We start from the raw sequence: 72089 nt of genomic DNA on the forward strand, positions 1-72089 counted from the left end.
AGTGCAGGCACTCGCCAACCTAGGCTTTAAGTGGGCCGGGGCTCGGCCTGGAACGGTCTGACTGTCGCTCTTACACCAGAGTCTGGCCGGATCTCATTGACCCATTTCGCTTCACCTCACACTGTGCCGCATTGCATTTTCTCAGTTCTTCACTTGTGTCACTTTCTATGGGTGTCTCGCTCATTGTGTCTCATGCTCTCATTGTCTCTCGCCTCAAACTCCCACTCAGTCATGTTGTCACACTCTCTTGAACTCTGTAAGTCTACTTTTTTCTGAACCTGGCCTTTACAGCATACAATGCTTAAACACAGCTGTGATTCAAAAATAGCTCTGTATCGTGGTTTACTATGAAGTCATCGACTTTAAGTTTCACTCTGTCCGCTTAATGCAGCCATCTCTCAATGACGCTCACTAATCAAAGACTGATTTTGTCCTGTTTTGTGATGTGCAAATGATGGCAGTATTTGAGAACCCCTAATTTGTGCAGGGAATGCACAGTGGAATGCAATTGCTTGCCCAGGAACACACACTTTGGTTAAGCAGTGAGTCTGGGATTCTTTCATGCAAACTTCCAATGTATTGTTCTGCATTGTGTGAAGACAATGTTCATAGCCGTGTAAAATGGGACTTTTGTGTGGAAAGCGAGCAGGCTTCATGGATGTAAATGAGGTTGTATTTTCACTCGCTTTCATTGTCTAATTATCTATAAGGAATTTGGTAGGACATAGTGATGTGTGCGAGTGTTTTTAGTCCGAAACGTTTATCACAATAAACAAATGTACACAATAGAAAAGTCACTGCTAATAACGAAAAGTGTTTAGGAAGCAATTGCGCAGGTGTCCAAATCAATCGGTGCTGCATTTGGAACTCAAGGGACCCCATGGTTAACAGGTATAGCCAAATTAGCAAAATGTTGAACCCGACTGATTTGCAGGAAGCTCTATTTTCGTTTTACAGCGGGGGGGGGCGTGAAGGACGCATTTTGGACACTGTGAGTGGGTGGAGAACACCCATATTGTCTTGTTGGCTTTGAGAAGTGCAGGTACTGAGTGCCGGGTAGGACCGGCCCATTTAAATCTCTGCCTCAAACTGCACATGGAAATCTGAAGTCCCCTTTCTAGCTTCAGTGGCTCTGCTTAGTGGAGTGCTAGCAGAGCATGTGTGATAACAGCACGCTCGAAAGGTCTCAATGGCCGTTAATAAAATGTTTCACACAATAGTGTTAAAATGCAGACTTACCGTTTGTCCCCGAAAAATAAACAAACACATGAATGCTACATTATAAATATAATTGTTCTTTTATAAAGCACGTAATACCAACGAGGGGTTTCAAAGCGTGGGGTCGTGATTCGAACCTGTGTTGTGTTGTGTTGTGTTGTGCTGTCTTCTTTCCAAGAAAAACATGCGGCCCCCGAGCTATCCTTCCTCCCCCTGCATCCATTTTTCACAAAAGAATATAAAACCGTAGTGGGTAGTGAATGATTTATAATTAAGCAAACATAAACATATCGACACAAAATGAAATGACATTTGCACACGAGATGAGAGAACACCACAGAGTGTCATGTGATTTTTTTAGAGCGAGAACCTCTGATGCATCGCCGCCCCCTGGCAAAGGTTAAAGCCCCCGCGTTTTTGGCTCTTATCACTTAATACAATGATGTAAGTAACTCCATCTCTGAAAGGGGATCTGCTGATCAGACTCTGCTTATATAAGCTCTGTGCCAACGCATAGCGCCGCGTACCTGTCTCCTGGTCTGCTGGGCCTGCTATACCAGTGGCACAGAGCAGGCGGCCACAGGCTCCGAGGCCACAGGCTCCGAGGCCACAGACAGCCGTCCATATGCCCACTTCAGTGACAGCCGAGTCTCTGTAGCACAGATGCTGCATTTAAGAAAAGTCTCGGGATCATAAGGAGCCCGTGCTGGTGGCAGAGCAAATGGGGAATGGCTCTTCTCATGATCATTTATAATCAAGCTATCGCCATGCGTCTATCAACATCGTTTAAAGGGTCTCGGAAGCAGCTGTTAGGGATCTTGTAGAGCTGTGTGGCTTGACGCTAGATATTAGAGAGTGCTTTCCTCTAGCTTGCGGTGGCAGGAGAACCGGCGACTATTCAGAAGACCAACATAGAGCAAAGGAGAGGGCTGCCAGAGTACTGCCTGAGGTCACAAGAGGGCTGCCAGAGTACTGCCTGAGGTCACAAGAGGGCTGCCAGAGTACTGCCTGAGGTTCACAAGAGGGCTGCCAGAGTACTGCCTGAGGTCACAAGAGGGCTGCCAGAGTACCGCCTGAAGTTCACAAGCGGGCTGCCAGAGTACTGCCTGAGGTCATAAGAGGGCTGCCAGAGTACTGCCTGAGGTTCACAAGAGGGCTGCCAGAGTACTGCCTGAGGTTCACAAGCGGGCTGCCAGAGTACTGCCTGAGGTTCACAAGCAGGCTGCCAGAGTACTGCCTGAGGTCACAAGAGGGCTGCCAGAGTACTGCCTGAGGTTCACAAGCAGGCTGCCAGAGTACTGCCTGAGGTTCACAAGCAGGCTGCCAGAGTACTGCCTGAGGTCACAAGAGGGCTGCCAGAGTACTGTCTGAGGTTCACAAGAGGGCTGCCAGAGTACTGCCTGAGGTCACAAGAGGGCTGCCAGAGTACTGCCTGCGGTCACAAGAGGGCTGCCAGAGTACTGCCTGAGGTTCACAAGCGGGCTGCCAGAGTACTGCCTGAGGTCACAAGAGGGTTGCCAGAGTACTGCCTGAGGTCACAAGAGGGCTGCCAGAGTACTGCCTGAGGTTCACAAGCGGGCTGCCAGAATACTGCCTGAGGTCACAAGAGGGCTGCCAGAGTACTGCCTGAGGTCACAAGAGGGCTGCCAGAGTACTGCCTGAGGTTCACAAGCGGGCTGCCAGAGTACTGCCTGAGGTCACAAGAGGGCTGCCAGAGTACTGCCTGAGGTTAACAAGCAGGCTGCCAGAGTACTGCCTGAGGTCACAAGAGGGCTGCCAGAGTACTGCCTGAGGTTCACAAGAGGGCTGCCAGAGTACTGACTGAGGTCACAAGAGGGCTGCCAGAGTACTACCTGAGGTCACAAGAGGGCTGCCAGAGTACTGCCTGAGGTTCACAAGCAGGATGCCAGAGTACTGCCTGAGGTTCACAAGCAGGCTGCCAGAGTACTGCCTGAGGTCACAAGAGGGCTGCCAGAGTACTGTCTGAGGTTCACAAGAGGGCTGCCAGAGTACTGCCTGAGGTCACAAGAGGGCTGCCAGAGTACTGCTTGAGGTCACAAGAGGGCTGCCAGAGTACTGCCTGAGGTTCACAAGCAGGCTGCCAGAATATTGCCTGAGGTCACAAGAGGGTTGCCAGGGTACTGCCTGAAGTCACAAGAGGGCTGCCAGAGCACTGTCTGCGGTTCACAAGAGGGCTGCCAGAGTACTGCCTGAGGTCACAAGAGGGCTGCCAAAGTACTGCCTGAGGTTCACAAGAGGGCTGCCAGAGTACTGCCTGAGGTCACAAGAGGGCTGCCAGAGTACTGTCTGAGGTTCACAAGAGGGCTGCCAGAGTACTGCCTGAGGTCACAAGAGGGCTGCCAGAGTACTGCCTGAGGTTCACAAGCAGGCTGCCAGAATACTGCCTGAGGTCACAAGAGGGTTGCCAGAGTACTGCCTGAGGTCACAAGAGGGCTGCCAGAGTACTGTCTGAGGTTCACAAGAGGGCTGCCAGAGTACTGCCTGAGGTCACAAGAGGGATGCCAGAGTACTGCCTGAGGTTCACAAGCAGGCTGCCAGAGTACTGCCTGAGGTCACAAGAGGGCTGCCAGAGTACTGTCTGAGGTTCACAAGAGGGCTGCCAGAGTACTGCCTGAGGTCACAAGAGGGCTGCCAGAGTACTGCCTGAGGTTCACAAGCAGGCTGCCAGAGTACTGCCTGAGGTCACAAGAGGGCTGCCAGAGTACTGTCTGAGGTTCACAAGAGGGCTGCCAGAGTACTGACTGAGGTTCACAAGAGGGCTGCCAGAGTACTGCCTGAGGTCACAAGAGGGCTGCCAGAGTACTGTCTGAGGTTCACAAGAGGGCTGCCAGAGTACTGCCTGAGGTCACAAGAGGGCTGCCAGAGTACTGTCTGAGGTCACAAGAGGGCTGCCAGAGTACTGCCTGAGGTCACAAGAGGGCTGCCAGAGTACTGCCTGAGGTTCACAAGAGGGCTGCCAGAGTACTGCCTGCGGTCACAAGAGGGCTGCCAGAGTATTTCCTGAGGTCACAAGAGGGCTGCCAGAGTACTGTCTGAGGTTCACAAGAGGGCTGCCAGAGTACTGCCTGAGGTCACAAGAGGGCTGCCAGAGTACTGCCTGAGGTTCACAAGCGGGCTGCCAGAGTACTGCCTGAGGTCACAAGAGGGTTGCCAGAGTACTGCCTGAGGTCACAAGAGGGCTGCCAGAGCAGAGTACTGCCTGAGGTTCACAAGCAGGCTGCCAGAATACTGCCTGAGGTCACAAGAGGGCTGCCAGAGTACTGCCTGAGGTTCACAAGCAGGCTGCCAGAGTACTGCCTGAGGTCACAAGAGGGCTGCCAGAGCAGAGTACTATCTGAGGTTCACAAGCAGGCTGCCAGAATACTGCCTGAGGTCACAAGAGGGCTGCCAGAGTACTGCCTGAGGTTCACAAGCAGGCTGCCAGAGTACTGCCTGAGGTTCACAAGCAGGCTGCCAGAGTACTGTCTGAGGTTCACAAGAGGGCTGCCAGAGTACTGCTTGAGGTCACAAGAGGGCTGCTAGAGTACTGCCTGAGGTCACAAGAGGGCTGCCAGAGAACTGCCTGAGGTCACAAGAGGGCTGCCAGAGTACTGCCTGAGGTTCACAAGAGGGCTGCCAAAGTACTGCCTGAGGTCACAAGAGGGCTGCCAGAGTACTGTCTGAGGTTCACAAGAGGGCTGCCAGAGTACTGCCTGAGGTCAGAAGAGGGCTGCCAGAGTACTGCCTGAGGTTCACAAGCAGGCTGCCAGAATACTGCCTGAGGTCACAAGAGGGTTGCCAGAGTACTGCCTGAAGTCACAAGAGGGCTGCCAGAGTACTGTCTGAGGTTCACAAGAGGGCTTCCAGAGTACTGCCTTAGGTCACAAGAGGGATGCCAGAGTACTGCCTGAGGTCACAAGAGGGCTGCCAGAGTACTGCCTGAGGTCACAAGAGGGCTGCCAGAGGACTGTCTGAGGTTCACAAGAGGGCTGCCAGAGTACTGCCTGAGGTCACAAAAGGGCTGCCAGAGTACTGCCTGAGGTCACAATAGGGCTGCCAGAGTACTGCCTTAGGTTCACAAGAGGGCTGCCAGAGTACTGCCTGAGGTCACAAGAGGGCTGCCAGAGTACTGCCTGAGGTCACAAGAGGGCTGCCAGAGTACTGCCTGAGGTCACAAGAGGGCTGCCAGAGTACTGTCTGAGGTTCACAAGAGGGCTGCCAGAGTACTGCCTGAGGTCACAAGAGGGTTGCCAGAGTACTGCCTGAGGTCACAAGAGGGCTGCCAGAGTACTGCCTGAGGTTCACAAGCAGGCTGCCAGAATACTGCCTGAGGTCACAAGAGGGCTGCCAGAGTACTGCCTGAGGTTCACAAGCAGGATGCCAGAGTACTGCCTGAGGTTCACAAGCAGGCTGCCAGAGTACTGCCTGAGGTCACAAGAGGGCTGCCAGAGTACTGTCTGAGGTTCACAAGAGGGCTGCCAGAGTGCTGCCTGAGGTCACAAGAGGGCTGCTAGAGTACTGCCTGAGGTCACAAGGGGGCTGCCAGAGTACTGCCTGAGGTTCACAAGCAGGCTGCCAGAATACTGCCTGAGGTCACAAGAGGGTTGCCAGAGTACAGCCTGAGGTCACAAGAGGGCTGCCAGAGCACTGTCTGAGGTTCACAAGAGGGCTGCCAGAGTACTGCCTGAGGTCACAAGAGGGCTGCCAGAGTACTGCCTGAGGTCACAAGAGGGCTGCCAGAGTACTGCCTGAGGTTCACAAGAGGGCTGCCAGAGTAGTGCCTGAGGTCACAAGAGGGCTGCCAGAGTACTGTCTGAGGTTCACAAGAGGGCTGCCAGAGTACTGCCAGAGGTCACAAGAGGGCTGCCAGAGTACTGCCTGAGGTTCACAAGCGGGCTGCCAGAATACTGCCTGAGGTCACAAGAGGGTTGCCAGAGTACTGCCTGAGGTCACAAGAGGGCTGCCAGAGTACTGTCTGAGGTTCACAAGAGGGCTGCCAGAGTACTGCCTAAGGTCACAAGAGGGATGCCAGAGTACTGCCTGAGGTCACAAGAGGGCTGCCAGAGTACTGCCTGAGGTTCACAAGCGGGCTGCCAGAGTACTGCCTGAGGTCACAAGAGGGCTGCCAGAGTACTGTCTGAGGTTCACAAGAGGGCTGCCAGAGTACTGCCGAGGTCACAAGAGGGCTGCCAGAGTACTGTCTGAGGTCACAAGAGGGCTGCCAGAGTACTGCCTGAGGTCACAAGAGGGCTGCCAGAGTACTGCCTGAGGTCACAAGAGGGCTGCCAGAGTACTTTCTGAGGTTCACAAGAGGGCTTCCAGAGTACTGCCTGAGGTCACAAGAGGGCTGCCAGAGTACTGCCTGAGGTCACAAGAGGGCTGCCAGAGTACTGCCTGAGGTTCACAAGCGGGCTGCCAGAGTACTGCCTGAGGTCACAAGAGGGCTGCCAGAGTACTGTCTGAGGTTCACAAGAGGGCTGCCAGAGTACCGACTGAGGTCACAAGAGGGCTGCCAGAGTACTGTCTGAGGTTCACAAGAGGGCTGCCAGAGTACTGCCTGAGGTCACAAGAGGGCTGCCAGAGTACTGTCTGAGGTCACAAGAGGGCTGCCAGAGTTCTGCCTGAGGTCACAAGAGGGCTGCTAGAGTACTGCCTGAGGTCACAAGAGGGCTGCCAGAGTACTGCCTGAGGTCACAAGAGGGCTGCCAGAGTACTGCCTGAGGTTCACAATCGGGCTGCCAGAGTACTGCCTGAGGTCACAAGAGGGTTGCCAGAGTACTGCCTGAGGTCACAAGAGGGCTGCCAGAGTACTGCCTGAGGTTCACAAGCGGGCTGCCAGAATACTGCCTGAGGTCACAGGAGGGCTGCCAGAGTACTGCCTGAGGTCAAAAGAGGGCTGCCAGAGTACTGCCTGAGGTTCGCAAGCGGGCTGCCAGAGTACTGCCTGAGGTCACAAGAGGGCTGCCAGAGTACTGCCTGAGGTTCACAAGCAGGCTGCCAGAGTACTGCCTGAGGTCACAAGAGGGCTGCCAGAGGACTGTCTGAGGTTCACAAGAGGGCTGCCAGAGTACTGCCTGAGGTCACAAGAGGGCTGCCAGAGTACTGCCTGAGGTCACAAGAGGGCTGCCAGAGTACTGCCTGAGGTCACAAGAGGGCTGCCAGAGTACTGCCTGAGGTCACAAGAGGGCTGCCAGAGTACTGCCTGAGGTCACAAGAGGGCTGCCAGAGTACTGTCTGAGGTTCACAAGAGGGCTGCCAGAGTACTGCCTGAGGTCACAAGAGGGTTGCCAGAGTACTGCCTGAGGTCACAAGAGGGCTGCCAGAGTACTGCCTGAGGTTCACAAGCAGGCTGCCAGAATACTGCCTGAGGTCACAAGAGGGCTGCCAGAGTACTGCCTGAAGTTCACAAGCAGGATGCCAGAGTACTGCCTGAGGTTCACAAGCAGGCTGCCAGAGTACTGCCTGAGGTCACAAAAGGGCTGCCAGAGTACTGTCTGAGGTTCACAAGAGGGCTGCCAGAGTACTGCCTGAGGTCACAAGAGGGCTGCTAGAGTACTGCCTGAGGTCACAAGGGGGCTGCCAGAGTACTGCCTGAGGTTCACAAGCAGGCTGCCAGAATACTGCCTGAGGTCACAAGAGGGTTGCCAGAGTACAGCCTGAGGTCACAAGAGGGCTGCCAGAGCACTGTCTGAGGTCACAAGAGGGCTGCCAGAGTACTGCCTGAGGTTCACAAGAGGGCTGCCAGAGTACTGCCTGAGGTCACAAGAGGGCTGCCAGAGTACTGCCTGAGGTTCACAAGAGGGCTGCCAGAGTACTGCCAGAGGTCACAAGAGGGCTGCCAGAGTACTGCCTGAGGTTCACAAGCAGGCTGCCAGAATACTGCCTGAGGTCACAAGAGGGCTGCCAGAGTACTGCCTGAGGTTCACAAGCAGGATGCCAGAGTACTGCCTGAGGTTCACAAGCAGGCTGCCAGAGTACTGCCAGAGGTCACAAGAGGGCTGCCAGAGTACTGCCTGAGGTCAAAAGAGGGCTGCCAGAGTACTGCCTGAGGTTCGCAAGCGGGCTGCCAGAGTACTGCCTGAGGTCACAAGAGGGCTGCCAGAGTACTGCCTGAGGTTCACAAGCAGGCTGCCAGAGTACTGCCTGAGGTCACAAGAGGGCTGCCAGAGGACTGTCTGAGGTTCACAAGAGGGCTGCCAGAGTACTGCCTGAGGTCACAAGAGGGCTGCCAGAGTACTGCCTGAGGTCACAAGAGGGCTGCCAGAGTACTGCCTGAGGTCACAAGAGGGCTGCCAGAGTACTGTCTGAGGTTCACAAGAGGGCTGCCAGAGTACTGCCTGAGGTCACAAGAGGGTTGCCAGAGTACTGCCTGAGGTCACAAGAGGGCTGCCAGAGTACTGCCTGAGGTTCACAAGCAGGCTGCCAGAATACTGCCTGAGGTCACAAGAGGGCTGCCAGAGTACTGCCTGAAGTTCACAAGCAGGATGCCAGAGTACTGCCTGAGGTTCACAAGCAGGCTGCCAGAGTACTGCCTGAGGTCACAAAAGGGCTGCCAGAGTACTGTCTGAGGTTCACAAGAGGGCTGCCAGAGTACTGCCTGAGGTCACAAGAGGGCTGCTAGAGTACTGCCTGAGGTCACAAGGGGGCTGCCAGAGTACTGCCTGAGGTTCACAAGCAGGCTGCCAGAATACTGCCTGAGGTCACAAGAGGGTTGCCAGAGTACAGCCTGAGGTCACAAGAGGGCTGCCAGAGCACTGTCTGAGGTCACAAGAGGGCTGCCAGAGTACTGCCTGAGGTTCACAAGAGGGCTGCCAGAGTACTGCCTGAGGTCACAAGAGGGCTGCCAGAGTACTGTCTGAGGTTCACAAGAGGGCTGCCAGAGTACTGCCAGAGGTCACAAGAGGGCTGCCAGAGTACTGCCTGAGGTTCACAAGCAGGCTGCCAGAATACTGCCTGAGGTCACAAGAGGGCTGCCAGAGTACTGCCTGAGGTTCACAAGCAGGATGCCAGAGTACTGCCTGAGGTTCACAAGCAGGCTGCCAGAGTACTGCCAGAGGTCACAAGAGGGCTGCCAGAGTACTGCCTGAGGTCAAAAGAGGGCTGCCAGAGTACTGCCTGAGGTTCGCAAGCGGGCTGCCAGAGTACTGCCTGAGGTCACAAGAGGGCTGCCAGAGTACTGCCTGAGGTTCACAAGCAGGCTGCCAGAGTACTGCCTGAGGTCACAAGAGGGCTGCCAGAGGACTGTCTGAGGTTCACAAGAGGGCTGCCAGAGTACTGCCTGAGGTCACAAGAGGGCTGCCAGAGTACTGCCTGAGGTCACAAGAGGGCTGCCAGAGTACTGCCTGAGGTCACAAGAGGGCTGCCAGAGTACTGTCTGAGGTTCACAAGAGGGCTGCCAGAGTACTGCCTGAGGTCACAAGAGGGTTGCCAGAGTACTGCCTGAGGTCACAAGAGGGCTGCCAGAGTACTGCCTGAGGTTCACAAGCAGGCTGCCAGAATACTGCCTGAGGTCACAAGAGGGCTGCCAGAGTACTGCCTGAAGTTCACAAGCAGGATGCCAGAGTACTGCCTGAGGTTCACAAGCAGGCTGCCAGAGTACTGCCTGAGGTCACAAGAGGGCTGCCAGAGTACTGTCTGAGGTTCACAAGAGGGCTGCCAGAGTACTGCCTGAGGTCACAAGAGGGCTGCTAGAGTACTGCCTGAGGTCACAAGGGGGCTGCCAGAGTACTGCCTGAGGTTCACAAGCAGGCTGCCAGAATACTGCCTGAGGTCACAAGAGGGTTGCCAGAGTACAGCCTGAGGTCACAAGAGGGCTGCCAGAGCACTGTCTGAGGTTCACAAGAGGGCTGCCAGAGTACTGCCTGAGGTCACAAGAGGGCTGCCAGAGTACTGCCTGAGGTCACAAGAGGGCTGCCAGAGTACTGCCTGAGGTTCACAAGAGGGCTGCCAGAGTACTGCCTGAGGTCACAAGAGGGCTGCCAGAGTACTGTCTGAGGTTCACAAGAGGGCTGCCAGAGTACTGCCAGAGGTCACAAGAGGGCTGCCAGAGTACTGCCTGAGGTTCACAAGCGGGCTGCCAGAATACTGCCTGAGGTCACAAGAGGGTTGCCAGAGTACTGCCTGAGGTCACAAGAGGGCTGCCAGAGTACTGTCTGAGGTTCACAAGAGGGCTGCCAGAGTACTGCCTAAGGTCACAAGAGGGATGCCAGAGTACTGCCTGAGGTCACAAGAGGGCTGCCAGAGTACTGCCTGAGGTTCACAAGCGGGCTGCCAGAGTACTGCCTGAGGTCACAAGAGGGCTGCCAGAGTACTGACTGAGGTTCACAAGAGGGCTGCCAGAGTACTGCCTGAGGTCACAAGAGGGCTGCCAGAGTACTGTCTGAGGTCACAAGAGGGCTGCCAGAGTACTGCCTGAGGTCACAAGAGGGCTGCCAGAGTACTGCCTGAGGTCACAAGAGGGCTGCCAGAGTACTGTCTGAGGTTCACAAGAGGGCTTCCAGAGTACTGCCTGAGGTCACAAGAGGGCTGCCAGAGTACTGCCTGAGGTCACAAGAGGGCTGCCAGAGTACTGCCTGAGGTTCACAAGCGGGCTGCCAGAGTACTGCCTGAGGTCACAAGAGGGCTGCCAGAGTACTGTCTGAGGTTCACAAGAGGGCTGCCAGAGTACTGCCTGAGGTCACAAGAGGGCTGCCAGAGTACTGTCTGAGGTCACAAGAGGGCTGCCAGAGTACTGCCTGAGGTCACAAGAGGGCTGCTAGAGTACTGCCTGAGGTCACAAGAGGGCTGCCAGAGTACTGCCTGAGGTCACAAGAGGGCTGCCAGAGTACTGCCTGAGGTTCACAAGCGGGCTGCCAGAGTACTGCCTGAGGTCACAAGAGGGTTGCCAGAGTACTGGCTGAGGTCACAAGAGGGCTGCCAGAGTACTGCCTGAGGTTCGCAAGCGGGCTGCCAGAATACTGCCTGAGGTCACAAGAGGGCTGCCAGAGTACTGCCTGAGGTCAAAAGAGGGCTGCCAGAGTACTGCCTGAGGTTCGCAAGCGGGCTGCTAGAGTACTGCCTGAGGTCACAAGAGGGCTGCCAGAGTACTGCCTGAGGTCACAAGAGGGCTGCCAGAGTACTGCCTGAGGTTCACAAGCGGGCTGCCAGAGTACTGCCTGAGGTCACAAGAGGGTTGCCAGAGTACTGCCTGAGGTCACAAGAGGGCTGCCAGAGTACTGCCTGAGGTTCGCAAGCGGGCTGCCAGAATACTGCCTGAGGTCACAAGAGGGCTGCCAGAGTACTGCCTGAGGTCAAAAGAGGGCTGCCAGAGTACTGCCTGAGGTTCGCAAGCGGGCTGCCAGAGTACTGCCTGAGGTCACAAGAGGGCTGCCAGAGTACTGCCTGAGGTTCACAAGCAGGCTGCCAGAGTACTGCCTGAGGTCACAAGAGGGCTGCCAGAGTACTGCCTGAGGTTCACAAGAGGGCTGCCAGAGTACTGCCTGAGGTCACAAGAGGGCTGCCAGAGTACTACCTGAGGTCACAAGAGGGCTGCCAGAGTACTGCCTGAGGTTCACAAGCAGGCTGCCAGAGTACTGCCTGAGGTTCACAAGCAGGCTGCTAGAGTACTGCCTGAGGTCACAAGAGGGCTGCCAGAGTACTGTCTGAGGTTCACAAGAGGGCTGCCAGAGTACTGCCTGAGGTCACAAGAGGGCTGCCAGAGTACTGCTTGAGGTCACAAGAGGGCTGCCAGAGTACTGCCTGAGGTTCACAAGCAGGCTGCCAGAATACTGCCTGAGGTCACAAGAGGGTTGCCAGGGTACTGCCTGAGGTCACAAGAGGGCTGCCAGAGCACTGTCTGAGGTTCACAAGAGGGCTGCCAGAGTACTGCATGAGGTCACAAGAGGGCTGCCAGAGTACTGCCTGAGGTCACAAGAGGGCTGCCAGAGTACTGCCTGAGGTTCACAAGCGGGCTGCCAGAGTACTGCCTGAGGTCACAAGAGGGCTGCCAGAGTACTGCCTGAGGTTCACAAGAGGGCTGCCAGAGTACTGCCTGAGGTCACAAGAGGGCTGCCAGAGTACTGTCTGAGGTTCACAAGAGGGCTGCCAGAGTACTGCCTGAGGTCACAAGAGGGCTGCCAGAGTACTGCCTGAGGTTCACAAGCAGGCTGCCAGAATACTGCCTGAGGTCACAAGAGGGCTGCCAGAGTACTGCCTGAGGTTCACAAGCAGGATGCCAGAGTACTGCCTGAGGTTCACAAGCAGGCTGCCAGAGTACTGCCTGAGGTCACAAGAGGGCTGCCAGAGTACTGTCTGAGGTTGACAAGAGGGCTGCCAGAGTACTGCCTGAGGTCACAAGAGGGATGTTTATAACCGACTAGAGGTATGAGACTCATCCAGGAGTGGATTAGATCCTCCTGTCCCTTAGTCTGGGGGGGCGGCGAGTGTTAGGGAGAATTCTCATTCTATGGCTAATTTCCCTTACCTATAGAGTCCCCCAGCAGCTTTGCTGGATTTGAAGGGTTTGTTTCTTTTTACCTGCTAAGAGTGAGACTCTTTTTCCCACTCTTAGGCATTTTTGCTATGTGTGTTCTAGGCTATTTTTGTGTTTAATGCCTATGGGATTTTCTCTCACCCATAGGAACCATCTTTATGCACTTGTGTTACACAGCACCCTCGATGCAGTGACACAGGGGTGTCGTAGCGACCCCCAAACATAGTCTCCATACCCTGGGACTGACTACTGTCTCCGAGGGCATGTAAAGTCCCCATTGACTTTACTAGTCAATTCTTATGAACTTAACCAGTCCAAACCCATCTTACTATGGAGGTACTGGAAAGGGTTAATAGTTTTTCCCTTAGGTTCATTTTCGAGGGGGTACCTTAAAGCCCCGCTCTCTAAAGTTTCTGGCTGGTGGCAGTGGTTCTACCGTAAATATTCAACCGCAAATATTTTCCTATGGGATTTTCCCATTGTTCGAGGCTAACACTTTTACTGACAGACTCTAACATACCGCCGGTTTATTTTATTATTAACTTTACTCCGGTAGGTTTTATTTGCGAGAACTTTAATTAAGCAATATAACCCCAGCGTTGGGGGTATTACCGACTCAGGTAATGCCCTGGGACCCATAGGTAAGGCCCCGGGGCATTACCAGAGTCGGTAATGCCCCCGACGCGAGGGTTATATTGCTATTAGTACCCCGGCCCGCAAAAATTGCGTGACCGGGGCACTAAAAGCTTTTTTTTTGTCCCGAAATGCTGTGGTGTTTCGGGAGAAAAAAAAAAAAAAAAAGAAAATGGCCGCCGCCATGGACAGGGAAAACGGAGTCCGTTTTCCCTTTCCATGGCGGCCATCGGGAGCGGACGCGCTGGGAACACAAGTGTTCCCAGCGCGTCCGCTGCTGAAAAAGGATCAAAACGAAGGTAAGTGGGATTGGGAGGGCGGGAGTGGGGTGGGGAAAAAAAAAAAAAAAACTTACCTGCGTCCCTGGCGATGGACGAGGGAAGCCTCCAGCCGTGTGGAGGCGCAGAGCGGGGGCCCCGCTCTGAGTCTCCACACGGCTGGAGGATTCCCTTGTCCCCCTGCCGGGGACGCGGGAACAAGAAGGTAAGTTGGGGGGGAGGGGCGGTGGGAAGGAAGGGAATTAAAAAAAAGACTTACTCGAGTCCCCGGTGGGGGGCAAAGGCAGCCTCTCAGCCGCGGGGAGGCTCGGAGCGGGGATGGCCCCGCTTCGAGCCTCCTCATTGGCTGAGGGGTTGCCCCGCCCCCGCCGGGGACAATGGCCGTGGAATCCCGGCTGAGGGATTCCCGGCCGGGTAACGACCCGGCGAGAGCCAATCAGAATGCGTGTTGCATTCTCCTTGGCTCTCACCGGGTACTAATATAACTTCTTTCTCGTGTCTTATTCTAAACTCCTAACCCAGGTCGGCGATCCTTTGTTCGCTCTTTTGGCGGGCTTCTGCCAAGAAGCCCTCCTTTCGGCGCCTCTGAGTCTGGGGTGGGTCTGTTGTTTGGGAGGGGGAGTAGAACCCCTGGACAGAGTTGCCGCAGCAACTCAGGTCGCACTCTAACCTGATAGGCTGGAGGGTCTCCTGCCAAGAAGACCACTCCACTGTGTGAGTGAGAGCTAGGCTGTATGAATGGGTCTCTTTCTGCATAAAAGCAGGGTCCTGAGGACTGGAAAAGCAAGACGTCGCCACTGAAACTACGGAACCAAAGGGGAGAGAAGCCACAGACATCTTCAGCATCTATACACCGGTGAAGCCCTGCCGGATTGTCTCACCACTTTTCTTCCACACGACGAGAGGAGATCTTCATCGAAAGAGCCTTCTTCCCTTGAGCTGGGGGGCCATCCAGTTCACCCATCGCTTCCTCGGACCTGCCTTGGTCGAATCGACAGTGCTCAGCACTTGGAGACCGGATAGCCAGGCAGCTATCGACCTGGACCACGATTAAAAGGAGCGTACCTTTTAAACTTTGTTTGGCAGCACTGCGGCTGGTTTCATCCCTGGGTAGTGCCGTGTCTCGAACCTTCCTCCATGACGAGAGCCTTTCTTCCTCTGCTGGATCCCTCGACCTGCAGGAACTACCAGGAACAACCGCCAATCCACAGAAGCCACTTATTCACATTTAAGGTACATTGTTCCGCCAGGCTGCCCTTTTTCTGTGGTAGCCCTAAAGGTGTTTTAAATCCTTTAACTACTTGTGGGGGCAGCCGCCCTCTCTCTTAACATTGTCTTTCACCTCGCATCTACCTCTTCAATATTTTTCTACTAAAGACTTGACTGCAGCTACAGGAACATTTTTGCTCCTAAGCTCTTGGTCCTGTACCACTGACTCTGGCTCAGTCCTAATAACTCTCCCTGATTTGTTAGATCTGCTCTCACTAGATTGATTTTCAATAAGAAATGTGTTGATGCACCTAAATCTTCTAAACCCCTCTTCCTTCCTACTGTGTGAACTTGTGGAATGCCATTTTGCTCAGTTTTCATTCACTTATCTTTCTGCTAAAGTGTCACTGTGCATTACTTGTTCACAAAACTTCAGGGAAGTGTTGCTAGGGGGTGTCTGAAGATATTTCGGTTTAACTTGTGCTTTCCCTCCCTTTCGTTAAATTGATAGAGTGCCATTTGTAGTTGGTTTTCACTGTGCCGTTGTGCTCAGTTTTCACTCTACCGCAAACTTGTCTACAATTGAATAGGGAGTTGTATATACTTTTCCTTGACTAAATTTAACTTACTTAATCAACTGTGAATTATGTGTTGAACTAGATGTGTATAGAATAAATATATTCTCTTTTGATACAACGCTTTGGTCAGTGTTTCCTTGTGCATAGTACTGTGATACCTATTGTGTAAACCCTGAATACTGCTCATCTCCCTCTTGAGATAAGTCTGACTGCTTAGCCACAGCTACCAACTAAATCTGTGTGGTACAGACTGATACCAAAGGGGATTTATTGCTCTCACCTGTAGTCCTAATCTAGTGTAGTGCTCCCTAAGGGAACTGCACTGGATTCTGCCTAACACTGCCTGGCAAACAACTTTGTTTTTTCCCCCAAGGCATATCAGCTCATCAGCTAAGAGCAGACACCTTTTTCTGGATTGGCTGTATGCTGGAACCATTAATCCCAATGGACATTTAATTCTTTTTTGAAGTGTTTTATCCTGTTCTTGATACTTTTTTGATGACAAGATCATGGTGTATCATAGGTGGCTTTTTAATCATTTGGGCAATTTCCTTGAATTGTGGATAATACCAGGCATCCAGACTTCTCCAGCCGTCTAAACAATCTACCTTCGACAGTTAATGAATATGGGAGGCCTTCTGCTCTTCATATATCACAGAGAAAGGTATTGAGGTATTTATTGAGGCAGATACTTCTATGAAGTTGCCTATCGTGATTTGGTGAGGCAGGTGCTAGATTGCCTAGCATGTTCGGTGAGGTTGCCTATCATGACCTGGTGATGCAGGTAGTTAGTTTTTAAGGTGACTACGATTTCTTGGAGATGGTTGATCAGTCTTAGTCTTGATCTGAGGGAGAGGCAATGGCAATAGTTCAGATTTTTCATTAATGACTTTGCATTTTAAGTGTGTTGTGTAAAGTGACAATAATAATGCCAATGTGTCTTTATTATACATTTCTTATAATTAAAAGATATCTTTTTTACATGGGAGTATACAACGCATTTGAGTGTTTGTTATTGAGTGAGAAGTACTTGAAGATGAACTTAAAGAATGGGGCTTCTATCTAAATGCATTGTGTATGGATATATTATCTATGGTACATGTCTTTTAATACTCATATGCAGGGTTACTGGATGGTGTCAGCAGTGGGCTATCAATAGTGCCCTGGGCAGGACAAAGACTGATATGCAGGGAAATCTCTTCTCTGTTAAAGGGACAGTGAGCTAAAGACTTGGTAGAGTCTCTCCCAGAGGTTATTCACCCAAGAACAGGTCATTGGACTGTGTTCGTGCTGGTAGAGAGATTCCCAGACCCCCCTTGTTTTGCATAAATTAACTTTGGGTCTCACCCTAAGTTACCAGGCGATCCAGATGTGGACCCCTTGCTCACTGTTCTTAGAGAGGCACAGCTTCACCTCACTGATGATGCCCAACAAGGCTGAAACACGTGTATGGGGTTGCTGTTGGTACTCTTGTTCAGAGGAGAATTGCCTAGTATTTCGGTGCTAGACTGCCCATGGGCAGGACAAAGACTGATATGCAGGGAAATGTCTTCTCTGTGAAAGGGACAGTGAGCTAAAGACTTGGTAGAGTCTCTCCCAGGGGTTATTCACCCAAGAACAGGTCATTGGACTGTGTTTGTGCTGGTAGAGAGATTCCCAGACCCCCCCTTGTTTTGCATAAATTAACTTTGGGTCTCACCCTAAGTTACCAGGCGATCCAGATGTGGACCCCTTGCTCACTGTTCTTAGAGAGGCACAGCTTCACCTCACTGATGATGCCCAACAAGGCTGAAACACGTGTATGGGGTTGCTGTTGGTACTCTTGTTCAGAGGAGAATTGCCTAGTATTTCGGTGCTAGACTGCCCATGGGCAGGACAAAGACTGATATGCAGGGAAATGTCTTCTCTGTGAAAGGGACAGTGAGCTAAAGACTTGGTAGAGTCTCTCCCAGGGGTTATTCACCCAAGAACAGGTCATTGGACTGTGTTTGTGCTGGTAGAGAGATTCCCAGACCCCCCCTTGTTTTGCATAAATTAACTTTGGGTCTCACCCTAAGTTACCAGGCGATCCAGATGTGGACCCCTTGCTCACTGTTCTTGTGGCAGGGAAGGAAGGATGTAAGGTGTTCACGGATGGTTAGAAAGATCCTGTGTCTGGGAGAGTGGGTATGGCGTATTATTTGGAAAGCACTGGGGAGTATAAAGTTGGGCGACTGACGAATGATGTGTCTATTTGTACAGCTGAGTTGGTGGCGATTGCATTGGCGATTGACAGGATGTGCGAGTTGGGGTATGTGAAAGTGGTGGTGTTCTCAGATTCATATAGTGGATTGCAGGCGATTGTGGAAGGGGATGGTGATAGGAAGGATGTGATTTTGGACATCAGGAGGAAGATTGATCGGTGTGTGCATGGGGGAATGGATTTGGAGTTGGCGTGGGTCCCCAGTCATAGTGGCGTTTTGTGTAATGAGTTGGTGGATCTGGCAGCGGGTGAGGGTATGAGGAGGGGAGCGGTTGATGTTAGGTTGCCTTTGAGTGTGGATGAGGTGAAGGCTGTGGTGGTGAGACGGGTCATGGATGAGTGGCAGGAGAGGTGGGGGAGTGGGGTGGGGTGAAGTGCAGGTGGATGTTTGGTGTCCGTGGGAAAGTTTCGGTGAAGGTGGATGCGGGGAGTCTGGAATGGAGGAGGGGGGAGGAGGTGATGCTGAATCAGTTGAGAATAGGACATGTGGGGCTGAATGACTGTCTATATCGAGTGGGGAAGCGTGAGTCGAGGGACTGTGCAGTATGTGGGGTGCCTGAGACTGTGGGACATTTTCTGCTTAGGTGTGAGAGACATGTTGAGGAGAGAGAATTGATGAGAGTTCGGATGTCTGCGCTGGGTGTGGCTGAGCTGAGTGGGAGGGCTTTGCTGGGAGGTGACGGGGTGAGAGGCAGGAGGAGGAGCAGTGTTTTGTTGGATTTTGTGAGGCAGACGGGGCGGTGGGAGGAGTTATGAGATTGTGAGGGCAATGTGTATGAATGGTGGGGGTAGGTGCACATCATCCTATTGGATGGGAAGGGCCTGCGAGGGTTCGTCCACGCATTCAGTAATTTAGAAGAAGAAGAAGAAGTAGAGAGGCACAGCTTCACCTCGCTGATGATGCCCAACAAAGCTGAAACATGTGTATGGGGTTGCTGTTGGTACTCTTGTTCAGAGGAGAATTGCCTAGTATTTCGGTGATGGACTGCCCCTGGGCAGGACAAAGACTGATATGCAGGGAAATTTCTTCTCTGTGAAAGGGACAGTGAGCTAAAGACTTGGTAGTCTCCCCCAGGGGTTATTCACCCAAGAACAGGTCATTGGACTGTGTTCGTGCTGGTAGAGATTCCCAGACGCCCCCTTGTTTTGCATAAATTAACTTTGGGTCTCACCCTAAGTTACCAGCGATCCAGATGTGGAACCCTTGCTCACTGTTCTTAGAGAGGCACAGCTTCACCTCACTGATGATGCCCAACAAGGCTGAAACACGTGTATGGGGTTGCTGTTGGTACTCTTGTTCAGAGGAGAATTGCCTAGTATTTCGGTGCTGGACTGCCCCTGGCAGGACAGACTGATGTGCAGGGACATTTCTTCTCTGTGAAAGGGACAGTGAGCTAAAGACTTGGTAGAGTCTCTCCCAGGGATTATTCACCCAAGAACAGGTAATTGGGCTGTGTTCATGCTGGTAGAGAGATTCCCAGACCCCCCTTTGTTTTGCATAAATTAATTGTGGGTCTCACCCCTTGAAATATGCGTGCCCCGCTAGCGCTAGCGCCAGTGAAATCACGTATAAAAGTCATGAGCACCCCTCGGAATACACGTACCCCGCTCGTGCCAGCAAAATCGCGTGTAAAAGTCCCTGCGCACCCCTCGGAATACGCGTACCCCGCTCGTGCCAGCGTAATCGCGTGTAAAACTCCCCGCGCACCCTGTGGTGTGGGCTGCCTGTGGGGCATGGGGAAGATGGATGGACTGCCTGCGGGGCATGCCCAGTGGTGATGGGCTGCCTGCGGGGCATGGACTGGGGTGATGGGCTGCCTGCGGGGCATGCCCGGGGTGATGGGCTGCCTGCGGGGCATGGACTGGGGTGATGGGCTGCCTGCGGGGCATGCCCGGGGTGATGGGCTGCCTGTGGCGCATGCCCAGGGGTGATTGGCTGCCTGCAGGGCATGGACTGGGGTGATGGACTGCCTGCGGGGCATGCCCAGGGGTGATGTGCTGCTTGCGGGGCATGAACTTGGGTGATGGGCTGCCTGTGGGGCATGCCCAGGGGTGATGGGCTGCCTGCGGGGCATGCCCAGGGGTGATGGGCTGCCTGCGGGGCATGACTGGGGTGATGGGCTGCCTGCAGGGCATGCCCAGGGGTGATGGGCTGCCTGCGGGGCATGGACTGGGGTTATGGGCTGCCTGCAGGGCATGCCCAGGGGTGACAGGCTGCCTGCAGGGCATGGACTGGGGTGATGGGCTGCCTGCGGGGCATGCCCAGGGGTGATGGGCTGCCTGTGGGGCATGCCCAGGGGTGATGGGCTGCCTGCAGGGCATGGACTGGGGTTATGGGCTGCCTGCGGGGCATGCCCAGGGGTGATGGCTGCCTCCGGGGCATGCCCAGGGGTGATGGGCTGCCTGCGGGGCATGGACTGGGGTGATGGGCTGCCTGCGGGGCATGCCCATCGGTGATGGGCTGCCTGCAGTGCATGCCCAGTGGTGATGGTCTGCCTGCGGGGCATGGACTGGGGTGATGGGCTGCCTGCGGGGCATGCCCAGGGGTGATGGGCTGCCTGTGGGGCATGGACTGGGGTGATGGGCTGCCCGCGGGGCACGGCCACGGGTGATGGGCTGCCTGCGGGGCATGCCCAGGGGTGATGGGCTAGCTGCAGGGCATGTCCAGGGGTGATGGGCTGCCTGCGGGGCATGCCCAGGGGTGATGGGCTGCCTGCGGGGCATGGACTGGGGTTATGGGCTGCCTGCAGGGCATGCCCAGGGGTGACAGGCTGCCTGCAGGGCATGCCCAGGGGTGATGGGCTGCCTGCGGGGCATGGACTGGGGTTATGGGCTGCCTGCAGGGCATGCCCAGGGGTGACAGGCTGCCTGCAGGGCATGAACTGGGGTGATGGGCCGCCTGCGGGGCATGCCCAGGGGTGATGGGCTGCCTGTGGGGCATGCCCAGGGGTGATGGGCTGCCTGCAGGGCATGGACTGGGGTTATGGGCTGCCTGCGGGGCATGCCCAGGGGTGATGGCTGCCTCCGGGGCATGCCCAGGGGTGATGGGCTGCCTGCGGGGCATGGACTGGGGTGATGGGCTGCCTGCGGGGCATGCCCATCGGTGATGGGCTGCCTGCAGTGCATGCCCAGTGGTGATGGTCTGCCTGCGGGGCATGGACTGGGGTGATGGGCTGCCTGCGGGGCATGCCCAGGGGTGATGGGCTGCCTGTGGGGCATGGACTGGGGTGATGGGCTGCCCGCGGGGCACGGCCACGGGTGATGGGCTGCCTGCGGGGCATGCCCAGGGGTGATGGGCTAGCTGCAGGGCATGTCCAGGGGTGATGGGCTGCCTGCGGGGCATGTCCAGGGGTGATGGGCTGCCTGTGGGGCATGCCCAGGGGTGATGGTCTGCCTGCGGGGCATGCCCAGGGGTGATGGGCTGCCTGTGGGGCATGACTGGGGTGATGGGCCGCCTGCGGGGCATGCCCAGGGGTGATGGGCTGCATGCAAGGCATGCCCAGGGGTGATGGGCTGCCTGCGGGGCATGGACTGGGGTTATGGGCTGCCTGCGGGGCATGCCCAGGGGTGATGGGCTGCCTGCGGGCCATGCCCAGGGGTGATGGGCTGCCTGCGAGGCATGCCCTGGGGTGATGGGCTGCCTGCGGGGCATGAACTGGGGTGATGGGCTGCCTGCGGGCCATGTCCAGGGGTGATGGGCTGCCTGCGGGGCATGCCCAGGGGTGATGGGCTGCCTGCGGGGCATGCCCAGGGGTGATGGGCTGCCTGTGGGGCACGACTGAGGTGAATGGCTGCCTGTGGGGCATGCCCACGGGTGATGGGCTGCCTGCAGGGCATGCCCAGGGGTGATGGGCTGCCTGCAGGGCATGGACTGGGGTTATGGGCTGCCTGCGGGGCATGCCCAGAGGTGATGGGCTGCCTGTGGGCCATGGACTGGGGTGATGGGCTGCCTGCGGGGCATGCCCATGGGTGATGGGCTGCCTGCGGTGCATGTCCAGCAGTGATGGGCTGCCTGCGGGGCATGAACTGGGGTGATGGGCTGCCTGCGGGCCATGTCCAGGGGTGATGGGCTGCCTGCAGGGCATGCCCAGGGGTGATGGGCTGCCTCTGGGGCATGACTGAGGTGATGCCTGTGGGGCATGGACTGGGGTGATGGGCTGCCCACGGGGCATGGCCATGGGTGATGGGCTGCCTGCAGGGCATGCCCAGGGGTGATGGGCTAGCTGCGGGGCATGTCCAGGGGTGATGGGCTGCCTGCGGGGCATGCCCAGGGGTGATGGGCTGCCTGTGGGGCATGCCCAGGGGTGATGGGCTGCGTGCGGGGCATGCCCAGGGGTGATGGGCTGCCTGTGGGGCATGACTGGGGTGATGGGCTGCCTGCGGGGCATGCCCAGGGGTGATGGGCTGCATGCAAGGCATGCCCAGGGGTGATGGGCTGCCTGCGGGGCATGGACTGGGGTTATGGGCTGCCTGCGGGCCATGCCCAGGGGTGATGGGCTGCCTGCAGGGCATGCCCAGGGGTGATGGGCTGCCTGTGGGGCATGGACTGGGGTGATGGGCTGTCCACGGGGCATGGCCATGGGTGATGGGCTGCCTGCGGGGCATGCCCAGGGGTGATGGGCTAGCTGCGGGGCATGTCCAGGGGTGATGGGCTGCCTGCGGGGCATGTCCAGGGGTGATGGGCTGCCTATGGGGCATGCCCCGGGGTGATGGGCTGCCTGCGGGGCATGCCAAGGGGTGATGGGCTGCCTGCGGGGCATGGACTGGGGTTATGGGCTGCCTGCGGGGCATGCCCAGGGGTGATGGGCTGCCTGCGGGGCATGCCCAGGAGTGATGGGCTGCCTGCGGGGCATGGACTGGGGTTATGGGCTGCCTGCGGGGCATGCCCAGGGGTGATGGGCTGCCTGCGGGGCATGCCCAGGGGTGATGGGCTGCCTGTGGGGCATGACTGGGGTGATGGGCTGCCTGCGGTGCATGCCCAGCGGTGATGGGCTGCCTGCGGGACATGGACTGGGGTGATGGGCTGCCTGCGGGGCATGCCCAGGGGTGATGGGCTGCCTGCAGGGCATGGACTGGTGTTATGGGCTGCCTGCGGGGCATGCCCAGGGGTGATGGGCTGCCTGCGGGGCATGCCCAGGGGTGATGGGCTGCCTGCAGGACATGGACTGGGGTGATGGGCTGCCTGGGGGGGAAGTCAAGGGGTGATGGGCTGCCTGTGGGCATGACCAGGGTTGATGGGTTGCCTGTGGGGCATGGACTGGGGTGATGGGCTGCCTGCGGGTCATGGCCAGGGGTGATGGGCTGCCCGCGGGGCATGACCAGGGGTGATGGGCTGCCTGTGGGGCATGGACTCGGGTGATGGGCTGCCTGCGGGGCATGCCCAGGGGTGATGGGCTGCCTGCGGGGCATGGGGAGGATGGATGGTGTGCCTGTGCGTATTCCAGGGGTGCACGTGGACTTTCACACGCGATTGGCCTGGCGTGAGCGGGGTACGTGTATTCCGGGGATGCGCGGGGAGTTTCACATGCGATTTCACTAGCGCAAGCGCAGTACGTGTATTCCGGGGGTGCGCGTGGACTTTCACACGCGATTGGCCTGGCGCGAGCCTGGTACATGTATTCCAGGGGTGCGCAGGGAGTTTTACACGCGATTTTGCTGGCGCGAGTGGGGTACGTGTATTCCGGGGGTGCGTGGGGAGTTTCACACTCGATTTGGCAGTGTGTGCCCTCCCGGGTGTGCCCCACCCCCCTCCCCATGCCCCGCAGGCAGCCCACACCACAGGGGACCACCCCACAACCCTGGCCATGCCGCGCAGGCAGCCCAGCACCCCATACCATGCCCCGCAGGAAGGCCACATGGCACCATGCACTTGGGAGCCCCGACCCCACCCACCATTGACGTGCACCTGCCACCAGGCCCCGACTCATGTCCCCCACCCCACCCAACCACCCACCATTGGCAGGCACCTGCCAGCAGGCCCCGACTCATGTCCCCCACCCCGTCCACCCACCCACCATTGACGGGCTCCTGCCAGCAGGCCCCGACCCATGTCCCCCACCCAACCCACCATTGACGGGCACCTGCCAGCAGGCCCTGACTCATGTCGCCCAATACCAGCCACCCACCCACCAGTGACGGGCACCTGCCAGCAGGCCCCGACTCATGTCCCCCACCCCATCCACCCACCCACTGTTGACGGGCACCTGCCAGCAGGCCCCGACTCATGTCCCCCACCCCACCCACCATTGACGGGCACCTGCCAGCAGGCCCCGACTCATGTCCCCGAAACCATACACCCCCCACCATTGACGGGCACCTGCCAGCAGGCCCCGACTCATGTCCCCCACCCCACACACCCACCCACCATTGACGGGCACCTGCCAGCAGGCCCCGACTCATGTCCCCCACCCCACCCATCATTGACGGGCACCTGCCAGAATGCCCTGACTCATGTCGCCCAATACCAGCCACCCACCCACCAGTGACGGGCACCTGCCAGCAGGCCCCAACTCATGTCCCCCACCCCATCCACCCACCCACCCACCATTGACGGGCACCTGCCAGCAGGCCCCGACGAATGCCCCCACCCCTAAAAACCCACCCACCATTGACGGGCACCTGCCAGCAGGCCCCAACTCATGTCCCCCACCCCTAAAAACCCACCCACCATTGCCGGGCACCTGCCAGCAGGCCCCGACTCATGTCCCCCACCCCATGTGACAGGCACCTGCCAGCAGGCCCCGACTCATGTCCCCCACCCCATTGATGGGCACCTGCCAGCAGGCCCCGACTCATGTCCCCCACCACACCCACCATTGATGGGCACCTGCCAGCAGGCCCCGACTCATGTCCCCCGAAACCAAGCACCCACCCACCATTGACGGGCACCTGCCAGCAGGCCCCAACTCATGTCCCCCACCCCACACACCCACCCACCATTATTTTATTTTATTTATTTTTTACATTTATATAGCACACAGACAGCCCAGGGGCATTATGGCGCTGTTACTTTCAGCAAACTTAGTTACATATGCATAAATTACAACATTGGAGTGCAGAGATGTAGTCATACATAAAAACGAGCATGGTTAGCAAATCCATCATGGCAGGGGTGTGGTGATCAGGCGAAAAAGGTGGTTTTCAAGGTTGTGCGGAAGGCAGTGAGTGAAGGTTCAGCTCGCAGGGCAGTGGGGAGGGCATTCCAGTGCAGGGAGGCTATGTAGGGGAAGCTGGCACCACCTGCTCTTGCTCTTTTTACCATGGGTACGGTGAGAAGGTTAGCATACAGGGTCCTAGTTGGTCTTGAGGATGAGGCCAGGTGGGTCCTTTGTGATAGGTATGCTGGTGTGGCGAGGTGAATGCATTTGTGGGTGAGCGTCAGGGCTTTGAAGATGATCCTCTGTTTTATGGGCATCCAGTGGGAGGCTCTTCTGGCGGTAGTGATGTGATCTCTTTTGGAAATGCCTTGTGCTGCACGTAAGGCATTGTTTTGAATAACTTGCAGTTTCTCAAGATTTTTTGTGGATGTACCTAGGAAGAGAACATTGCAGTAGTCCAACCGTGATCCAGTAATAGCTCTTGCTATATTGGTGCAGGTGTCATTGGAAAGGTAGGGTCTGACTGCGTTGAGGAGTTTGGCATGGTAGGCAGCTGAGGAGGCAATGGAATTCACTTGTCTGGTCATGGGCAGACCTGAATCCAGGTAAACGCCTAAGGTTTTTACTGCCTCGGACACTGGGATTTTGATGGGATCAATGATGAAGTGACTAAACTGGGCGTCAAGTTTTTTGAGAGTGTTGGGGGAGCCTACAAGCAGGAGTTCAGTTTTGTCTGAGTTGAGACAGAGACTGTTAGCCGCCATCCAGGTTTGGATGGTGTTGTAGATGAAGTTAAGGGTCTTGGAGTCAGTGTCATAGTTGCCTGTCAGAGTGAGGAGGATCTGCGTGTCGTCCGCGTAGTTAGTGTAGGAGATCCCTATGGCGTCAAGGATGAGGAAGAGGGGGCGAGTGAATATATTGTAGAGGGTGGGAGAGAGACATGAGCCTTGTGGGACCCCACATAGCATAATGGTGGGTGAGGCAGTAGCTAGATCAGAGAAGACCTGCATGGTTCTTCCTTGTAGGAATGAAGTGATCCAGGCGGTAGCATGGGCTGAAAAATTTGCAGCGGAGGTCAGGTGATGGCATAGGACGTCGTGTTCAACAAGGTCGAACGCGGCGGAGAGATCGAGGAGAAGGAGCAGGACGGGTTTGCCCAGGTCTCTTGCATCATCCATCTGGTTTTTAAGGTCGAGAAGGGCGGTCTCGGTTCCGTGTTTGGGGCGGAAACCGGATTGTCTCAGACCTAGGAGTTTATTCTCTTCGAGAAATTGTTGGACCTGCAGGTAAGCTGCTTTGTCTAGAAATTTCAGAAGGAAGGGGACAGTGGTGATGGGCCTATAGTTGTTGGGCGAGGTGGGGTCGAGTGTGTTTTTTTTATGAGAGGCCTGACCCACGCTTCCTTGAGGGATGAAGGTACTTTCCCTGTGGTGAAGGAGGCGTTGACAAAGGCTGTCAGAAATGGGGCGAGGGACTCTGCGCAGTCTTTGATAATGGTGGCGGGGCAGGGGTCTCCTTTGCAGTTGGAGGGTTTGATGCCTTTCATTAAGTTGATGATGTCTTTCTCCTGCATGGTTTTGAAGGAGAAGGTGGGGGAGGCATCTGAGGTGTGAGTGGGGGCGGGAGTGGGGGGGCTAGGGAGAGAGAGTCTGGAGTTCATAATTTTGGCTTGAAGCAGGTCCAGTTCATTACGCATGGCTGTTTGAATGCCATCGCACCAGGCCCTATTTTTGTGAAGTTTTTGGGGGCGGGGGTAGGGGTTTCAAGTTCCCTGAATATGGAGAACATTTCCTTCGTGTTGGAGTTTGCTTCGGTAATTCTGGCTTTGAATGATTTGGCTTTGGCTTGGATGATGGCTTTTTATACTCCTTGGACCGGTTTTTGAAGTCAAGCTTGTCTTTGTCATCTTGGGAGGTTTGCCAACGTGCAAGGGCAGAGCGTTTGTCCGTCCGGAGTTTGAGGAGGTCGGGGGTGAACCAAGAGTTGGTATGGCTTGTGGGCTTGGATTTCTGAGGTTTGAGGGGAGCAATGGTGTTGATTGCTGCCGATATAGCATTGTTGTAATTTTGCGCTAGGGCTTCTGGGTCGTTGGAGAAGGGAGGTCTGAAGGAAGGTCCCTGTAGGAATGGTAGGAGTCTTTCTTTGGTGAGAAGGCGGGCGCTCCTAGTGAGGGCAGGTGGCAGGGGTTGAGGAGGGTGGGGTGGGGGGTGATGGTTGGAATGTGGGGTGGGGGAGTTGCCTGTGATTGTGAGGGGGCATTTGTGCTGTGCAATCCAGTCAAGATTGACAGGCACCAGCCAGCAGGCCCCGACTCATGTCCCCCACCCCACCCACCATTGACGAGCACCTGCCAAGAGGCCCTGACTCATGTCCCACACCCCACCCCCAGTGACGGGCACCTGACAGCAGGCCCTGACACATGGCCCACCAAACAACATCTCCTAACAAAACAGACCCATGGCCCTAATGCCAACCCAAATCCCTCCTGCCCCCCAGTATAAGCACGCAACCATCCACTGCACCCACTCCCAAATTACCCATGCCATGAGAGTCTTAAAAGAACCACCATGGCCATGTATAAATGTACAACAGAGCCACACAGTGGCAACACATGACTGAGGCAATGCTCATAGAGAAATGCACAAAACCAATGAGAGTACACCACACCAATAATGAAGATATATGAAATGTATTCAAAAACGTAATGAAAAAACATAATGAAAATTCAAACTTGCAAATTAAGAAATAATGAAAGCAAAAAAAAAAATCAAAAAGAAAATCCAATGTAAAACAAAAATCCACAACCGGAAAAAAGAGAAGTGGTCCATTGCCAATGTCCAAATAAAGTACATAAAAAAATAAAATAAACCATTGATCCATGGGATGTCCAAAGAATGAAAGTATGTACAAGTCCGGAACTATATACAATGGAAGTCCAAAGGGTCCATGATCCCCAAACAAAAGGAAACCTACAAAAAAGTCCTATGAATAAAAAACTATATACATAAAGTGGAGCAAAGTCCATGAACTCCAAAAAAAAAGATAAAAGAAAGGAAACCTAACCCTAAAGAACTATGTACAAAGGCGGCGGGCAAGTCCTATTGCTCACTTTTTGATGTTCCGGGCCAGAGCATCATCGAACTCCACGTCGATGTTCCGGAGGCGGACCTCTTTCCTGGCCTCAGGGTCTTGCAGGGATGTAGCCATGCCCTCCTCCAACTCCCTGTGAGTTGCCTCGAGGCACTCAGCCTGCCTCAATGCCCTGCGCATGGAGTTCTCCGCCCTGACCATAGGGAGCCGTGCCTCCTCCGCCCGCCGCCGCTCTGCATCTATCTGCTGGCCCAACCGCTGCCACACGGAAGACACTCCCAATCCAGGAACCTCCTGCCCTCTGGCCGATGCCTGCCCCTGTGATGTTGATGCCCCCGAGCCATCATCGCTCCCACCCTGAGCCTTCTGCTGCCGTGCATGTGCCCTGCCTGTTGATGCCTGCATGTCCTCCTCTTGCTAGGGTCCAGTTGGTGTGGTGGCCACCCCTGCTGGACCTCCGACTCCTGACTGTGGCAGCGATGTGTCCTCCACCAGCCTGGCCGCTGGCTCAGGGGCAGCTACACAGGGTGCCCAGATGATACTTGGGCAGGACGATGGCACGGAGGACGACTGGAGCATAGGGGGTTCAGTTGAGGAGGGGGTCGCTAGAAGATCCAGCACACAGAGGAACCCAGCGCTGGTGACCTGTCCTAGTAGGCCGATGCGGTCAAACAGGTATTCAAAATGACGTGCATTGTCCAGACGAGAACCCTGCACGTCATCCAGAACACCAATTTGACGCAACGCCACCCCAGCTAGGACAGGCTCAATCCGGTCACGGATTGCCACGTCCGCAGAGAGAGGAAGGCCAGTTGTTGTTTGCGCATCACCTCCCTGAAAACGGGTCTGAACGAAGACATCCCTGCTGGTGCGGGATGATGCAGTCACAGGATCAGGGACAGGATTACACACAGGCACCTCCGCGGCAGCCTGTGCTGCCTCCTGTCCCTGCCCTGGACTGCACCACTAGCACCAGTGGAATCCCCCCTCCAGTCCCCGTGCGTGGGCCTTCCACAGCCTCCTCCTCAACTGAACCCACCACAAACCTGGATGACTCTGTGCCATCTTCCTCCATAGGCCCATGTGTGGGCTCAGCTGCCCCCACTGCTGCTGAGGAGTCCACCTCCAACCTCCACCTCTTGGACCTTTCCTCGGCAGCTGCGGCCATGGATGCGGCACCAGACTCCTCACTCCCGGAAGAGATGACTACGTGGGAGGAGAGCTGGGTCTTGCATCTCCGGCTGGCGGTGGGATCCCTGCCACTGTGCTCCACAGCACCGTCTACGCCCTCTTCATCAGTCGACGCTGCAGAGAGGGAGAGACAGAACACAGCATCAGGGCACTGTACAATGGTTGGATACACACATGACAGTTGCACATCAGTGTCAGTGTCAAACTTCACAGATGGCATCACACTCCCCAACACTCATATCATTTGAACCCACACACATGCACAAATTAACAGGAATGATGCAGCAAACAGCAGCATCCATACACACACAACAGCATGAAGATCTGAAGGTTGGCATGATGTCACAAGCAACATGGGGAGTGCCTAGCACATGCACACACGTCAACAGACAGACATGCACCTGTACATATCCACCCCCGTCACAGTCCAATCATTGGCAACTATGTCACTTCTGCCAATTGGGTTCCTACATGTCTATGTCACATGCATCCATGGCGTATCACAGTCGCGCACATGTCAAACACACACATGCACATGTATGCCGTGCACGTACATGAAGGTGGAACCAGCATCCATGTGTCACACCCCAACCATGCCATAGTACATACACAGAAATGCTAACATGTGTGCATCTCCACATGCAGTTGTGCATCATGCTTTGGAACACATACACCATTGATGTGCATCACACATGACAGGACTCACATGCAGCATGGTCATGTCCCTGCACATACACATCCATACATGGTCCTTTTCAGACATATGTCCGAGCTGCACACTCCTGGCACACCTCAACATGCACTGCATCTAATAAGTACGCATCGACACTTACCGCTCGACTCCGGACCGGTCTGCCTCTCGAGGACCTGGCGGTGAAGCGCTGTGTTAATGCCTTCCATGACCCTCATGTCGTCGGTGGTAAGGTGGACCCAGCGCCTAACTGCACTCGCTGCTTCCAAGAGGCGCCGGGCCTTCCTGAGGGTCCTGGACCTGAAGTTCTCCCAGCGCTTACGGACGTGTGGTAGGTCGCGGGTTGCCACCCCCTCCACGTTGATGGCAACCATGATGTCCTTCCAGATCCTCACCCGTCCATCCTTGTCGGCGCGTCTTCTTCCATAGAGGGCATCATAATGCAGCAGGACTTGCTCCACCAGGATGCCAACTTCTCCTGCAGTGAAGCTGGCAGCCCTCTGCCTCTCTGGCTGGGGGTTGCCAGTGATCTCTGATGGTGTTTCCCCTGACATGGCAACCCCCGAGGCTGGTGTGGGTGGGCAACTGGGACCTGGTGCTGGGCTGTGGAGCGATGGAACTGCAGTCGGGAGTCGTTTCTTCCAGCAGGGGTGGTCAAAGCAACTGGACCCCTGCAGATGGCTGACGTGCAGGCACCAAATAGCAGGGCACGTGGCCAGCAGGTAGGCAGGCAGCCGCAGATGGCTGGTGGGAGTTGGCTCGGGGTTCTGGGGGGCAGGAAAATGGCCTTCTGGGCAGGAGCGTGGTCTTCCATGTGTTGTCGCATGGCCAGCTTGATACGGAGTGATTTGGCACGCGAAAAAACAGCACGTTAGCGTGTAATTCGAGGAATGGACCTTAGCGCGTAAGCGCGTATGTGACGTAACACAGGCAGGCGTTTCCCTCGTCACAGGTGCATAGTGATTCAGCATGTGAAAAAACAGCACGTCCGCGTGTTAATGCGTGTAATTCGAGGAAAGGGCCTAAGCGCGTAAGTGACATGACGCGCGCGGGTGTTTCCCTCGGCACGGGTTAAACGTGAGGGGGTCCCGGCTGGTCGCTGTACGTGCATTTTGTGGAGACTGACGCGTGTGTTGCTACAACTTCAAAGCGGATTAAGGACGTATCTCTTCTTTTGGCGGGGGTATTGGCTACGCGTGTTTTTCATTACCACGCTAGTCAGACGGTGAGTCGCGCATGCTATTTTTCCCACTGCGGGTTCCCCTGTGTATCGCGTACCCGTTTTCGAGGTCATAGTAGCCTGCGTGTCCCATGCGTACGTGTTTTTCGTGTCCCTGGGTGCCACCGCATCTGCTGGAGGTTAATTCCACACACGTAGGCTACCGGGGGTTGCGTGCATGGTTTTACTGCAGTTTTGGGGTGCCTGAGCGTTGCGTGACCCGTCACTTTATCACCGGGGTCACATACAGCCTTACAGGTGCACAGGGGTGCTGTTAACATCTAGGCGGCCATGTGATCTAGCAGTCCGTTTCATCGACTGCCATGGGCCCAAGGGTTGTGGTAGCTGCAGTTGCAGCTGTGGACACCACAACCCAGGCTCAGGGTCGGCCCGCGCATGCTGCATTGGCACCTGAAGAGTCCCAGGATGATTTCCTGGAGGTCAGGAGGCACACGGTAAGTGCACGCAGGGCTGCCCTTCCCCGAGGCACTTGTCCCTGGGGCAGTATTGTCATCTGCTGCCCGAGCAGCCGGGTGTTGGCAAGTGCATGGGCAGATGCAGCCGACACCACCCCGGCTGTGAGTCTACCATCCAGGACAGTCCCTGTCAATGACCTTGGTACAGCAGATGTTGCTGCGCAGGGTCCAGTCAAGGGCATCCAGCAGCCACCGACGCAAGTCAGGGCTTCCGTCCTTGTTCCACCTGCCACTCCCTCTGTTCAATCCACCAGCGCCACTGCCCCTACTGATCAGGGCGGCATTTGCCAGTCAGGGCCCAGATCACTGCCCAAGAGGAGGAAGGTTGCACCTGCACAAGAGGCTGGGACCCCACACATGGCTCCGGCCTCCGGTACGTCGAGGAAGAAGCCTTTCTGCAAGCAAGAACTGGACTTCCTTGTCGACTACGTGTCGGGACACAACCGTGATATGCTAGTGGGCCCGAATGTTCCACTACGGCTGCCCAGCGTTTGTCCCACTGGAAGCATGTTGCGGAGGGTGCCAGTGCATTCGGACATGAGGTGCGCACAGCTCAGGAGTGCAAAAAGCGTTCAGATGACCTCCGATGCTGTGCTAAACTGAAGCGTGCCTCCAATTATGCCATGACTCAGGTGACTGGCAGTGGGTCACCACCTGAGGAGGAAGATCTCACTTCGCACGAGTTGATCGCTGCGGAGTTCACACCGGCAGAATTGTATGAAGGAGTGGGTGAGATGCTGGACTTTGATGCCCCGTCCAGTGAGTGTTGTCGCGTGTTTGTCCAGACCATGTGTGGTTTGCTTGTGTGATGTGTTGTGCTTGACTGCCACTACATGCTATGTGTACATGGTTCTCATGTGCGATACATGCAATGCTTCGTTGATGCGTGCCTGCTGTGCAGCATGCTGGACATGTAGAGCAGACAGGGACTGTCCTCATCACCACGCTTGCACGCTACCTACATGCTAGTCACCCGGCTGCCCCTCTGGCCCTTCTGCATGTAGCCTGGGTGTCTTTCTATTCAGCACTGGGACTATGTCATCGCATGACTGATGTGCATGTGTGTTCTGCCTGCATGCGGGTACTCCACGTAGGCATGCTCCCTTGCCCATCCACCCCCCTGCACCCCAATTTGACCATGGCACTCACTGGTGGGTATCATGTTGGACTACTGCAATGGCCTGTTCAATGCTCCTGTGTACATGCACACTTCCCCCTGCCAACCTGCCAGACACATGCAGTGGGGTACATCCTTTGTCCTTGATGCAGGGTGTATCACTCGGACTGTGCAGATGGCAGATGCTCCGCAGATACATGATTGCCCATTCATGCTCCATGTGCATTCCATGCATGCCCCTATGAGGTCTTGCCTAGATGATCATTGTAGTACGTGTCCAGGATGACATACATTTAATGGCATTTGATCATCCATTCCATGCCCACTCTGGCTCAGTCCTGCATCACGCACATGTTTAGGGTGTCACAGTCTGTGTGGGGCACAGGCCTCCCCCTGTTTCAGGCCCCCTGACTCTGCTCAACTGGTGTAGTGGCTTCTGCACCCATGGGTGCACTACTGAGGGTTCATCATGTGTCCTGCTTACTGTCCCATCATCATCTGCTGTGTTGTCAGTTGACTCAGATGGTGCAATTGACGCTAGTCAACACTGTCTGCCAATACACAGTTCTCTGGTCAACCTTTCGCTGCCATGCAATGCCTCCCTGCATTTTTACTAAGGCGGAGGTTTGCTTGTAGCCATGCAACCCATTGCATGCCATTGCACGTGATGCCTGAACTTGCCCTTGCACTGCCTTCATGTTTATTGATTGACATCATAATGTACTTGTTCATGTAGATAGTCGGTAACGTACACATGTTCTGCAATGCACCAACCCATTTCTGAGCCGTGTTACACTGTTCTACATGCCTACTCACTGCTGCAATGTCAAAGTGACAGGCATGTATGGTCAGATTGTCATCCCTTCACTGTCATGAAAGCCACGGGCACAGGTGCATCCTGTGACACATGTACTCAGTATTGGAACACCCTGTGTTTAGCAAAGTTGATTGTTCAATCTGTAGCCTATACCAACTGGTATAGGCCGCAGATTGATTGTAGCCTGACAATCGGGTTGTGATGACTGTGGAGCTGCCTTCACATGTGTATTTGTATACTTTCACATACATCGAAGCAAGCAGCGTTGTAGCTGCTTGCTTTGCTGTATAGGTTGCTGTTCATAATCACCATACGGGTGTATATGGACATGTGTTTTCTTGAACACTTTCACATGTACATATGCAAGCAGCTTCAACGTTGTGTAGTGAAACATTGCAGCTACTCACTCATGTGTGTGTGAAGGTGTTCATTTACACATGTGTTCTTTCCAGATTTTTTGTTGAATGACTAAAATGTATTTCATTAACATTAATGCTGCTGCGATTTCAGCATTGTGCCGTTATGTTCGACTGGCACAATCCTGAAGGTGCACTGTGGTGAAGTATGTGTATGCCCAGGCCCACTTAGCTAATCTGCTGGGGCATGCCCGTGATGATTTGACACACTGAATAATGGTTTAGGGCACATTCATAGCACAATGTGCTCAATCAGGCCCTGAGGGGTGTTCTGGAGGCTTCATGGCTGGCAGCCCGGACCGTACTGTGCGTTATGGTCCCTCATGCCTGGTTGCAGGCCCTCGCTTTGCTTGGGAAATTCACTATGTCTACATGGCCCATGAGGCCCGGTACGGGCCAAGCTGCAGATAGATGAAGCTATATTGGTGATGATGGATTAGTGATGCATGTGCCCATGCATATTACGTGTGTCATTGTGTGTTTGGATTCCCTTGCAGCTGTGGCCATTTTGCAGTTCAGACATGCTTATGGTATGTGCCATCTCTTTGTTGCCATCTGTCTTTTCTGCCTGTGACATGTGCCTGGCAGAGGTGGTGTGTGATGGAGGTGATATACTACATTCTGTACATGTGTAGGCTTTGCTATTTAGACACATCCATTTCTGCTTTTGGGATGTGTTTGCATATCAATGTCACTGGATGGATGAATTTCAGTTGTGTGACATGTCTGCTTCATGTGTTGGCTGTTGATGTGATGTCTATGTGCGTGTGGGTTATGTGCTTCTGACATGTGTACTCATGTTTGTTTTTCCCACATTGCAGATGATGACGCAATGGAGCCAGAGGTTGGTGATGTGAATCCAGACACGGGGTTGCTATTACACCAGCAACCTGGCACAAGAGGGGGTCGTGGGGTGGTAGACCACGAGAACCCGCTTGTGCTCCAGACCATCGTGTCTAGGGCTGGCAATGAGTCTAGCCCGGATGATCACTATGACGTCAATGTTGAGTTGGATACGCGTCATGTCCATTCGTTGATGGTGAGTGATTCTGATGCGGACGATCTTCTGTCCGCGACACCTGCACTGAGGGGCCAGATGGTGTTGGAACCTCCGCCTGTGGTGGATCAGGACGCACGGTCACACTCCACACAAGTTGATGATGGGCCTGGGGCATCACGTCAACGGAGGGATGTAGTCCTGCAGCCGCGGGCGGTACCAACCCAGCGAGGACCGCAGCTCCTTCGGTCCCGCGGGTGTCAAGCCTGGCAACGCAGTGGCCGTGCGCCACCGGGCTATACTGAGTGGGAGCGATCCATGTGTGCCAATTCAGAACAAGAGGGGGTAGTAAATGATAAGATCGCTCAGAGCATGGAACGTGTGGCCCAATCTGTGCTTCCCCCTGCCAAGCAGGTGGAGCTCCAGCAGCGGGCAGCACAGTCCACGGCCCGTTCACTCAGGCTGGGCATGGCGGTCTCAGACAGGGCACACCGGGCTGAAATGGTGTCTCTGCATCAAGCCCTTGCTGCTCACGCAGAGGCACACAGGGAGGCCCTGAGGGATGACCATCAATCCCGCAGATCTACTCTGGGTGTGCTCTTGATGTCCCAGAGGCAGCGGACAGAGGAGAGGTTGGAGTAGCTTGAGAATACCATCTCAGCTGAGCTACGTGCATGCCGGGAGGTACTCCAGATGTCATGTCAGTCCATGCAGGAAGAACTCCGTGTTACACGTGCTACCTTGCAAGAGAAAGCACGCGTATCACATGAGGTTCTGCATGCTGACCTACGTGTCATCACCGCACAGAACCAGGCTCACTAGTCCCGCAGACTTCCTGCCGACGAGGGGCAAGCTGCGCATAGGCGTGGTCAGGGTACTGTGCCATGTCCACCTTTTGAGTCAGAGGGTGAGGAGGACGACAATTTATCTCCCACACAGGTCGGGCCATCCAGGCATTGAGCTGATGGAGGTTTTTTTTAATCTCCACATCATCGCATGTGGGTGTTGAGGTGCACCCTCTACCTCCCCCTCCTGGGTGCCCCCCGGGTCGTATGTGGCCATTTTTTATTTTTATAGTTAGTTTAAATAGTTAATATAGTTTAAAATTGTTTGTCTATTGTGCATTCATGTGACGGTGTGGTGCTTTGTGGCTTTTGAAAGCATCCACTGTCTGTTCCAGCTGGGCCCATTCAACCTTGTCTCGTGTATGTGTTTGCAGCTTGGGGTCCTGACTCACATATGCCACTCCTGCTTCCCGTATCCATGGGCTCGCAAGGATGGTTCGGTGTTACAGCCATTTACACAAGGGCATTGGACTTTCGTCATATCTGTGGCCTGTCTGCTGCTGTACTACTTGTGTTAACACTCCTAGTGGGGATTATGAATGTTTTCTCCACGGCATGTCTGCTATCAATTTTGGTGAGTACATTATTGAACTGTCCATTTATTGATGTTGATTGGGATGTATGTTCATTTCCTGCCTATATACGTGCTTGATGCACTTTATGCTGTAAACGGTAGCCTGCACCCTTTAGCTGTCAAACTCACACTGATGGTGGTGTGGGATGTTTCACCCATGCATCCATGCCCTACAACATAATTGTGCATTACTGGCAGCGGAAACATCATAATGGCCGCCGGAAAGCATGCTGCTTGCCAGAAATCATGCAAAAATTAACAGGGAAAACATGAAAAATAGGTTGCCATCTATTTTTGCCTCTGTCAGTGTTAATACAGGAGACCATTGCCAGACCCTATCCTTTGGCTGCCCACAGAACAAGAGCAGACAAAGGAATACAGAGCTGTTCAACAATTCATTTTCTTGATTGTCAAAATTGCTAAAATCATGGGCATGAAACCACCAAAAAATCCAACTTCTGGTTGGGTGTTCTACATTACTCTACGGCAGAATCCACATCAATACAATGTTAGCAAGGATCATGTGCTATCCGGTAAAATCCCCTTTTTGAAATGTATTCATTTAAGGCAGCTGTCAAAAATGGGTGCAATACCGGTGCCCGCCACTGACCGGCGCTAGCGATCTAAAATCTGACAGGAGACATGGGTTTCAGGAGCTAAACAGCAAACCTGAGTTAGCTGAGACTTCAAAGGCTTGCTTGTCCATGGGAAGCTGTCACACCTCAGACCTCCACACAAGAAGGCAGGAAATCACAAGTTTCTGTTAATCAAATGGAGAGTGGCACCCTGGACTGATGCCCTGCTAGCAGGGAAAACCAGACAAAGGATGCCTTCAGCTGAATGGGGTATGCTGATTTGGGGTGTGAACTGTCAACATTGCTCTGGGGGAAGGCAAGACATCTGATCTCTGAGTCAAGCCAAGTTCCTAGGGGCGGGAACAAACCAAGGGGTTTACTGCAGTGGAGGCAAATGTATGTTTTATTAAATTGCTTATAAAATATTGTATCAAGCGGACAAAAATGTACAATTTGGAGATTCTTAAAATGACAATTTCACTCACAATTTGAGACTAAGCTCAACCCTGTACGATGTTCTGAGACCAAACCCCATAATTATTAATATTGCAGACACTGGGATTACACTAGAGAATTGAAAACTTACTGTGATGTGCCCAGAGAGGGTGGGTACCTCCGTGGAAGATATGATGAAAAACCAATATGGCGAAACCCACTAAAAGCGCAAAATGCTGTCGTTTTGAACCCAAGCTCGTAGAAACATGTGCCTTGAACCGAACTGTACCTTAAGCAATCTATGATGTGTACATGTAATTTCAACAACTTGTGTATCTAGGAAATATGTGTTTTGGGTAAAATTGATTTTCTATAAGAAACCAAAGGGGAGTGTTCTTTCCTTAAAGCCATAAAAATGATACCTGATGACACAGGATGACTCACAACTCCATTCTCCAGTCAGGGCACAGAAAATCCTCTAACCTATCAGGATCCTCAGAGGGTTGGGCATAGAAAGTCAGCCTTCCCACCCACTTTCAAAAGACATAAAAAGAACCACTGAAACCCAGATAGGGACTGCTCTTTCCACTTTCTTGCGCAGCACTTTGCCGGACAAGACAATATAGAGAAGGACCATATCCAGAACTTAGACTCCAGATAGACTCCAGAACTTGAAGCAGAGAGGCCTGAACCAAAAGCTGAATTCTTCTCAGCAGGCCTCAGAATCCAGCAACCTAACCAAAGTATTCAACAGCCGGGCGAGCTGTTTGATTCTGGCTAGAACCTTGTGCCAGAACCATATCCAGACGGGTGTAAAGTGCCGGTAGCAAACCCAGACCAGACCGCTGTGCAATGGCGATAGCAGACCAGACCAGACCGCTGTGCAGTGCCAGACCCAGATCAGAGGCCACGCTGTGAGCAGAACCAGTGGCAGAGACCGTCCCGTGGCGAGAGTGCAGTCCAAGGCCCATTCCGGTCCAAAACTAGGAGTGAGTATCCAGCCAGAACTGTACAGAACCAATCTCTTAGTCTAAAATAATCCTATTCAAACCATTTTAACCTGTCCAGAACTGCATCATAGAATTCTGTGTCCATCCTGTTGATTCAAAACCTTCCACAGCGCATCTGTCATTCTGAATTCTTAACTTTATTTCTGAAAATCTACCTCCACAAAAACGTCTGTATCTTTTGAACCGTACGTGATAGGAACGAGATTTTCATTTTAAAGCTAAGATCCTGAGCTTTCCAACAAACCCAGAACAACATTCCAACTCCCTATAGTTTTTCCGTAATCGCGATCGACGCATTCAGAAAAAGTGCAGCGAATTGCAATTTGACTCCATTTCACCACTTGTAAAAATAGCTGCTTCTTGCTTGCAACTGCTGAATTTCGTTTCAACCTGATAATCCCTCATGAATCATTGCTAGTGTTGACCTGAACTGATTCAAAGTAGCTGTCACCTACCCTGAATCTCCTATAGGGAATTAAAATCATTTTAGCATATTTTTCACTTCATTGCAAATCACATGTAAAAGTATTTTTGCCTGTTTAAAAGCATACCGGTTGCTCTACGCTTGCTGGGGGGAACTGAACTGCTTCTGATTGTATTCCTGAAAACCTGTATGCCCTCATTTCCATCTCTTCATATTGCATAGGGGGTGAGTGAGGAAAAAAGTGATCATATTATCTCTGATTGAATTCATATCAAGTTTATTTCTGTGTTGCATTCTTTCCATCTTGCATTTCCTTGAACCATAAAAGTATTCTCTGCTACCTTATCCTTTCTATACCAACTCCTAAGTAATTAAAGAATTGTGCTACTGTAATATTATCCATTGTTGATCACTGTTCATACTCATAAGTATGCTATCAAATATTAATTTATTCATAAAAGTGTGATATATATATATTGTTTAATTTTTCCAATAAACCTTTTCATTTGCAAAACAACCTACTTCTTGGCTCAGTGAGGTCAGGGGGAGTCAAAGAGAGGGGTGTTATATAAGGGTTCATCATCCAGATTTAAGAACTTGACATAAAAATATATAAATAAGGGCTTCCATTGGGCATCCCAGAATAGGCATTGACTTAGGTGGATTGCTGAATTGAAGTCACTTACAGTGGGAGGGGGACGGGTGGTGACAATGTAAAGTTGGTATGTGTTGAGTACAGCCCATGGGGATTGTGTCAAAGGAGGATGCATTAGGAATGTGACCCAAGAGGCACAAGTCATGGTCCAGTCCTCACCTGAGATGTCCGCCTATACTACTACGTATGCTCCGTTCCGTTTGGACAGCACGTTGTGTCTGTCTTCCCTCTTGGACTTTGATGCAGCTGAGGGCGCAGTTTTCCTACTGGACTACTGCTCTTTTACTTGTCTTTCACACTCTGGTGCCTTTAGTCCCTGTTCTTCTTCCTGCTACTGTCCTTGTTGCAGATCTGTCCGACCGTCTCTCGGGCTGTTATTTCCACATACTCTTAAACTGCCTCGGTTTGCTTCTGTACACTTCTGTTCAACAGCATCTATCTGTCACTCCTCCTGTCTTTCATCTATTACATCCATGCCTTTATGTTGGCTGTTGGCTTTTACCAATGCTATTCAACTGTTGTGCCTCTTAACTTGCTGTCAGCTGTTTCCGGCTATCTCGCATTCTCTGTGCCTTTAAAGACTTCTGCTGTCTCTGCCTTTCTTTGTTCACGCTATCAAGGATTGATTGGGTTTCAGCTCAACCATCCAGTTGTGCCAGCCTCCTTGGTTATTTTCAACTCAAGTTCCAGCTCTACCTGTCAGGGTACAGAACCTGGGGTTGTGTGGGAGGAGGTCAGATGTAGGTCTCAGACATGGCCCTGTGACAATCAGCATAAAGACACACACACATGAAACTTTCAAGCCTTATTAAAAGCTTTTATGCCCTTTCTGCAGGAAAAAGAGCCTCCAGACTACCTTTCCCAGCAGACACCGGGCCAAGTACTACAAAACCCTGACCACGTTGGGTGGTGCACACGTGCACATGCGTGTGCAAGCAGAAGCACGGGGCTTGTGCTCAGACGTCCGACAGAAGCAGACGTATTTCCAGGAGCTCCAAGCAAGGCGAGCAGCACGAGGGGCCACGGCCCAGCTGACCTTCCTCCAGGCCAATCACACATGCAAGCTAAGTAGCGCCAGTGCTACAATACAGAACACAAATGAAAAAGGACTACAGGATAAGGACAGGGAGGCCATGTCCCTCCAATGCATTTCCAGCATCACAGTGACTACACCCCTCCCTCACATTCAGTCCACCTAGACACCCAGACGCCAAAGGAGGGCTTCTTGTCAGAAGCCTGCAAAAGGTCGGTGAACAAAGGAGGCAAACCTGGTTTGCCGCGCAAAGAAAGACCCAAGAAGGATGTTAACCGAAAGAAATGGTGATTAAACCCAACCGGAGCCGAAATAAAAAGTATTTGGGCAAGCGGGTTTAAAATTTGAGGCTACTAAAATAGCCTAAAATGTTACCACGTTATATAATAGGGCTAAGAATTAACCCTTTCCAATACTCCAATACTCCATATAAGATGGGGTGTACTGGATCCGTGGTTAAAAGTGACTATATAAAGTTAATGGCAACTTTACCATTTTCTGGTGGACAGTAGTTAGCCCCAGAAAATGGAGTCGGTGGGAAGCCTAAGAGACAACCATGTTCTACTGCACTGAAGGTGCTGTGTAACACATAAACGAGTGCGGCTACTGAAGTGGTGTACTCCAGAGTGCACAATCACAAAAACAGTTGAAATACACATGGCAAAACACAGGTAAGAGTGGAGGAAAAGCTCACACTCTTACCAGGTGGAAAAAATAAACTCCAGAAATCCAGCAGAGTCTTCTCCTGCCTCTCCTCCTCCCACCCCACCCGCGCACCGTGATTGGGCCAGGCTCCCTGGTGTTGTGTGTCTAGCGACCCTAGTGACCCTGCTCACCACCATTACAATGCGGACTCAGTTGAGTGCTCGCGAACCCACTCCGACGCATGTGCTCAGTTTAAAATCTTGCCCGTGCCCCATGATTGGTCCCACCTCTCCATATCAGGATCCCGCCCAGGGCAGTCCTCTGCCCGGCAGCCCCTGCGGCTAAGGGCCCCAAGGCCAAGGGCGGCTCCTACGGTGGCGGCTCCAGAGAGTGTCTGCAGGTGTCAGCAGGGGAAGCCAAGGAAGCCACCAGACACCAACAAAACTGTAAGTGCTGGCTAGGGTGGGGGGTAGAGCAATTACTCTACTCCAGAAAGCTCCTGCCACTCTAACCTACCTTTCAACGGCCTGCAGTCTAATGTTAACCAGTACCATAGCCCGAGAGAACCACCCAGTTTAGCCTGTGCCAAATCTAGGCAGAAATGTGATTGTTAGCATATGCCTCACTTAGATGGAATCTCTAATAGCCTCCTGTGATAGTTGTATTTAGAAGTGTGCCCACTCTGTGCAAAAAGTTGAATTTAGAAGTGTACCCAATAGCCTCTCTGTGAAAAGTTGAATTTAGAAGTGTACCCAATAGCCTCTCTGTGAAAAGTTGAATTTAGAAGTGTACCCAATAGCCTCTCTGTGAAAAGTGAATTTAGAAGTGTGCCCACTCTGTGCAAAAAGTTGAATTTAGAAGTGTACCCAATAGCCTCTCTGTGAAAAGTTGAATTTAGAAGTGTACCCAATAGCCTCTCTGTGAAAAGTGAATTTAGAAGTGTGCCCACTCTGTGCAAAAAGTTGAATTTAGAAGTGTACCCAATGGCCTCTCTGTGAAAAGTTGAATTTAGAAGTGTACCCAATAGCCTCTCTGTGAAAAGTGAATTTAGAAGTGTGCCCACTCTGTGCAAAAAGTTGAATTTAGAAGTGTACCCAATAGCCTCTCTGTGAGAAGTTGAATTTGGAGGTGTGCCCAGTAGCCTCTCTGTGAAAAGTGAATTTGGAGGTGTGCCCAGTAGCCTCTCTGTGAAAAGTTGAATTTAGAAGTGTACCCAATAGCCTCTCTGTGAGAAGTTGAATTTGGAGGTGTGCCCAGTAGCCTCTCTGTGAAAAGTGAATTTGGAGGTGTGCCCAATAGCCTCTCTGTGAAAAGTTGAATTTAGAAGTGTACCCAATAGCCTCTCTGTGAAAAGTGAATTTAGAAGTGTGCCCACTCTGTGCAAAAAGTTGAATTTAGAAGTGTACCCAATGGCCTCTCTGTGAAAAGTTGAATTTAGAAGTGTACCCAATAGCCTCTCTGTGAAAAGTGAATTTAGAAGTGTGCCCACTCTGTGCAAAAAGTTGAATTTAGAAGTGTACCCAATAGCCTCTCTGTGAGAAGTTGAATTTGGAGGTGTGCCCAGTAGCCTCTCTGTGAAAAGTGAATTTGGAGGTGTGCCCAGTAGCCTCTCTGTGAAAAGTTGAATTTAGAAGTGTACCCAATGGCCTCTCTGTGAAGAGTTGAATTTAGAAGTGTACCCAATAGCCTCTCTGTGAAAAGTGAATTTAGAAGTGTACCCAATAGCCTCTCTGTGAAAAGTGAATTTAGAAGTGTACCCAATAGCCTCTCTGTGACAAGTGAATTTAGAAGTGTACCCAATAGCCTCTGTGGAAAGTGAATTTAGAAGTGTACCCAATAGCCTCTCTGTGACAAGTGAATTTAGAAGTGTACCCAATAGCCTCTCTGTGGAAAGTGAATTTAGAAGTGTACCCAATAGCCTCTCTGTGACAAGTGAATTTAGAAGTGTACCCACTCTGTGAAAAAGTTGAATTTAGAAGTGTACCCACTCTGTGAAAAAGTTGAATTTAGAAGTGTACCTAATAGCCTCTCTGTGGAAAGTGAAATTAGAAGTGTACCCAATAGCCTCTCTGTGAAAAGTTGAATTTAGAAGTGTACCCAATAGCCTCTCTGTGGAAAGTGAATTTAGAAGTGTACCCAATAGCCTCTCTGTGAAAAGTTGAATTTAGAAGTGTACCCAATAGCCTCTCTGTGGAAAGTGAATTTAGAAGTGTACCCAATAGCCTCTCTGTGAAAAGTTGAATTTAGAAGTGTACCCAATAGCTTCTCTGTGACAAGTGAATTTAGAAGTGTACCCACTCTGTGAAAAAGTTGAATTTAGAAGTGTGCCCAATAGCCTCTCTGTGAAAAGTTGAATTTAGAAGTGTACCCACTCTGTGGAAAAGTTGAATTTTGAAGTACATTTAAAAAGTTTGAACTTAGAAGTGCATTTAGAAGTTGCATTAGAAGTGTGCCCAATAACCTCTCTGTGATTCTAGAAGTGTGCATTTAGAAGCTGAATTTAGAAATGTGCACAATAGCCTCTCTGTGATTCTAGAAATGTGCCCAACAACCCCGCTGAATTTAGAAGTGTGCCCAGTAGCCTCTCTGTGAATTTAGAAGTCTCTGAAAGGGCATGTAACCCATCATATCTCACCAACACGCTTACTCTCTCCTTACATCACCACTCAACTAGAACACAGGGATACTATGACACCATTCGGTATAACTGTTCCCATACGAACATTCACCGCTCACTCCACATCATTCTAAGTAATCACTGCTGGTTACACACCCCCCAGCGAGGCGTTTTCCTCAGGCCTAACGCAGCCACATCCGATCTGGATAAATCCTGCCAGAACGAACACATACTCCTGACCTCTCAACCACCACACCTACCGCTACAAAGCAGCTATTACACTGATACCGCACGAGCTGTACACATACCCGGTGCTCACACGCACCTTTTGACTCTCTCTACTCTCTCTACTGATATGAACTTCGGTTCCCAAGGGCGTTCAACCTACTAGCGCCTTCAGACCATACCAATGGTATATAAGGCGCTATATAAATGCAAAATAACATAACATAACATAACAAAGCTGCTGGGGGACTCACTAGGTGAGGGAAATTAGCCATAGAATGAGAATTCTCCCTTACACTCACCCAAACCCCCCTCCCCCCAGACTAAGGGACAGGAGGATTTAATCCTCTCCTGGTTGGATCTCATACCTCTAGTCGGTTATACACACCCTAGAGAGACCATCAGCATTTTGGTGGTGTCTTCCTGCTCTGTGACCATTGGTAAAATCTAATCCTTGCAGGCAGATTGACCATCTGAGTAGTTTGGGGTTTTCCCCTTTCATTTGCATCAGCCATCTCAAGGGTTGGTGGTCAGTCTGAATAATGAAGGTAGAACCATACAAGCATGGCCTAAACCTCTTCAATGACCATACAATAGCAAACCATCCACGTTCTATTGTTGCCCACCTTGTCTCAGGATCCTTTAACTTCCTGCTAATGAAACAAATGGGGTGTTCCCTACCTTTCTCATCCAGTTGACTAAGGACTGCACCTATACCTACATTAGAAGCATCAGTTTGTTCAATGAAGGGTTGGTGTTAGTTCGGAGCTCTTAGGACTGGTGCTCGACAAAGGGCTTTCTTTAGACCTTCAAAGGCTTGATTGCACTCCTCATTCCACCTGACCTTTTTAGGAAATTTGGGAGAGGAGATGACATTCAAGGGAGAAGCTATGGTCCCATAGTTCTCAATGAAGTTCCTGTAATACCCAGTGAGACCTAGAAAGGCTCTCACTTTGGTTTGAATAGTAGGGGTGGCCCAGTTTTGTACAGCTTGTACTTTGCTAGGCAATGGCCTTATTTCACCTCCTCCTACCTCACGTCCAAGGTAGACCACTTTACTCTGACCAATTTGACATTTACTTGCCTTTATGGTCAGATGGGCCTGCTCCAGAGCCTGCAAAACATGAACTAGGTGATCAATATGTTATTTCCATGTAGGGCTGAACACTGCAATGTCATCCAAGTATGCCATGCAGAAGTCCTCCATCCCATTCAGAACTTGATTGACGATCCTCTGAAATTTAGCAGGTGCATTCTTTAATCCAAAAGTCATTACCTTAAATTGGTAGAGGCCAGCTGGAGTTGAGAATGCAGTTTTCTCCTTGGCATGGTCTGTCAGGGCTATTTGCCAATAGCCTGAAGGTAGGTCAAATGTGCTGAGGTACCTGGCTGCACCAAGCTTTTCTACCAGCTCATCTGTCCTTGGTAACGGATGGGCATCAGTCTTAGTGACTGCATTTAGAGCTCTATAGTCTACTTAGATCCTGCCTTTGGTACAAGCACAACTGGGCTAGACCATGGGCTAGTAGAGGGCTCTATAACCCCGAGATCAAGCATCTTGTTGACCTCATTTCTTATGTGGGTTCTTATATTGTCTGACATTCTGTACCCCCTGATTTTAAGAGGCAGACAGTCACTGGTGAGGATATCATGCTGTCCCCAAGGGGTCAAGCCTGGTGAGAGTGAGAACAGGGAGGCAAACTGATTTAACAGTAATTTGCACTCATCCTGCTGGTCAGATGTGAGACTGGAAGAGAGATTAACTCCTTCCACTTGCTCATCTAAAGGTACGCCTCTGAGGAGATAAGGTAGAGGTTCACTCTCCTCCTCCTCCTCCTGAGCTGAAGCTAGGAGCAATGCTCCTATGTCAGGTCTAGAGACATAAGCCTTTAAACGGTTGGTGTGAAAGACTCTAGGAGCCTCCTTTGGATTGCCTATGTCCACCAGATAGTTCACTTCTCCAAGTTTACCCACAACTTTGAAGGGTCCTATCCATTTGCTTTGTAAGGCCCTCTGCCTTGTAGGTACCATAACAAGAACAAGCTGGTCTTGAGTAAACTCAGCCATGTTAGCCTTCTGGTCATGCCAATGCTTGACCAGAGCTTGACCAGCCTTCAAGTTATCACTTGCCTCTGCCATCATGTGTGACATTCTCCTCCGGAGACCTATCACATAGTCAGTCACTCTGACTGGCTCGGGGGAAGGAGCACTCTCCAACCCCTCCTTGATCAGGGCCAATGGACCTCTGACTGGATGGCCATAGAGAAGTTCAAAGGGACTGTAACCTACTCCTTCCTGAGGGACTTCTCTATATGCAAAGATAAGGCATGGCAGTAGAAGGTCCCACTTTCTTTTAAGGGGTTCTTCTAAAGCACCTATCTTGCTCTTCATAGTTCTGTTAAACCTCTCCACCAATCCATTGGCTTGGGGGTGGTAGGCAGTTGAGAACTTGTAGGTGACTCAACAGGTTTTCCACATGGCTTGCATGTAGTGGGACATAACATTGGATCCCCTGTCAGATATCACCTCCTTAGGAAAACCTACTCTGGTAAAAATACCAAGTTGGGCCTTAGCCGCAGCTTGAGCCGTAACAGTCCTCATAGGTATTGCTACAGGATACCTAGTAGCATGGTTTACTACAACCAGGATAAACTTGTTACCTGAAGATGTGGGAGGGGCAAGAGGACCAAATATGTCAATCCCAACCCTCTCAAAAGGGACTCCCACAACTGCGAGAGGCACCAGGGGTGCCACATTCTTGGCTCCACTCCTGCCAGAAGTTTGGCAAGTGTGACAGCTCCTGCAGAATTTGTCTACTTCTGAACCCATCTTAGGCCAGTATAAGTAAAGAGAGACCCTTTCCTTGGTTTTCTTAAAACTTAAGTGACCAGCCAAAGGTATCTCGTGGCCTAACTGCAGAAACTGGAGTCGGTTTACTAGAGGTACTACAAGTCTTTTGCAGTCTCTAGGGGTTGACTCAGTTGGTTCACTGTAGAAGAGGCCATCTTCCCAGTGCAAACTATACTTCCCAGGGTCAGTCCCATTGAGCTGAGAAGCTGTCTGTAGGCGAAGACCTTCAAGAGTAGGACACTCTCTTTGTCCTCTGCTGAAGTCTGCCCTGTTGGGTCCACCTTCTGCCAGTAAAGACTGCAGCTCAGGATGTTCAACAGGGTCAAGATCTCCAACCAGAGTAAGATCTTCTTCTAGATCTGATTCCTCAGTATCTAGTTGAACCATACAGGGTTGAACCTCACACTCAGCCTCATCTGGTGGAGGCGTCACAGAGGTGACTTTGGACAATCTTTTTTTAAAGAATTTAAAATGTTTTGTTTGATTTGACAAACTTTTCATTTGTACTTCTGTTACATTTCATAAATATATAAAACATTACATTCTTGTCATGCATTTAAGAGTCTTTACTAATCTCATTCCAAAATGTGATCACTGTAATAATAAGCCGCTGATCTTTTCCTTGTAGCAGTTTTGCCCATCTTTCTTCAGTTGTCATTTGTTTGTCAGAAATCTTGAAGAAGTCTCTGTATAGATCTCTTTTATCTTTCAGATCTGGACAGACCATAATCAAATAAAATAAAGTTTCTTGCATAGTTGGTTCTTTACAGAAACGGCAAACCGAGGATGGGGTATGTGTTTTATCTATCAAAGATAAATAGTCTCGCGTGGGTAGAATATTAAATCGGAAATGCAGAAAAAGATCACGAATGTTACAATCCGGAAATTGATTCAGATAGTTTGGTAATTCATTAAGGGCTCTTACTTCAATTTCACATTTGAGATGACGTTTATATCTTGTTTGTTCGTCTATAGTTCTTATCCAATCGTTCATTTGAATTTTTCGTTTCGCATATTGTGGTCTGTTTATCAACATTTCTTCTGTGATTTCTTCTGTTTTCATTTTTTGTTTAATCTCGGTGGTCCACTTCGAAAAATCTGAATTCTGGAAAGCGTGTTTTTTTCTTTGAGGATTTCCAATGATGGTATTTTTTCTTTCGAGATTATTTTTCTATGGTGATCCATTTGTTTCTAGAGTACTATGGATTGTATAGACTGGAGGGCTAGTTCGAATCGAATTCTAGGCATCAGGAATGGTTTTGGAAGTGTTAAGGATTTGCTCCAGAATATTGCTTTGTAACAGGACCATTTCATAAATTGTTGATTAATAAGTGATTCACTAGAGTAGGTCAAAATCGGGATTACTTTTTGTTTGTATAGCAGAATTGTGGCTTTTAATGAGTATGTTCCATATTTTATATGAAAGAAGCGTCCTTGTCTTGCCAATGATCTTGCTTTCCCCTCAATATGATCTTTCCATTCTTTTTCATTCGCAGAGAGGTTAATCAGTGCACCTAGATATTATATTTACTTGGTTATCATGATCTCTTTGTTTTCTAAATAAATCTTTAGATTACATTGGTTCTTGTTTTTTTGCGTACTGAGTTTCATTACCTTGGTTTTGTTGGTATTAATTTGCAAGTCATTTTCCTTCATGAAGATTTGTGCTTTATCCAATGTTTTTTGAAGACCAATCACAGATTTATCTAGGATAATGATGTCGTCAGCATAGATTAATGTTTGGATGGGTTCGCTGTTAATCTTAGGTGGATTCGCGATTTTATTTTGAATGTTTTCTCCAAAATCATGCGTGAACAGATTATATAGGCAAGCGGCTAAGGGGCATCCTTGTTTCAGCCCATTCCAGGTGGGAATTGATTCTGTCACCCTGCCATCGTTCGTGAGTCGGACGCGTATGGAAGTATTCGAATAAAGCTGTTTTAATGGGTTCAAGATGGAGGAAGGACAGCCCCAAGATGTTAGTTTGGTCCATAGTTTTTGCCTATTAACTGAGTCGAACGCCATCTTTAGATCTATAAAGATTGCGTAAACTTGTTGAGTTTTGACTGTCGCTTCATATTTTAACATATTCAACAAAAGAAGGTTCACATTGGTGCTTATTTTGGTGACAAAACCTGTTTGTCTTTTTGCTTGTTTGTTATTATCTTCTACCCAGGTGTTAAGTTTTTTTTGGAGATACCCAGCAAATAGTTTTCACAGAAGATCTAATAGGGCTATGGGCCTTTAAATTAGCCGGATTTTTTCGATCTCCTGCCTTGAAGATTGGAATCAAGACTGCTACTGTCCAGGTACGAGGAATCTCTTTAGTCTTTTCTATAAGGCAGAGAAGGTGGCTAAAGAAATTAGCCCATTCCTCTGGAGCTGCTTTGAGATTGGTGTTTGCCAATCCATCAGGACCTGGTGCTCGAGATGTATTGAGGGCCTTAATTGTATTACTGAGATCTTCTATGTCCCAATTAAGATTCCAAGAAGAAGCTTCTATTTCTATAGCATTTGTCAAAGACTGCGTGTTTCTCTTGTAAAGATTTGAAAAGTGATTGACCCACATATGTGGTTCGACTTCTTGAATCATATTCTGAGATTTAGATGAGTTGTTCAACAGAGACTATAGCTGCCGCGTATTTTTCAGGTTTAACACATTCAGGATCGCCCCTGCATCTTTTTGCTTTATTGTGGCTTTGATTGTTTTTATTGAATTGGAGTATTTTTGTTTTTCCTTTTTTATTTCAATTTCAAAATCTATTTCTTTCTTTTTATTTAGTAGTCGTAGTCGTTTGTAATGTTGCTTTTTCATCTGATGGATTTCCATGTTAAAATGATGGCTATGGGTAACATTTTGTGTATTCATCCGTCTTGGTCCAGATTGTTGATATTTTTCCAAGATCCATCCATAGTTCAGTTTTAATTGGTCTTGAAGTGGTGCATCTTCAAATGTGGAGATTAATTCGGGTATCTGATGTTGCTTTATTCAAAGTCTATTCAACCCGTTGGTCGGTTCAAGGTCAGGTAAAATTAGACGTCGGTCGCTTGGTGTTTGCGTTGACCATGAAATTGATATCTGGTGGTGATCACTAGACGGGTGTGTCAAATTCGCAGTCATGATTGTTAATTTCCGAATGCCTTCTGAAATAAAGATGTAATCAATAATTGAAGTGGAATTTTGTCTTGAGCAAGTTGGAAGCGGAAGGCCTTTCTCATTCGTAGGTTGTTCACTTAAAAAGATATTACAGAGGTTCAGTTCTTTAGTCGATTTTCTAGCTCAGCTCGACATCTCTTGAGGGTCTAGTTTAGCTCCTTCTTTATTGAATAGATGGATATTGAAGTCTCCTGCTATGATGAATTCTGTCCCGCTATTAGAAATGACCAGGTTGTCGATTTCGTCACATATTGAATCTATGAATCTGTTGTCGGTCATTGCAGTTGGATTCCAGTACATGTTGAAAATGGATATAAGGATGGATTCCGGGACATGAGTCGCATTGTTGTTGGTGACCGTCGGCATTCAGATGGTGATATGTTGAGCCCAACGGTGGATGTTCTTACTTGTTATTACTTTCCATGCCAGTATTATTTTTGTTAGTATCATCATTCCTGTTGCAGGTCTACCTTGTTGCGAATTTTATTGCAGGATTCATTAAAGTTATGTATCCATCACACAACACCTCTTCGTTCAACCAAGTTTCTTGTAAACAAATAATCTCTGATTCTGCCAACGTTGTTGAATGTTTTTCACAGAGATGTTTCTGGCCTCTCGTGTTCCAGGTGCATAACGATGTTTTATTCAAATGGAAATCTTTGCACTTTAGTTGTTATAGATACGTTTTCCTGCTACTTTGGTTTAAGTTAGGTTTAGTTTTACATTGAGGAGACCCTAGTTGTTCTCGCCATATTATTTGACTTTTTATAACCTCTTGTGACAGATTTCTGAGTCGCTTGAGGCTTGCTTTGTTCCATTTGTTTGTTACGAGCGTATTGATCAAACAACGCAAGTTTCTTAGATTTTTCTTCGGCCATTATTCTGGAAACAAAGATTTCTTCTATTTTGAAGCCCAATGTTTACAAATGATGTTTTGTAGCCAAGACGCAGTGCCTGGTATCTTGGTTGTAGAAGTCAATATGGGCTTCTTCCATATATCGTTTGTTTGGAAAGAGGATTACTTCAAGGTCGTCAGATCCGATTTGGGCAAGTTGAGGAATTGCATTAAATAATCGCAGTATGTTGGACCTATTCATTGTTACCGGCTCTTCTGTGTTTGTTGTAGTTGGAAATAGTGCAAGTCTATATGCGCAAGAAGCCTTCAGAGGATTTTGAAAAGTTGGTCTAACAAGTGGTGGGCTTGGTTGGGCCGTAGGGGTAACATTGTGTTTAGAGCCAATTTGCGTTTCTGCTGATGACCAGGATTCATCGTTAGATACTGTTGAATATGCAAGGGAGATGTTATTTGATGGTTCCCCTCTCCCTGGATTAATTTGAGAAAGGTCTATGATCGTGTCTTGACATTCGTCTATGACGATTAGTGTATCATCGAGTTTATTGAGATGGAATCACGATCAATTGAAACATCAGACATAGATATATCTATAGGTGGCGTTAAATTTGCCGGTTTATTAGTCGAATCCTGATTGATTACTTCTAAGAGCACGTCCAGTGGTTCAGATGATGTATGGTTATCCTGTTAGATTGAGTTTCCCAATGGATTCGTCTTTATTAGGTTTGAAATGCTTTGTTCTTGAGCAGTTTGCTTACTAGCAGATTGTTTATTGTTCTTCTGTGTGTTTTCTGCTAACGATTTCTGTACTGATTGTATTTTTCTAAGAAAGGCGGGCGAACCATTTTGAGGATTTTTGGTGGCTTTTTTATTCTTTGGTTTGCTCGATGTTTCTTGTCCCACGAGTCTTCGTTTAGAAAGCTCAAAGATGTCAAATGGAGTGCAAGAGGGTGGTTCGCTATTATCTTGCATCATCGGTACTGTGGGGTTCAGTGCTTCAATGGGACAAGTTTGAATTTCGTATTCTGTTGTTTGGTCTGTTTTTGTGACGTCTAAGTGGGTTGGATTCTCATATTGCGTTTGTTTTGTTGTTTGTTGTAATTGTGGAGTCATTTGCAAATGTTTTTTTGCTTTTTCGTCTATCATTTCTTTTGTAATTATTGATACTGTTTCCATTAAGTTCTGCTTGTCTGCTCGATCTACTCTTGCCAAATCAGCTAGGCGGGTTTGCCATGTTCTGGAGGTTTCAGCTTCGTATTTCAAACGCTCCTGAATTGTACTTATAAAGGTTTCCAAATAGGTTTGTTTGGTCATGATCATTGCTAACAGCGTCGCCTGGTCTTTTGTTGAATCAACCATAGATTCTTGGATCTTTAAAAATGGAATCATCGCAGTTGATAATACTGCTACTAGTGTGTTCTGTAGGTGGAGCATTGTCGGTGGCAATCTGTGTGGGCTTTCAGGAGAATTACTCTGATGTTCATATTTCATACTTGAAGAAAAAGATTCAATATCCTCCGTTTTAAGCTTAGTTGGCACAGTATTAGAGGGTTGTATAGATTCTTTCAAAGGAGAGTACATTCTTTTAGGTGCAATGGGCGTAGATGTATCGATTTTTTCGATTTGCTCAGGAGTAAAGACTCCACTAAAGACCTCGGTTCTTTTTTGCTGAGAGTCCATAATGGCGTCTATCTCTGTGATGTCAAGCGAGAGGCGTGCAATACGGACAGACAGAGGTTTGGTATGCTCATCGTTGGTAGGGTCAACAGGAAAATATGTTGACTGCCAGTGCTGTTTGGCTGCTCTTGCTCTTTCTTGAAGAGATGGCGTAGAGAATGTGTCTTCGGAATTTGGTTTTTGAGTTATAGGTTTTTGAGATATTTTACTCAGGCATTGCACTGGCACTGTTACTGAAGACGATGGAATTGAGAGATCATGTGACAGTATATCAAGAATGTCGTTTGCTGTGGTCGATAGCTGAGTTATCGGGATATCGGTGTTCTGATTCGCGGAAACGACCTGTGGGAGAACTGTCTGCATGGAAGTCTTTGCATTAATGAGGTGGCTTATATTTTTTGTTATTGGCTCATTTTTCGAATCTGGTAAATGATCTGATATGGAAGGATCTTGATCAGAGGACTGGTATTTTGGAGGCGATGGCATAGTGAGAACAGATACTAGAGGTTTGACTTCTATATTTGGTTTCTGGATTGAGCATGCAATGCTTGTTAAATCTTTATTCTATTCCTCTGTAAGATTAGAAATGAACGAGAATCTGCCGTACAACTCTTGCTGAATTGGGGTTTTAGTCATTAAGGCTACAGATTCCTCTAGTTTCCCCTGGAGCCTCGTGCAGGGTTTTGTATGTTCCATTGATAGATTTTGGTGCGAGAACACTAGGTAAGTGCTCAGTAGTGTTATATAAAATAAGAGATTGAATGCTAATTTAACGAGCACTTACCGCAGTTCCTGCCGGGACCAGCCGGAAACAGCTGAAACAGCCGCGCCCTTAACTCCTCCGCGGGCTTCACGCCGCAAGGGTCGCGCTGTCCTGCTTTTATAAAGCGCTTCCTGGAGGTGTGTCACAAGGTGTCACGTGATGGTTGTCACGTGAAAGATCGAGGGAAAGACCCACTCACTTCAACTGCTATCAGCTCCAGCTGGCAGTCTTACGCGAGTTGGAGCGTGTCTTTTGAGCAAAAGATGGTAAGTTCTATGGAGGAAAGTCACAGCAATGCACAGTGATTCCAGCTGAAAAGCAGAAACAGCCGCGCCCTTAACTCCTCCGCGGGCTTCACGCCGCAAGGGTTGCGCTGTCCTGCTTTTATGAAGTGCTTCCCGGAGGTGTGTCACAAGGTGTCACGTGACGGATGTCACGTGAAAGATCGAGGGAAAGACCCACTCGCTTCAACTGCTGTAAGCTCCAGCTGGCAGTCTTACGTGAGTTGGAGCAGGTCTTTTGAGCAAAAGATGGTAAGTTCTATGGAGGAAAGTCACAGCAATGCACAGTGATCCCAGCCGAACAGCAGAAACAGCTGCGCCCTTAACTCCTCCGCGGGCTTCACAGACAATCTTGGGGGTGTCCTTCTGGGCACAGGAGTGCTTGCTTGTTTCTTGCTGGCAGACTTGGGTTTCCCCTTGGTCTCTTTCTGTCTTGCAATAGCAGTAAGTAAGTCCTGTGGACTTGGGGTGATAGTTTCTGCTATCAAATCCTCAGGAGAGCCTCTCAAGGTTCTCTCTCTAGCAGACCTTGTGTGCTCCTGCTTCCTTTTGTTGGGTGGCCTGGGGGTACTGGACACAACTCCAAGAGTTTTTAAGGTCATTACCCAACAGGACCCTCCCAGGCACGTTATTTTGCACACTTACAGGTATTCTGACAGTCATGTCATTACACTGGATGAGAGCTGGTGACTGGGGATCCATTTGCACAGGGCCTCCAGCTAACTTGGTTCGGTGTTTGGGTGACTTAGCAACATCCTCCACCTTGAAAAACATTCATCAACCACAGTTATGCTGGCTCCAGTGTCTCTGATGGCAGGTGTTTCCTGACCATTCACAAGAACACTATCTTTGTAATACTCTTTAGTATTATCTGGGATTGAGTTATGGACATCTAAGTTCTGTTGTTCCCAAAGACCCAAGGACACTAAAGAAACACTAGCTGAGACTCTCATGGGCTCATCAGCTAGTAACTGAAAGTTTCCACTGGCCATGGATACTTCATCCACCTGGGAGAATGCTAGGGAGACATCTGGGATCTCCTTTCACATGGTCAGACAACCCACAAACAAAGCATTTTCCAAATGCTCTCTGGATTGGGGGTTTGTTCTGACCACCATCTGGTTTGGGACCAGATGGTACACTAGCCTGATTCGGTTTACCTTGTGGCTTACCCTGGTTATGTGTGGAGCCCTCTTTTGGAGTGGAAGTATTGGAATTCTCTTTGTTGTCTTTCTTTGGCTGCTTCCCCTCATCCTTCTTCTGAGTAGCCCCGGAATCCTTATGAGTAGCCCTATTGTCAACCCACAGGTCAGCAGCCTTAGCTAACTTCTTTGAATCTATCTCTTTAGAATCAGCCAAGTGCTGTCTAAGCTCAGGAGAGCAGACATCAAAAATAGACTCCAACATTACATGATTCCTCAAACCTTCATTAGTGTTCACTTTGTAACCCTTAACCCAACCATCTAAGTTTTTCAAACATTCACACACCCAGGTAGCCCAAGGGGTACCATCATGCTTTTTGAGGGTCCTAAACCTCTTTAGATACTGGGAAGGGGTTTTCCCAAATCTAGCTATCAAAGCTAGCTTCACACACTCATAATCCTGCTTATCCTCCTCCCCCCGCTCCATTACAGCATCACTTGCAACAGGGGGAAGCCTAGAGAAAAAGGCAAGGAATCAACTGATTCCCTGAGATACCCTGAATCCCATGATTGTACTCAAACACTGCTAACCAATCCAAAACATCAAGTCTCATACATACCAATCATCTCCTTTGGCATACGGGGTCCCCTAGGGCTGGAAGACCTAGAAGACTCTGGTAGAGAAACATTTTCCAAAGACAATTTCTTCATTTCTAGAGCATGAGCCATCTCCATTTCTCTGAGCCTTAATTCCTGGTGTTTCATGGCAGTTTGTGCTTCAATACGTTTCACTTCTAATTCAAGTCTCATTTGCTCTAGTGCAATAAACTCAGGAGTGAGTGTAGGGCCTGTGGGGGTCCCTGTGGACAGAGGTTCTTGTTGCTGAGCAGGCAAGGGGTTGGTATGAACTCCTATCAAAGGGTCATCTACTTCTTTTTCAACACTCTCAGAATCAGAAAAATCAGTATCCACATTTGCTGGAGGGGTAAGTCCTTCTGACTCAATCTCCAGACTTTGTTTTCCCAATTACTTAGCAACCAGTTCAGATTTTTTTCCTTTGCCAGAGAGACTCCTCTCCCTACACATGGTTCTCGAAACCTCAGCAGTGTAGTTTAAGAGATCCTCCTCATTGTAGCTTTCCATATTTGACATGATTTCTCAGTTAATAGAATTAGTGGTGTTTAGCCTTGTGGTTAGTTGAACCCAAGCAATAGCAGCACACTAAGTGTAATCACTATACTTCCTGTTAGGAGAATTCTCATTTTATGGCTAATTTCCCTCACCTAGTGTGTCCCCCAGCAGCTTTGCTGGATTTCTGGAGTTTATTTTTTTCCACTTGGTAAGAGTGTGAGCTTTTCCCCCACTCTTACCCATGTTTTGCCATGTGTATTTCATCTGTTTTTGTGACTGTGGACTCTGGAGTACACCACTTCAGTAGCCCCCTTCTTTCGTGTGTTACACAGCACCTTCAGTGCAGTGACAGAGGGTTGTCTTTTAGACTTCCCACCAACTCCATTTTCTGAGGCAGTCTACTGCCCCCCAGAAAAGGGTAAAGTTGCCATTATCTTTATCTAGTCATTTAACCACAGATCCAGTACACCCCATCTTACATGGAGTACTGGAAAGGGTTACTCTGTATCCCTTTTTATCTGTACCTCCTAGAGCCTTGTTTTGCTCTTTTAACATTTAGACTGGTGGCAGTGGTATCTACCCTAACTTTTCTACCGCGATTATACTATATAAATGTGGTATTGTTTTAGGCTATTATATTAGCCTCGAACATAAACCCCCTTGACCAAATGTTCTTTCTTTTGGCTCCGGTCGGGTTTATTCGCCATTTCTTTTTGTTAAAGTCCTTCTTGTGTTTTACTTTGCGTGGCAAACCAGGTTTGCCTTCTTAGTTCACCGTTTTTCTGGCGGGCTTCTGCGAAGAAGCCCTCCTCTGGGCGCCTGGGTGTCTAGGTGGGCTGAATGTGAGGAAGGGGTGTAGTCACCCCCTGCACAGGGTATCACTTTGCCATGATTCGCTGAGGTGGTTGTCCGGGCTGGACAACCCCCTGCTGCGTGATTGACAGCCAGGCTGTGTGAATGGGGGATTTTTGCATAAAAGGCAGGTCTCTTGGGCTAAAAGTCAGAAACGCCACTGGAACTACAAGGAATCAAAGAGAAGCAGAGAAGAAGTCGGCTGCTGCAACGACCCCGTCGCGGTGAAGCTCTGCTGCAGTCCTGAGCTATCTACCCTTCAATGACCAAAGAAGATCCAGTCTGGAGTCCTCTTCCCTTAAGCCTGGTGGGGATAACCAGCTCATCTTCCACAGCCAGAGGATCCTCTTCGTGGTCGAAATCGCTGCACACTGCTGTAGTGGTCCGGATAGCCATCTGAAGGGCCTCTCCTGTTTTAAAGGAGCGCACCTTTTATTCACCGTCGCTGCTGCTGGCTTTATCCCTGTGTGGTGCAGACCCCTCCAGACGTCCTCCTTCTTGCCGAAGCTCCAGGAATCGTGGGTCTTCAGGAAACCAACAGGAACAACTGCCGTGGCACCAGCTTCTTCACTGAATAAGGTACTGTGTTCTGCTTGAGGAACTAGGGTGAATCCCTTTTCTCCTCCTCTAAGGCTTGCCCTTGGTTTTTCGCCTTCTTATAACCTTTACTCGGGGAACCCCAGGGGGCCATCCTCACCCCAGGGAAAAAGCCGGGAGGCAGAAAAAACCCTGGATTTGATGGAGTTTTCTCAGAGGTGATGAATGTATCCAAAGACCAAAGTCCAGCACGAACCACTGTCTGACAGGTTTGGAAGAGCCAATAAACAGATGAGGAATCCGGAAAGGAAGAAAGAAAAATATTAGGAGGACGAGTACTAGAACTGTCAAGAGAAAGCTAATAGAAACAAACCGTGGTCAGAATTACCAGACACAGCAAGGAAATCCATTGGCCAAGCAGTAATGGGCAGGTGCCGTGTACAGTACGGTAAGGAAAGAAAAGAAAGGCTAAGCTGCACAATGCGAGGCAGGCGAAGGCAGCAGAGCCGAACGGACAGGCGCCGTGAAAATAAAAGTATGAAAAAAAAAACAAGAAAAGAATGGCTAACGCTGCTAACGTGCAAGGCAAGGGGAAGCAGCGGTGTTGAATGGCCAGGAGCTGTGAAAGTAAGTATAGAATAAATAAAGAAAAGGATTGCAAACGCTGCTGATGTGCACAGCAGCGGAAAGCAGCAAAGTAAACGGCGAGGTGCCGTGAAAGTAAGTAATTAAATAAAGAAAAGGATGCAAAGGCTCGCCGGCGTACAAAGCAGGTGAAACAAACGCTGCTTATTACCTAAATGGGTGAGAGCCGCCGGGATACACGGATAGAAAGCCGTGAAATAAAGAAATCAAGAGAGAAGGCAAAAGGCAGAATAATGACAGCAAAGTAAGGAAAAACGATAGAGGGAAATGGAAGAATGCAAACACACAAGAATTTCACGAGTAGGCATACGAGAGTACGGAGCGTAGTAACAGGAAGAAACACAGATACAACGCACTGGCTGGGAGGGCAGAGTCAGAATTTATAGGGCAGGGCGCCATATTTGTTGAGGACTAGAGCGTTACCCAGCGCAGGTCAATGCCTCCAGTAGTTCCATAGTCGCCACCCGCCAGTCCAGACAGTATACCCCCTTCTCCTCGGGGGTCGCCCGGGTTTACTCGGGTGAAAGTGGTGAAACCTCCTTATCAGCCGGGGTGCATGTATGTGGCTAACCGGCTCCCAGGACCTTTCCTCCAATGGTTAGCCCTTCCAATGGAGCAGATATTGTAGCCTACCCCTGCGGTACCTGGAATCCACCAAGTAGGCTACTTCATATTCATCAGGAATTTGATTCACCAGAGTACGGCCTTTGCGGACAGGTCTTTGTAAAGGATCTTCCTTGTATTCCTTGAGCAAGGAGACATGGAAGACCGGATGCACTCTCTTGAGATAGTCAGGGAGTTTAAGCTTAAAGGCCACTGGGTTGACCTGTTGTACAATAGGAAAGGGCCCAAGGAATCGTGAGGAGAATTTGCCCGAATGAACCCAAATCGGGTGGATAACCAGACTAATTGTCCTATCTTCCACTCTGGGTTGGAGCTCCTGCCCGTGTCGGCCCATCTCTTTTGTGTTTGTTGGCTGACCAGGTGTGACTTCTTAGCGAGTTCGTGTACTTCATGTAGGTCCTTCAGAACTCCATCCACCGCGGGGATCTTAGTGGAAGGGAGACTGAGCCAGGGTAGGTGTTGGGGATTATACCCATAAGTACAAAAAAAAGGACTCATCTGGATCGAGGTGTGAAGTGCATTGTTATAGGCAAATTCTGCTTGTGGAAGGAAATGATACCACTCCCCTTGCTGTGGGCTACAGAAACACCTCAGATATTGTTCTAGACTGGCGTTCAGTCTTTCTGTCTGTCCATTACTCTGAGGGTGGTAACTCGACGAGAGAGCCCTGTGAATACCCAGAGTCTGGCAAAGAGAAGCCCAGAATCGGGAAGTAAATTGAGGCCCCCGATCAAAAACCACCGTCCGGTTCAAACCATGCAAGCGGATTATATCTCGGAGAAAAACAGCTGCTGTCTCTGAGGCTGAAGGAATTTGTTTGAAGGCTGAGAAGTGGGATAACTTGCTGAACGAATCGATAGTCACCAACATCACAGTCATGCCATCTGACAGGGGAAGATCCACAATTAAATTGGTGGAAATATGTTCCCAAGGGCGTCCAGGCAATGAGTTTTGCTGTAGTAGACCTACAGGTTTACCAGTCCGATGCTTGTTGGAGCCACAAACAGAACAGGTGGAGACATACTGACCAACGTCCTTTCTAAGCGTAGGCCACCAAAACCCTCTTCGTAGTAGATTGTAAGTCTTTCTAACACCTGGATGTCCTGTTAAGGGGGTATCGTGACACCAGGATAGGACAAGAGTCTGGAGCCTTTTAGTGGGAATGAACAGTGCCTTTTCATGATAATATAACCCATCCTTACCTTGGATGATAGAAGAGGGAAGATCTGAGCCTGTTTGATACTAGGGGATCAATTCTTGAAGAAATGAGAGAGTAGATGCTACAATCCTTAGTCCTGGTAAGACGAAGTCATGATCCAAGTAAGCCCTCGAGCCCTCCCCGAGACAGCGAGACAAAGCATCTGCCTTCTTGTTCTCTGTTCTGGGAATGTAGGTTATAACAAAGTCGAACTGAAGGAAAAAGTAGGCCCACCTGGCGTGACGTGTGTTGGTACATTCCATCTGTTGTAAGACCCGGAGGTTACGATGGTCGGTTCGGATGACAAAGCTGTGGGCGGCCCCTTGTAATAAATGCTGCCACTCTTGACAAGCCAACTTGATCGCCAAAAGCTCTCTTTCGAGTACAGAATAATTGCGCTCACTGGTAGTCAGGGTCTTAGAGTAATAGGCCACAGGATGCTCATAACCGTCCTCTGATTTTTGCAGTAGGATGGCCCTGACTGCCCCTATGGAATCATCAGTTTCCAAAATGTAGGGTTTAGTCTGATCCGGCTGGACCAGTATGGGTGCTGTGGAAAAGCAATCTTTGAGGGTTAAGAGTGCTTCCCTTGGTTGATCCCCAAAGGCGAACTTGACACCCTTCTTCAACAGAGAAGTAAGAGGAAGTACAGTGTTAGAGAAATTGGGACTGAACCTTTGATAAAGGTTAGCTAAACCCAAAAAACTCTGTAACTCCTTGATGTTGGTAGGTTCCTTCCACTCTCTAATCGCCCTTATCTTGATGGGATCCATCGCTATTCCCTCCTTGCACAGGATAAATCCCAAGTAGGACACAGAGGTAGTTTCAAAGTGGCACTTTTCCAGTTTGATCAGAAGTTGATGGGACTTAAGGCGCTGTAACACCTGCTTGACAAGTTGCCTGTGCTCAGTAAGTGTCTTAGAAAATATCAAGATGTCATCAAGGTATACCACCACCGATATGAATAACATCTCGGCAAACACCTTGTTCATGTATCTTTGAAATACGGCTGGAGCGTTTACAAGGCCAAACGGCATCACTCTGTATTCATAAAAGCCAAAGGGGGTGCGGAAAGCCGTCTTCCATTCGTCCCTTGTCTTATACGCAACAGATGATACGCCCCTCTCAAGTCAAGTTTAGTGAAGTACACAGCTCCTTGTACGGCCTCTAATATGTCCCGTATCAACGGCATGGGATACCTGTCTCGGATGGTTACCTTATTCAGGCCTCTGTAGTCCATACAAGGGTGTAACTCTGCAGAATCCTTTTTGGGGATAAAAAATAGAGAGGCCCCACAGGAAGATCTAGATTCCCGGATGAGTCAGTTTTGTAGATTTGCAACTAATCGTCTCGAATGTCACTCCGCTCCGGGAGTGACAAAGGATACATGCATCCAAATGGAACTACGGCCTCCGGTATCAAGTCGATGCAGCAGTCTTCCGCCCTATGTGGAGGCAGTATTCTGGGTAGGGTATCCATAAATACTTCTGAAAATTCCTGATATTGAAGAGGAACTGAAGATACTATTACGGAACTGTTGACATGTCTTCCTTCTTCGGTTCGTATGTTGGTAGTTGGGTCAGTTGGCAGGTTCATGCAGTTGTTCTGACAAAACAGCGAATCAAAATGCACCTTGTTATCAGTCCAGTCGATGGGCGGGTTATGTCTTCTTAACCACGGGATCCCAATAACCAAAGGAAAATGAGCTGCTCTGATCTGATCGAAGACCAAATACTCTTCGTGATGGCCCATTCTCATCTTCAGAGGGATCGTCTCTGTGGTTATGGGTCCTGAGGATAGAGGTCTGCCATCTACACCCGCTACAGGAATCGGAGTAGACTTTGGCCTTGTGGACACCTTGTGTTCCATTTGCCCATTTCAAGTCCATGAAATTGCCTGCTGCTCCGCAGTCTAGCATGGCCAAAACCTCAGTGGGAGCAGACTTGGATAACCACAGTTTAACCTTAAACACCATCAGACTGTTTTCTTCAGTATTTCCTAGTGTTCTTGAGTTGTTGCAAGGGTACTTGTCAGGTCCCCCGACACTTCCCTTGCAGCAGAGCAAGGGCTGAAGTTTTCCTTTCGTCGAGGAAGTACTTCAGGGCAGTCTCTTAATAAATGCTTAGAAGAACCACAGTACATACACAATCCAGCATCACGTCGTCGTCTTCGCTCTTCTGGAGTCAAAGGTCCTCGGGTGGCTCCAATTTGCATGGGTTCTTCCGTCGTGGTCGTGGATCTCGTTTGAGGTGCAGGAGAAGGGAGACTGATAGCCTGAGGAGTTCCCCGGGGTCGTCTTCTTTCTTGCCGTCTTTCCTGTAGCTGAAATTCTATCTGGAGAGACAGAGTTACCAGATCTCGGAATGAAGCTGGCCTGGCTACTCGAGCAAGCTCATCCTTAATCTCGTCATGAAGACCTCGTCTAAATATAGTCTGTTGGGCCGAATCTGGCCAGTCTGCTTTGGCCGCTAGTCTCTGGAAGCGGGAAATGTAGGTTTGGAGATCAGTGTTTCCCTGGCGAACGTCCAGAATGGCTTCCAGAGTGGAGTAGAAGCCCTCAGGTCTGTCAAACCTTTCCTTGAACATCTCCAAAAATCGGTCATAGTCATTCAGGGATGGATCATTATTTGTGACTAATGGAGTGGCCCAAGCTAGACCGTTTCCAGTGAGGTTAGCAATGATGAAACCGATCCTTGCTCTGGCCGTATCATAAGAGTGGGGCCGGAAGACAAAATACACCTTGCATGCATCAAGAAAATCCTTAAGGCCTCCCGGGTGCCCATCATACTTTCCAAAGGAGAGCGGCATAGTGGGTAAGTCGCCATGATCATCCCGGTGTAAAACCACTTGTTGCCGGAGTGCAATATTCTCATTTCTCAAGGCTTGCACCTCTGCGGTTAAATTCTGCATAGCAGCCACAAGTTCTTGGTACTGCTCTAATGAAGCCATGGTGTGAGTCTGGCGTTGTATGCTGTCAGGCTCGGGATCTAATTCCCCCTTCTCCTCACCTGAATCCTCAGAGGTGTAATCCTTAAGAACCGCTTCAGTCTTCTTTTAACCCTTCGTCTTCTTCTTGGGTTTTTGATCCTTGAGTTTTGGTCCCTTTCGCTCGTGTAAATAAGGTCTGGCCCCTCCGGAGGCCACCTTGACAGAACTGAGAACCTGTACTCGGGGAACCCCAGGGGGCCAGCCTCACCCCAGTGAAAAAGCCAGGAGGCAGAAAAAACCCTGGATTTGATGGAGTTTTCTCAGAGGTGATGAATGTATCCAAAGACCAAAGTCCAGCACGAACCACTGTCTGACAGGTTTGGAAGAGCCAATAAACAGAAGAGGAATCCGGGAAGGAAGAAACTCAGAAGAAAGGAAGAAATAAAAATATCAGGAGGACGAGTACTAGAACTGTCAAGAGAAAGCTAATAGAAACAAACCGTGGTCAGAATTAACAGACACAGCAAGGAAATCCGTTGGCCAAGCAGTAATGGGCAGGTGCCGCGTACAGTACGGTAAGGAAAGAAAAGAAAGGCTAAGCTGCACAATGCGAGGCAGGCGAAGGCAGCAGAGCCGAACGGACAGGCGCCGTGAAAATAAAAGTATGAAAAAAACAAAACAAGAAAAGAATGGCTAACGCTGCTAAGGTGCAAGGCAAGGGGAAGCAGTGGTGTTGAATGGCCAGGAGTTGTGAAAGTAAGTATAGAATAAATAAAGAAAAGGATTGCAAACGCTGCTGATGTGCACAGCAGCGGAAAGCAGCAAAGTAAACGGCGAGGTGCCGTGAAAGTACGTAATTAAATAAAGAAAAGGATGCAAAGGCTCGCAGGCGTGCAAAGCAGGTGAAACAAACGCTGCTTATTACCTAAATGGGTGAGAGCCGCCGGGATACACGGATAGAAAGCCGTGAAATAAAGAAATCAAGAGAGAAGGCAAAAGGCAGAATAATGACAGCAAAGTAAGGAAAAACGATAGAGGGAAATGGAATAATGCAAACACACAAGAATTTCACGAGTAGGCATACGAGAGTACGGAGCGTAGTAACAGGAAGAAACACAGATACAACGCACTGGCTGGGAGGGCAGAGTCAGAATTTATAGGGCAGGGCGCCATATTTGTTGAGGACTAGAGCGTTACCCAGCGCAGGTCAATGCCTCCAGTAGTTCCATAGTCGCCACCCGCCAGTCCTGACAGCTATCCTCAGAGGAGTTCTGCTTTTTCCCTGGATGACCCATAACCATGGCCTCCCATGTAAGTAGATTAATCCAAATGCCACAAAAGTGTGAGGTTGAATATGCCAGCCAAATCTCCATCTCGCATAGCAGGTATGGGCTGGCACTGGGGAGAACCTTGGCATATTTTACTAAATCAATTCCACTTTTGAAAATCACCCTATTCATTTAAATTGCATTGTGTTGGGGACTGCCTGCCTTAATACTTTCCATTAAATTGTGAGGAGGGGGAAGCTGTGTAGATCCTTAGCACACTGCATTGAAGTTAAACCAATTAATTTCCATATGGAAAATCACTGGATGAGTGTTGTTAGATTTAGAAACAAAGTTCATGCCCAGGGTGTTAGAGCAGGTATAAACAATACAGTACTTGGGCAGCTCTACCTTTTTGAAACCGCTCTCTCCGGTACAGAAGGGGATGTCCATAATCCCCACATAAGTAACCCTAAAACACTGCCATCCAAGTGAATGTAGAGTGTGTAAAACAACATTTCCCATTTATTTACTTGCACCCCAAACGATTTTCTCAAGACCCTGCATTTTATGCCAATAAAAAGCCCAAAGCAATTTGCCTGCTTAGTTCCTGCCTAAACTTTTCCTTTCAAATAAAAAAGACCAACACGATTTCTTTTCATTGTGTCTATTCTTCAAACTCTGCCTTTTAACAAAAAGCCAACATGATTTTTCTACTGTATTCCCACCTCCTGTACCTTGCCTTCAAATTAAGGGGTCATATATAACTGATTCCTGGGGGTCGGGGCTACTGGGAGAGAAGAGCATTGTGATAACCCAAACAATCACTGGGGGTTGTTTCAGATTTCATAACTGTTAATGTGCAAGAAATCCTCTGTGCGTTTTGATGTAAAGTCTTTAAATTCAGCCTGTGTTTTGTAGTAACTGTAAGTACATTAGATATAAAAGTCAGTCAATTGGTGCAAGTAACCTGAAATTGTGATATTGTGTTGTGCAACAGCTTTGGTTGCTGATGTTTTGGTTGTTTTATTGTTCTTTGTCAAACCTTAAATGAATATATATTCTTAATATACACCGGCATGGTTCCTAGCTCACTGATGGTACAGAGGTTATATGCTTGGTTGGAGGCCTCACTAAAGTTGAACCTGTATAAGCGATGTGGGTGTGCGCCACCTTGCATGAGGGGAAACAAACACCCTGAATTGAGAGTGAACGCCTAATAAATCGTGACAGCAGGTTACGCTGGTCATGCTGCCTGATCGGCGTCCGCTATGACTACGCCATACACCCTACCCTTTACGCGTCCTGCCTTTAAAACCAAACTACCAAACCCTCTGTGTAAAGTCCGTGCAGACCAAGGGCATAGTGTTGTGCGTCACACAGGTCCGCAGGTAACCCTGCCAGATTGCCATCCTCTACGACTAAGTCACTCATCCTATGCTTAATGCCGTCCTGCCTGTAAAACCGAACTATTGAACCCTCTGCGGCAAAGCCTGGGCAGGCCAAAGGCGAAGTGTTGTGTGGTGCAGGTCTGCAGGTTACACTGCTTGATCGACGTCCGCTACGACCATGCCACGTAGCCTATGCTTGATGCCATTTTGCCATTAAAACCGAACTTCCAAACCCTCTTCGGCAAAGCCCACACAGGCCATGCGTGCAGTGTTGTGCTTCACGGGTGTTAGGCACTGCACAATGGCGACTCACAAGGTGGAATCTATTGTCTCTACCACTCAATCCCAGCCTGACATGCTGTCATGGATGCTTGCTACTCCTGGACCCCAGGTAAGCGCAACAGCGCATCCTCCTCTACCACCCTCCCATCACGCAATCTCACCCCTTGGCAACTTCCCATAGACCCTTCTCAAGCTAACCCCATTAGCCTGCCCCCTTTACATCAACACAAAACACTTGTCTTCAGCATCACACTAGGAGATCTGGTGCACCCTGCGTTGTCCCCACCGCACTGCCTCCTGTCAACACCAGAAACAAGTTCCTCACTTTACATATCTGGCGAACTCCACCCACCCCATGCCTCTGCACAAAACAGCCATGATGACCCCCCCCTTAGTACACCCAGCCAACAAGCCCATCAAATGATCACTGATCATTGACAGATCAGTCCCAGCTCATGCCCCTAAAACCATGACCTCCTGACATTTAATGACCTAGACCGACAAGACAATACAGAGACTTGTCTCCACCCAGCTGCTTGCCCTGATCTCTCGATTGACATTGCCCCAGACTACGCCATCCTAGAAAGCAACAGAACCCCCAACAAAGGTGGTGGTGTTGCATTTATCTTTAAAAACACTCTCACCATCAGAACTGTCAGCACCAGCACAACTCCCTGCTGCGAATCCATCATCGCCAAACTCTCCCCTTCCCCCATCAGGACCATCTCCCTCCACCTCATTTACTGCCCCCCTCTCTGTCCCCATCAGCTCCTTCGAGGAAGACCTCCTGCAAAGCATCATCCCATCCATCAAGCCCAACGCCAAAATCATAATCCTAGGAGACCTTAACCTAGACCTCAATGACCCCACTGACTCCCCTGCTTCCACCCTAGCCTCATCGCTCAACCAAGCTGGCTACATACAATGGTCCCTTGAGGCCCCCCACTCCCAAGGTCGCACCTTCGATTGGGTTGCTAAAATCAACTGCAATGTCACCAACACCACCACACCACATTACCCGTGGTCCGACCATCACACCTTTTTCTCCGACATCTCCATCGGCAAACAGCCCAGCCCCTCCCACCCCATGAAATCCGAAGGCCTGTCTCGCTGCACCAAGATTCTGTACAAGCACAGCCTAGCCCCAATCCTCTCTGTTCTGGAGAAACCACCCACCACAGCAACCGACCCTGCAGCCCTAGGCAACCTCTACAACAACGCCATCACCCAGGCGGTTGACACCCTTACCCCCTCAAACAGTGCAAAGCCAAACAACCCCAAACAAGAACTACTGGTTCATTCCTGAGCCCCTCACCATCCGCGCCATAATTCGCACCACAGAATAAGCCTGCTAAAAGGATCCCTCCGCCACCACCAAAGCTCAATTAAGCACCCTCGCCAAAGCGTACAAAAAAGAGATCCTTACTACCAAAGCAAACAGCTACAACAAGAGAATTAACAATGCCAAATCCAGCTCTCGTGAGCTCTTCTCAATCCTGTGAGAGCTCGAGTGACCCACTGCTGCTCTCCCCGACCTGACTATAGACAACATCTCCAAAATTCAAGATGCCCTCAACAGAAAATTCAGCTCCCTCAAGGAAAAGTCCACCTCAAACAACTAGCCATGCACTCCAAACCACCCCAGCCCTCTCCCACTGCACCCAGCAACACCCCCCACATCCTCTTTGACTTCCACACAGTCTCAGAACTTGAGGTTTGCAACATAATCAGAAGTCTAAAGCCATCCAGATGCAAAGGAGATGCCTGCTTGGCACCTATCATCAAAGACTGCACCGAGACGCTCACCCCAATCATCACAGCCATCATCAATTCCTCCTTCACCTCAAAACCTTTCCCCACCCCCCTGAAGGAAGCCTGGGTCCTGCCCATGCTAAAAAAACACCCAAGCGAGTCCCGTGGAGTCCTGCTTTGCCGCGTTACTCTGCTCCTGCTCTCAACTCTTGTTCTGGACTTTTGTGGACTTTTGTAATAGTAACTACTATTACCAGCAGGCACTCTGCTAAACCTTGTTGGAGGCGGGCCCTTATAAGGACGAAGTCGCACGCGCACCCAAGCGAGTCCCGTGGAGTCCCGCTTTGCCGCGTTACTCTGCTCCTGCTCTCAACTCTTGTTCTGGACTTTTGTGGATTTTTGTAATAGTAACTACTATTACCAGCAGGTGAAACTTTACTCAGAGAAAGTACTTTGTGCATTTTATATGAGGAGAACAATAGTAATTACAGTCTGTTTATATTTTGCTTAGGCACTCTGCTAAACCTTGTTGGAGGCGGGCCCTTATAAGGACGAAGTCGCGCGCACCGCGCGCACCCAAGCGAGTCCCGTGGAGTCCCGCTTTGCCGCTTCGCCGCGGCGTTCGGGGCTCCACGGGGCTTTGTGATCCGTCCTTCTAAATAGTGGCCCGAGTTAAGTTGCCATTGTTGTATTCTTGATATTAAGCTTGGTGGTAATCTCTGCCTGATAGGCTACATGATTCGTAAACCAAGCGGTCTCTACCGAATCACAACGGCTATGCCTCCAAACATACGCCAACGGATCATGTCCGAATCGCAGTCGATCCCGGAGGATCGGCTCTCAGTGAGTGCTGTAATAAACTTGTGCTCAACCCCTAAACAACACTCAGCTCGAAGCAAATCTAAAACAAAGGACAAGATGAAAACGCCTGTTACGGACAATGTGGATATCCGGAAATATGGGTTTGGAATCGTGAGCAAACCTGGCTTGGGAACCTTGCCTTCCATACCTGTGCTACCAGGTGCGATATCTAATAACGTTATGCCTGTTAACTCTGCAATGTGTATGGATAAAGATGCTTTGCCTACCACAGAAACTACCATGCATTTAGAAGAAAATTCCAATTCACCTAAAATGCCAATTTCGTTCACAGATAGCATGCTACTACAAAATGCTCTATCTGGTGCTCCGAAATTGGGAGCCCCTAAAATAACTGAGACATCTAAAGAAGCTGTAATTGATCTTGATGCCAACAATTCATGCTTCTCGGCCAGAGCAGATGGCTCCAATTTGTCAAAATCCCCCGATATGTTCCAACATTCTGAATGTAGCATATCAACGTTGGATGTTTCTTATATCCCTCCAACTCCACGGAGAGCAAATAATGCTCCCCCCAGTCCAGAAAAATTGTCTCACACTCCTAAAAACTCAAATTTGATTCTAGAAGTTATGAATATTGCCCTCATGGCCCTTGCAAAGCTTTTCGAATCTGTTGATGGTTCTTTGAAGTGTCTCATCGATAATTTCAAATCACTTGAAACTGACCAAAAAGAAATTTAACTCAGATGTTTATTATAGATATGATGACATTAATGGCAAGTTAAATAATGTTAGCTTTGAACAAAAAGAAATAGCTCAGTCTCTGGCCCAGAAGCAAGTTCCGAACACAAAAGCCACTGTAACAGGGGTTTGTGTGTTTACTCAAACAATTGAAGATCTAGATTGCCAAATTATAGAAGTCATTTTAGACTCTCAAACCCACTTGCCATCCTCTATGTCTAGCTGCCCACAAAATACTAAACCAGCTATTCCGTTTGTTGCAGGTGTTATAACAGACAAAATTGCAACAACTTCTACCCCCACTCAACAACTAATGGATTGTCCGACTAAACGAACAGACAAAAACTTAGATTGCATACATACATCGAAATCTTCGTATTCTGTTTTCGACATAAGAGCTGCAAATGGGGCAGATGATAAATCAAAAATGAAGAAATGCAGCAAACAACCAGATAAAAAAAAATCAAAAAATGTAAAAACCCCAAAGCTGGCTGGCACATCGTCTACTAAACAATTTATTAATACTCTTGTGAAGGCAAACACGAGATCGACAGCGGCCGTGAGTCTCATAACTAAAAAATATGTTGCTCTTGCTAACCTGAAAAAAAAAAAAAACAATTAGATCCCTGTCAGCCCATAAAAACAATTGCAGATCATCCCCCCCTTGATGAACTGATCAAATTGGCTGAAAAGCAGCAATCATCACAAGGGAAAACTCCCAGTGTATCCCCGAACCTCACACCTGTCAACTCGGGTGATCAGAGCAATCATAACAATGAGGCTGCAAAAGACATCGTGGCATCTAGAAAAGCCCTAAGGCATGAAATTGATTTGTATCTTGAAACCCGGAAATTCGAACCACCAATTTTCCAATCATAACCAATGGTCCAGCTAAATCATCAACGGCTATTCAATCAGAACCAGTGTTAAAGGTGATTTCGAGTGAAATGCCAAATCTGCCAGTAAAACGAGTTTCGTTTGCTGACCAGGTACTCCATGTTGATGAGAAACCAAGCTTAGGTTGTCCTGCTAATAGCAATGTGTCGCAAACAGACCTGAATGAAATTAGAGATTCTATTGCTCGTCTGTGGATGCTTAACACTAGATCGCAGTCAAGGCAGGTCAAGGAGAGGAATCACTCAAGCCCACAGTATTCTGATAATCGAGCAACTGCAGTTTTGAATTCTTCATCTGTTAAACCATCCTTGTTATCTAGGAAGCAGCCAGTAAAAGTGGAAAACAGACATTCTTTGTTACTCTCATGCCGACAAGAATTAGGTCTGTCATATAATATGAATCTACATAGCATCCTAAGACTCTTTTCCGATGTGAAATCACTGCAGGAGATTGAGTTTGAGGACATTGACCAAATTGAATTCCCAATCTTGAAGACCTCACAACAGCTCTTATATGGTCACGGTCACTAATTATTCATAACATCATCTGGGCTACCCGCGAGGATTTGTTTAAATTGGGATTCAAACTCACACATAATGAAAAGAGACAAGGCTCAATCAAATCCTGCCTGAAATCTACACCAAGATACCAACCATATGCCCCAGAAATAATGCTGATTCCACTAGATTTTTGCAGAGAGGCCAAAATCACATGACTAGAGTGTAACTAGACAATAATGAAGAGCTGGTGGGATTATCTGTAGTGAGTTGGAATACACGAGGTTACACCCATTTTATCAACAACAAGGAGAGCATATTGGGTGATTATGACTTAGTTTTTCTCCAAGAAACATGGCTCTCTATTGCACCAACTTGGAATAATTATGATATATTACTCAATCCAGCTATAAGAGCCACTAGAGGTAGACCCATGTCAGGATTGCTCACTGTAACCAACTTGGTAGCAAGCATTCAACTCTTCTCATTGCCATCTCCAAATCCTTTTATTCAATGCTCTTATATTACTGTGAGCTCCCTCAAAATTGCCTGCTTTAATATTTACTGGAATCCTATGGGTATAACATCTGCTCAATTTTTCAAAAACCTAACAATTGTTTTGGAAAATGTAATGCTCTCACATGAAATTACACACTTGATTATTGCTGGTGATCTAAATCTGCATCTTGTAAATGGGGGCGTATCGAAAGACAATGAACGTGTATATATGTGGAACAAATTCATGAAATCATGGGATCTTGTTATGTTAAATGGCACGAGCGCTGCTGACTCTCCTCCTCTTGCTACTTGGTCTAGACAAAAACAGTCAGCTACCATTGATTACATTTTTGTTTCAAGAAGTTTGTTTGCCTATTCCACTGATTTTGCTGTTAAATCATCGCAGCACAGCGATCAGCATCCACTGACATTTAAGATCCATTTAGTCCTTGTCCCATCTGTGCAAAGACAAGCACTCAAAGGCCATTATGAAATCAACAATTCTCTAAATCGGCTAAAGTGGTCACATGACTAATTAGTGTTATATCGTGACCACTTACAGTCCTATGAAGAGACTTTGTTGCCATCTTCTAAATCAGATAAGATGGCTCCGTTTGATCTTATGCAATTATGTGCCACACAACAAGGTGTCAATCCTAAAGCAAGACAAATGTCAGATAATATAGTTCGCATTCGGAAAGCCTTGTTTAGATCGCAAAAAAGACAGGCTTTGAAATTATCTCCGCTCTCAAAAACACAGGCATTAAGATCTATCAAGACTACGTACAAAAATTGGTTAAGAGAATACAGAATCACTAAACATCAAAATGATGGGGAGCACATGCTAAACCAAATCAAAAGTAAAAATACAGCACATATCTGGCAGTTACTTAACTCTGTCACTAATGCGTCTCAACTTTCCTCACATATCAACCGAGTGTTGGAGAATGATTGGTGTCTCCATTTTGCATCTTTGTATGTTGCCCCAACTCTGGATGAGACTCCTAACATGCTATCTACACCGCTTTCTCTCGTTTTTGATGAGGATGATATTTATTACTTTATTAATAAAGCCAACATCCCAGATGGTCTGTCCAACGCTGTCTTAAAAAAGAACATCGGTTCTTGGGCCCCGATTCTGTTCTCACTTTTCCAGCTCATTATTAGTTACCAAGAAATTCCGGCCTCTTGGACTCATTCGATCATTGTTCCAATTTACAAAAAGGGCAATAGGCAAAATCCGATGAGCTATCGACCTTTTGCCCTTTTAGATGTTTCGGGAAAGATTTTCTGCAGGTTATTGCATCTGGTCTCTTCGCTTTAAACGAAGAGACCCTTTTCAAACTGGTTTTGTCTCGGTCCTGGGTATCGCGATTAACTTGACTATTCTTAATGCCATCAAATCTTCCTATGCCGTGCGAGAGCAACCACTTTATATTGCGTTCGTGGACTTTCGCATTGGCGTTTGATTCAGTTGATCGGGTGGGCTCATTCAAAAATTATTGCAATATGGTTGCCCGGAGAAATTGATA

The sequence above is a fragment of the Ambystoma mexicanum genome, chromosome 5p, assembly GCF_040938575.1.
Source record: "Ambystoma mexicanum isolate Mex_15411 chromosome 5p, UKY_AmexF1_1, whole genome shotgun sequence".
Lineage (NCBI taxonomy): Eukaryota > Metazoa > Chordata > Amphibia > Caudata > Ambystomatidae > Ambystoma > Ambystoma mexicanum.